Genomic DNA, 72089 nt, shown 5'->3' on the forward strand with positions numbered 1-72089 from the left:
ATCCTAGCTAACGCCAAAAAGTGAAACGACTCTTTACTTTTTCTACTTCAGCGTCAGCCTGTAACAGCTGGCAGCGAATTGCGGGTAATATCAAACGAATTTCATGCTTCCAATTATAATAAAAACACAATATAATGAAGTTGTGCGTTAAACGCCTTTCTTCTTTACTGAGTGACTTATGTTTATGCTTGCGCGGAGGGATACGTGCAGGTGACACTTTTAACGGCTGCCCGGACTCGTTGTTTAAATAGACACTGAGCGCAGTTTGATTAGATGTATCTCATAAAACATCTGCTTCTTTCTTTCTTTCTTTTTGTTTTTGCCATGAATAGTAGTTATTATCAGTTAACTTCCACACAAAGTGGAGTAAACAGTTAAATAAATAAAGAAAATGCAATATATATTTTGTTTTACCAAACAATAGTAAAACTTGCCCCAGTTTTTCTGTGGATTTAGGCTGTCTCATAATCCCAAACTGACTCCATGATGTTGGGATCACTGCTCTGTGGGGACCAGTGCCATCTGTGGCTCTTTGTCTTTCAGTTTACTGATTATTCATCCTGGATCTGGCTGTGTGCATTGAAGTAATGGCAGCTTTAATTTTGCCCACCTCACTTACTGTACTGTTTGTCAGATAAGAATCTAAACATCCAAGAGTGCATTTGCACAGCACTGTGTGTACTAATCAGAGGCAGCTGCTGTAATAAACTGGCTAACAGCTGCTACCTTACACTTAACCCTAACACTTCCTAAGAAGATGAAACTGCTATTTTAATAGAGGAAACTGGTGGTTTTCATACTTTAGGCCAGGGGTGTCCAAACCTTTTGTCCAATAGTGCCATATTTATTCATGGGGATATCACCCAGGGGCCAATAATCTTTCTCAATCGTTTTTTTCTTTTTGAGGTGTAAACATGTTTTTTTTTTAAAAACAAACAAACAAAAAAAACAACCAGGCATTTTCATTAACACAAGAATAATGGTGACAAAATAAAACTACTTTTGATTCACATATGGACGGTAAAATAACACAAAGGTCAAGCTGTCTGAAATACATGAAACTTCAGTGAAGCTGCTGAATATCAGTGTCTCATGTTAATTGTAATCGATACGTACTTTTCTGTTGTTGTGTGAGTGTATAAAAGTGTTATACACCGATTGGTTGCATCTCATGGTGCTGACAACATGAGGTAAACAAAGAAATTGCACTTTATTAATTCTGTTTGTGGCGGGCCATAAATAATGCATTTGAGGTAGGCACTGGATTTTGGACATGTCTGCTCTAGGCATTTGAGTTTAACAACAAGTCAAAAAAGGGAGCTTGCAGGATATCGATTTCTGTGGATGTGATATAAGGCCAGTTTTAAGAAGAAATAAGATTAAACAAAGAGAAATAGTGATATTTTTACTGAGCACATCTGAAGGGAGATTAAAAAACAGTTTGCACATGGAAACAAAACAAGCAACAACACTGAGACCAGTGTACACAGGCTATAGTTGCCTGTTAACCCTATTTATGTGAAAATAGAGTATATTTGATTAACATAAAAACAAACACTTATTAACATGAACCAGGCCACCCGTAACCCACTTAGGGGGGTTAGATGTTAGATTAATGCTAAATTGAAACTGCATGTATGAAATTCACTTAAAATAACTTAAAACGTGCTCGTGAGGAATGGCTGAGCAGTAAATACAAAAGATGTAGTGGCATCTTTTTATTTCCCTTTTTCCTGATTAGTGCAGCGTGGTTATGTAAAGAAAACGTAAAGCTAATAAAAATCAAAATAACTGTAAATCTCAAACTTAAAAGGATCTGAAACAAAATAACTGAGGAAACACCTCTGCATCCGATTACATCCTATTTCAGTTGATTCCTTAGAAGTACAGCTGCCGTGGCCTACTTACCAACATCACCTGATACAGTGAATCTGGAGGGGAGCTGCAGGTCCAGCCTGCGCTCACGGTAACCCGTTCCAAACCAGAGAATGCCATTTAATTACTAAATTGGCTTACAGCAGTGTTTACATGATTGTTCAGAGATAATTATAATAAGCAAAGAGTGGAGAAACATATCTGAAGAGAAACCTCACAGAATATCTTTCCGTCCTCCGTAACAAACCTGACACATTTTCACAGGAACCAGACCAATAAAGACTCCAGATGAGGTCCAAAAGGACCCAGGACCTGTCAAAGCAGAGACTGGTTTGGGTCCAAAGCAAAGGAAATTCATTTTTAATTTGTAACAAAGCTAGGTTACAGTTACTGGGTGTGAAATGTGGAATTGCATTCATTGCATTCTTTTAAATGTCCACCAGGAGGTGATATCTTTGGCTGCAAAAAGCTTTCCAGTCCTATGGAAGTCTATGGGAAAATTGGGACAGGATCAGAAAGGAATACATCAGAGGGAAAGCTCAGGCCGAGCAGTTTGGAGACAAAGTTTGGGAAGCAAGGCTTGGACATGTGCAGAGGAGGGATAGTGGATTTATGAATATGAAGCTACCAGGCAGGAAAACCGTGGAGAAGATTCACAGATGTAGTGAAGGAGAACAAGAAGAGGTGTGACGGAGGATGATACTGTTGCAGATCAGTTTAGCAGCTGAAAGAAGAAGCTTCCCTGATACATCTGACTTTACTGTCTTGTCTTTGTTTTACTTCCTGTTCTGAAATCTTGTTTCTGCCCATAGAAACTTTAACTAAGAAATCAGATTATCCATTCTAGTGTTTAACACTGAAAATTGTCCAAGATTCGAGCACTTTCACAATTGAAAGCTGTTCCACCTCCCGCCTTTGTCATGACACTGTGAGAGTGTTTTAACAGAAATGTAGACAAGAATTTAGTCGTCAACACCTGTGGAGCAACTCATGGCATCACTGCATGGGCCACCTATGTATTTATTTTCAATGGGAATTATTATACAGTTTCTCCTGTTCTGTTATCCTGTTACAATGGTGAATGCCTGTATTAACACGGCTGAAGTTTGGAATAATGATGTCATTGTATAAATAACTGTATTCAAGCTTCACACTGCTGTAAACACTATTTTGTAAAAAAAAAAGTTTCTGTTTTTGGCTCTCCATGATATCCCTGAGAGGCAATAGTTCTAATATGGTCATGTAAGCACACATCTTCCCTTCAAAGCTGCTATTTAACAAGGATCCGCACATCAATTAAATTCAATTTTACTTATATAGCACCAAATTACAATAGATGCCCCAGAGCACTTAATGATGTAATGAAAACACAAGAAAGTAGTTGCTTTTAAGGGATACAGCAGGGAGCCAAAAAGTTTTAAATAAGGATTATTTTGGTCTGTGAACAATACAAAGCTATTCTAGCAGATAAAAATAAAAATATGTTGATAGAATTGAGCATAACACTCGGTGAAAACTCAAGCAAGACATACTGGAGATGAGGGTGACATGTCCTAGTGATCTTCAGTCATATTTTTGTATGCTGTATAGTTTCTGGAACACCACAACACCTTGTTGACCATTTTGCTGCATGTTGCTCTGCACGGTGTTTGACTGGCTGCTATTCGCAGTCAAACGACACATCTCAGGAGGACATGCAGCCAAACGAGAGGAAGCTGTTATTTTTAGTGGGTGGTGAAGCGGTTAGCAAAGGTGCTTCAAAGCAAGAAGGTTCTGGGTTCAAACCTGGGGGACGGCTGAGTTTGGTTGCGTATGCATGTTCTATCTGTGCCTGCGTGGGTTTCCTCTCGGTACTCCTGCTTCCTCCAACAGTCTAAAGACTTGCACGTCAGGTGAATTGGTGATTTTAAATTTGAGTGTGGTTGTCCTGTGTGTAATACAATTCCCACCTAAAGGCAGCTAGGATAAGTCCCAGCGTACATAGAAGAAAATGAGTGAAATAGTAACCTGCTATTTGATTAATAGGCTCTTCTTATTAGTCATAGGTAACGTTTGACACCAGTGGCTTGCGTGAAGTGTAGATGCAGACAGGAAATATGAGCAGGAGGGGGGTGGAAAGGCTTGCATCAAAGACCCCTTGGCCTGATTTGTAAGGGGGTCACATGTGGTTATCTGGCACCATCTTAGACCACCGAGTCTCTGACAAGTTTCACACAGAATATGCAAAGACAAAATTTATTCAGAGCACAATTCAAATACAACTTAGCTCACATAAAAATGGCATTACAAGAAAGGCACTGAGAAATGCATCGCTTTGGTTATTTAGGATTAAATAACAGCTTTGCTGTCACAGATTTAGGCCTTACAAATTTCAGTATTCTTCGTCGTTTTCAGAGTCGGGGTTCATTCGGCCCAACTCCTCGTAATCTTTCTCCAAACAAGCCAGGTCCTCTCTGGCCTCTGCAAACTCTCCCTCCTCCATGCCCTCACCCACGTACCAGTGGACGAATGCACGCTTGGCGTACATCAGGTCAAATTTGTGGTCAAGACGAGACCAGGCTTCTGCAATAGCAGTGGTGTTGCTCAGCATGCATACAGCCCTCTGGACCTTGGCCAGGTCTCCACCAGGAACTGCAGTTGGAGGCTGGTAATTAATGCCGACCTGTAAAGACAAAGTTAAAAGTCAGAAACATGACGTATTTTAAACACAACCCAGCAACTACTAAATATGTTTTCCCTGACCGACTGGCAAATGGCTGCAGGAAGTTGCAGTTATGATTGATTTCAGCAGTCAGCCATTTTTGGCATGAAAGATACCGACTTGTCTGCAAACAGTCACCAACTAATCATCAAACGGTAGTGAAAACTGAAAAAGTGAGATGCAAACCAGAAATGGAGAATGTTCACCTGTAATGTAAAAAGACGTGTTTTACTTGCTACACATGTTCTCTAGTGATGCCTGATTTCATGGGGTCAGTGACTGATTTCCTGGCCTGTGTGACTACTGATTACATCTGACATCATTAGCCATTTCTAGGTTTAAATGCTCCTTCGCAGACACTGAGGAACCACTTAGGGTTAAAACAGTCAAAATTCTCTACCCTGTTCTTTCGGGTGTTAAAGATTAACATCCAGGCAGCCATGGAAAGTGGATTTATGAGGCTTAGTCGAATAGTTTACACATTTGCCTAACAGTTAAATTCTGGGAGGAGACACAAATCCTGTTAGTTGAAGGGAACCAAACATAAAAATCTGCCAGATTATGGCACTTGCTATGGTGAATAAGGCAGTAGTGGGAAGTAGCTCTGAGGAGTTTGCAGAGGTGGTAGGTACCATAGTACAAATACTTCTTTACTGTGCTTAAGTACAATTTTCAGTTTTCTGTTTTTTACTTGAGTATTTATTTTTCACACAACTTTGTACTTTTTCTCCGTACATTTTAAGACCAATAACTGTACTTTCCACTCTTTACATTTTCAAAACAGGCTTCTCATTTTTGGTTTAAGACATTTGAGGGGAGTTATTATTTCACATCTAGCCTTTAAACATCAGACCTGTTTGAGCAGTAACAGTAAAAATGAAAGGCAATCCTAATGGTCTATCAATCACTGGGGGTTATTGCATACAAAAAGATGAAAGGTACATAACTTATAGCGCCATAGCCATTTTAAGCAGCTGTACCTAACTTCATTTATAGGTAAGAACTGTTCAGTGGTATTTGATAAACTGGAAAGCTAAAGCTTACATGCAAGTCCTCATTGGATAACTTCACATCATGTACATAGTGGATCTACACACGATGTGAAGTTATGTGTTTTTTTCATGTGGAACGCCCTGCAAAACAAACTAAGGTAGACTAACTATGTTAAAGGTTGCATTAAAACACTCAGCAATTTAATGCAGAATAAACAGGTTTGCTTGCCTCACTGTAATGAACTCACAGTAAACCAGTGTGATGGACTGGTGTATAATGACTGTGGTGTTCATGAACTTTGCTAATGGAGCATCTTTCATGAACAGAGTTAGGAAACATTAAGTATAGTAGAGATGAATTTGGATTTAACCTGATGATGCTTAGATTCATTCAATGAATTGCACATTAATATCAACTGTTTACCATCTAGTACAAATACAGCATAAAAAGTATACTGTCTGTATACTAGACAGCATACTGTTTATCCTGTCTAGTATACAGACAATATAAACAGTATACTGTCAAGGCAGTATGTCATGATAGCCTGTGAAACATCCGCTTACATCTTGTTGAATTCAGCTGTGTAAATCCACAAAGAGCAGTAAACCTCAGAGTAGCAGAGCAGGTCAGCTGATCACAGCTTGTACATATAGACAACCTATTGGAGCTCACAATAGAAATCATTATGAGTTGTGTTTCTTTTCGTCATGCTAATCCACAGGATGGAATGGAAGGAAGAAGACACTGAAAACCTCAGTCAAGAGCACCTCTGAGGTGATCCATCCACAATGCTACGTTAGTTGTTAACATGTTGCTGTGCAGTTTGGATTACTCTGTATGAAAAAGCTCTAAAACTAAGGTTAATGTCCACATGGCCATCTTAGCTTTTTCTGATGACTTTATGTGTTCAATTACTGATTTCTGGTCACATTAAATAAAATATGATGTCCATTTTGTAAATTATGGACATCATTGAGGTCAGAATTGAGGACTCTTCAGGGTATGTTCACTGGCCGGTCAATTTCTAATTAAGATCAACCCCTTGCTCGCCATTTCCTGTTTTCAAACACCAAGATGTTAATGTGACATTGTTCAGCTTGAGGTTTCAAAACAGAACTTCATACCATCCATCTTTTGTAATGTCTCTGATGGCTACTAACCTTGAAGCCAGTGGGGCACCAATCAACAAACTGAATGGAGCGCCGGGTCTTGATATTTGCAATGGCAGCGTTCACATCCTTTGGGATGACATCGCCTCGGTACAGCATGCAGCACGCCATGTACTTGCCGTTACGAGGATCACACTTGACCATCTGGTTGGTCGGTTCAAAGCAAGCACTGGTAATTTCAGACACGGTCAGCTGCTCGTGGTACGCCTTCTCAGCAGAGATGATTGGTGAGTAAGTAACCAGAGGGAAGTGAATACGAGGAAATGGGACCAGGTTGGTCTGGAACTCCATCAGATCCACATTGAGGGCGCCATCAAAACGAAGGGAGGCTGTGATTGAGGAGACAATCTGACCAATCAGTCTGTTGAGGTTGATGTAACCAGGACTCTCAATGTCTATATTACGATGACAGATGTCGTAGATGGCCTCATTATCAACCATGAAGGCACAGTCGGAGTGCTCCAGGGTGGTGTGGGTGGTCAGGATGGCATTGTAGGGCTCCACCACTGCCGTGGACACTTTAGGAGCTGGGTAGATGGCAAACTCCAACTTGGATTTCTTGCCGTAATCGAGCGAAAGACGCTCCATTAGCAAAGAGGTGAAGCCAGAGCCGGTACCACCTCCAAAGCTGTGAAAGACGAGGAAACCCTGCAGGCCGGTGCACTGGTCGGTCTGACGAGACACAAGAGTTTTCAGTATTAAAGCAGCTAAAGCCAAATTTCATACAGTTTATCAAACAGGTAAGTAACCTTATTGATAGGGTGTTTCTTTCTGAAATTGTAGAGCCTTTTACTTTACATAATAAAGTATCTTGAGGTGACTGTATAAATAAAACTAAATTGAATTTTCATCATTTCTTTTTCACAACTGGTTCCATTTTTCCATTTCTTACAGGTTTCAGTTGTACCAAACCACGTGTGTATCAGTCTTGAGGACACCACAAGCCACTTTGCAGCATCTGCAGTTTTGATTATAGCAGCACAAGCAGAAGAAACAGCAGCCACGGCCTCCTGATGGAAATCACTATCAACCACCAAAACCAACTGCTTCCTACACGCACATGCCAGTTTCTGTTGAAGTTAAAATAAATTTTTAGCTTCTAGCTATCATTTGGAAACAGTTGCTATTGTGGGAGTTTATCTCCCTTAACAGACCAATCAGCATGCATTAGCTGATTTTATACAGGGCCAAACAGCTTCACTATAAGAAAAACTTGTGGTAACTAAACAACTTTAAAAAACTTTAAAGAAAAACAACTTTTTTAAAAAAAATTTAATGTGTTTATTGCCTAGAAGAAGGTATAAATGGTTCTTTAGTCATTTGCTCCTCTTCTTTCAGGGCTATTTCATGAGTGCCTGTAGACAGTTTCTGTACAATGGGATTAAAAGGCGGAGGAGAAAGTTCCCCCAAATCTCCTCTAGTTGTAGTTCATGTGGGAAAAGTAGCTCAGATACTGTTAATGAGCACTGAAGCAAGCCACCAGTCTGGTTATCTTGCAATATTTTCTTTTATTGCATTTCACTTTGATGCCTGAGTTTTTAAATTTCTTGGAATCTGCCAGTGTTAAGTCTTGATGCATGCTCAATCATCCAGGTAAGTAAATCTCCAAAAGTTGACTCTGTTCATCTGGACGTAGCGTTTTGTGGGAGAAACGTTTCATCACTCATCCAAGTGACTTCTTCAGTCTCAGCTGACTGCAGATTTCCCCAATCTTATAAACAGTACATTTGCATAATGACTGAAACCAGCCCATTGAAGGAACAAAGGGCTGGGAGGTCAGTTCCTTAATCTTAACTATGCAAATTCTCATGACCACTGATCAAAGCCCACTGATCAATGGCCTCTCCAGGATGTTCTGGACAGGGAGTCAAGGAGGCCATTTATGTGAAAAGGGAAAGACCATCTCTGAATCGAGGAGGGGGCCTAAGGGTACATCTTTCGCCATCTTACAATGCTGTGATTGCAGCCATTCACCAAATCTCTGTGAATGGTACTGATGGCCATTGATCAGTGGGCTTTGATCAGTGAGCTTTGGTCAGTTGTCTGTCGTTGGCTGCTTTCAGGTAGAAAGTGTACCAACCTGAAAATGATTAATAATAAACAAGTCTAAAATAAAATATTAACTGACTTTTTTTCATATTATGCTCATTTGCCTTATTCCTGTAACTTAATTTAGCATCACTCACATATCCGTCTGTTCAATATGTATCAAAACCCACCAACCTGTTAGCTTGCTATAGCCTAAAGGCTGAAAGTTTTATTACTGTAGTAAAACCAGTTCTTCTAAATTCTGCTAATTATTATTTTATACCGGTGCAAACAGGTTTTATGGGGTTGTGCCAAAGTTGGTGCAGCAGTTTCTTAAACACAAGCTACAACAAGCTATGCTGTGAGGTTAAGATGAGCAGGGAGGCGGGCCTGGGGTAACTGACGCCAGTAGCATTGGTATACTAGAGTTACCATCTCCTCATCTGATTCAAACCTAGAAAGGAAGCAGGATATTCCTTTAAGTGTCACATCAATTATGATGCTTCTCCTTATTCCATGTCATGTATTTGCTCTAACAATAGGAATACAGCTGCTGTTTGACAGGAGTCACCTTAAAGCGAGAAGAGCTTAAATGGTTTGTTTCTGAAAAGGCAACAGCACAAGATGAACAAGGGTTATTTTAAACTGTGAGTCTAGTAACACAGATAAACTATATAAAAAACCAACAACCAAAAAATCCAAAACGTTTTAAACTACAGTCACTAAACCTCAAAAAATAAAAATAAAAATGAATAACTAGAGAGAAAAAAAGAAAACTTAAATAAAAGGTCCAAATAATAAAAAGGGTTTAATAATAAAACTATTATAAGAGCACCATTACCCCTACTGATAAAGAAAATAGCAGAGCTTCTCTTTCATCTCTTTCATTACTAACCATTTTACGGATGCGCTCCATGACTCCATCAATGATTTCTTTCCCGACAGTGTAATGACCTCGAGCGTAGTTGTTGGCTGCATCTTCTTTTCCAGAGATCAGCTGCTCAGGGTGGAAGAGCTCCCTGTACTTTCCGACCCTCACTTCATCTGAAAGGAAAGATCTCATTCAGACCCGACTCATCTCCCCTTTAGGTCATGATCCTGGTTCTTAGCCCCTGAATTTTGAAGGGGTTCTTTTCTTTTACTTTGAATTGTTATTTAGCACTGTGTTTGGTCCATAGATTTATTATTAGATTTGAGTTTCACATTTTTGCTCAAGTGTGTTGATTAGCATTCTTTGGGTGTAGTCCCTTGTTTCCTAGCGTGCTGGTGTCTTATCTCAGTGTTCACCTGGTTTACTCTCCCCACTTCATTATCCTTGATTAAGTTCACCTGTTCCTTGTTACCGAGCTGTTTCTTCTCCCCTCATTAGCCCTCAGTGTATAAAAGCATGTGTATAAATAACCCCGCCTTTTGGTTCAAACTACACAATCCTGCATTCCTCAAAGTTTTCTTTTCATTGTTTTGTTTGTATTTTGTTTTTTCTTATTTTGGATGTGAACTGCTTTTTAGGGGTTTTTATCTTAATAAACAACTCACTCTTTTTTTTGTCTGGCGTTTGTTTGCACACTCCTCACCTTTTAACACATCAATATGGTAATCCCATCATTTTACTATATTTTACCAGTCAAGATCTAATCTAATGCAGTGAGGATGCAGGTGATAAAATGTAGACTTTACTCAAACGTGATACAGCGTGGAGCCATGAAGTTGACAAAATGTAGCAAGAGATAACCTGACAGGTCAAAAATATCAAATTATATTTTAACTTCACATATGAAGGTGCTTGCTTAAACTTTTAATCACATAAATAAATAAATAAATCTATAATATTTTACCAATCTGAAATAGGGAATACAGGACATTTCAGTTATTTATTATATTATAAAGTTGTCAAGTATGTTTCTGATTTGTGTAATCCACAAACTATATGTAAAAAATGTTTATGGCTACTATAGTGTTTTTTTTTTTTTTTTTAAATGCTTCAACATTGGGATTTAGTCCATTATACTGGGTTTGTGGAGTCTGGGGTTCATTGCTGTAGGGAGCCAAGGCTGGTTAGCAAGTTGAAATTATAAACTTTGCGTTCAGCACACAAACAAAAAGATCTGGAATTAGCATTGAGTAGACAAAATACTAGAATTTCATCAATCAAAACTGAAGCACAAACTTCTTCGACAGAGCATGTCACATTATTTTCCAGATAATTCTATCAAACTGCTCCAGCAATCACCAACAACACAAATACAACAAAGAGGTCCTGTTCAGTGGCTCAACAGATGAGTTGAGGCCTAGCAGGCAGGCATATCCACCACTGTACTGACTGCAGGAAGGGAGAAACTATCCCTACAGGCAAAATCTGTTCTTTATTCCTTTTCTTTTTTGGTTGTAAAATGCGCTTTTAAATGATATAAAGTTCTCTGTGGATTGACTCACCTCAAGTGGCCATTAGAGGAGCTGCAGCTTTTGACACTTGTGTTCATTTTTCAGCCCCAGAGGCTGCTGCTTGGGCTGGCTGTAGTGAAGGTCTGCTCCTTAACTATGTTACTTTTCATTATTTATCGACAGGTCATGTGGTTTTTTTGCAGAACCTTAGAGAAACTAAATTTGTGAAAGAAATATTTAATTTTAAGACCGTTCAGTGAAGGCTTAGTAAGCAGTTATATCAAATGAAACAATAAAAGTCTGGAAAAAGGTTGAGACATAATGGAAGAAAATGTTCTTTCCCTGCTCAAATCCACTGAATATTACCTTCCACATCCAGCTGTTTACATAATATCCATTCAATAAAAGGTGAAGGACTCACGACTGCACTTGTTGCCTGGATACCAGTCTTAACTGCCCATGGCTCATGTGGATTGAAATGCGTAACACTTGATACTTATGACCACAGATAATTGGACCCCAAATGATAATTAAAAAAATAAGGAGGGTAAAAAAAGCACATAATCAAAGCTGCTCACCAACCACAGTGGGCTCCAGGTCCACGTATATCGCTCGTGGAACGTGACGCCCAGAGCTCCCAGTGTTGAAGAAAGTGTTGAAAGGATCTTCTCGAGAGTTTGCTTCAGCTGGAGACTCCAGGAAGACGCCATCAGGCCCAACACCATGCTCCAGGCAGAAGAGCTCCCAGCAGGCATTTCCCATCTGGACACCTGCTTGGCCCACATGGATAGAGATGCACTCCCTCTGCACAGAAGATCAAGTTGGAAGCTTATCATAGACACAAAGTATAAATCAGCACAGTCACCAACTGGAAACATCATTCAGATTCACAAAAAAGGATCTTTAGAAGACAAGTTAACTATAAAACTGTACTTTTTTTGCCATGCTGGATGCATATTTGAAGTCAGACTCATTTCAGATAAAGGTGCTCAGCACAGTAGCAGACAATGAAAGTTTTCTTTTTTCTTTTTTTTTCTTTTTTTTTTTTTTACCAGAGAAACTTAATTAGGGTGTTTTTCTGCATAGAGGAATTTCTGGCAACACCCAAAGAGATTTTGTTCAGAGCCAAAGGAAAATTACTGGAAACTTTTTTAAAAACATTTTTGCTTAAATTTTACTCGAGTGGAATAAAAGGTTTATAAAATAATAAATGTATTGATGACAAAGCCCAAAATACCAAGAAAATGCATTCAAATCTCTCACATAGGTAAAAACAGACTTGTTTCCTTTACTGTTGTGAAACCACAGATTTAAACTGGGAGCCAAACAGAAAAGGTCCTCAGTATTTAAATTTAATTATCACTGAATTAAAAAAGAAAAGAAAAGAAAAAAGTTTTACTTTGGAGAAAAATGCTTTAATCACATTTGATGTGATTTTTGTTTGTTTATTTTTCTTTATTTTGGAGGATTTATAAAAATGCAGGCAGAATGTTCAAGTGTCCATAAATCAAAATATGACAATGATTATTTGATGAGTTGCTTAAACTTGATTCTTCAAAATATAAAGAAATGCTAAAAGAAGTCGAGTTACTCTAATTCAGACACATAAACTGAAGATGTAAAATCCTAACTTAAGCTAAAAAGAAACACCTGTAAGAAAAGAAAAACATTAATGAAGAGATACTATGTAAGTATATAAAAATAAATGAAATTGCTCAATTTTAAATTATGCTGAAAGTAAAATATGTAAAATAATCCACTTATTTAAAAATCAAATAATATTTAAAGTAATTAGATTTCATAATTTGGCTTAGAATTTTACTTTCGCACTGCAGTTAAGAGCTCAGAGCACAAACATCTCCTAATACACTCTCTTTTGTGCTGTGTCTGTGCCCTTTGTCTGTCTATTGTTAGGTGTAAACAATACTGAAAAACAGGCCACACTCATTTCAACACTTCACTGGTGCATCTTCCAAAATCTTCCAGTCGTGTTTCAGCATGTTGAAAATTTCAGCTCGTTTTACCCAGAGGCAGAACATCCCCTTAGATGGTTTTTCACTGTTGAGTGACAGTTTTTAAGTTATAGGGAGACAATAGAGAACATGAATGCTAAAACATGCGCAGCAAATCTTAAATATGAACCAATAAATAGGCTACAAACTGCAGATTAAACCACCTAATAGGAAGAACAAAAGAAAACTGGAAGATCATGAGCAAAATTATGACACATCCAGGTCCAAGCACTCAATGTAGGTTTGAATTAAAAAGGGAAAAAAGGTCCCTTTTTTCGAGAAACATTAAAAATATACCAAAGTGTATTTACTTGCACTTTCTTCAGGGTATAGGCCCTTAAAATATGATTAAAGAATAATGTGAGCAACAGAACAAATTTATTCAGTGCAGACTGCGTGTGCAGAGCGGAGGTCATTGAGGAAAAAGTGATTTTTATGTATTAAAAACCAAACATTAAAGTTTCTAGATTTCCAGAGATTCCCTTACCATGTTGCTTCAGACGATTTTAAAAGCAACTTCTGTTGTGGAGTATCTGAAGTTTAGCGTCTGTCAGTGAGGCTCTGGACAGACACAGACTGCGTAATTCCTCTGCCGCGTCCCGGGACGAGTAACGTGTCTCCACCAGCACAGCTCGGTTCTGTCCCGCGTGCTGCTCGCCGCTCTTTATACATGTAGACGCCTCTCAGTTGGGTCTGTCTGAAGGTGCTGATTCAGGGCTTTGGGAGGAGGGAGAAGACTGATGTACGGAGGGAGGGATGAAAGCTTTCCTCCCCCATTAAGCCAGTTCTGCCTCAAAATGTTGTTTTAGACACTTTTCTGGCTTGTTGTTACTTGTATGCATTAGAAGAAACGGCATTTGGACAGAAAATCAGACACACTTGTCATCTTTGACAAGTTTGTTCACATTTTCCCTCTTGGTAGAGCAAAACCTGACTACAAACAACTCTCCGTTTTATAAAGTTATACAATTTTCTTTTGTTTTCAGCTCGTTGGCTCCTTTGTTTAGCAGAATGAAAAAAAGGAATAGACATTAAAGTGTACTTTCAAATTCTACTGAAGGAAAACAGTGATCAAAAATATAATGCATGCATAATAATGCATGTGTTGGCTACATTATAAAACTGTTGGGTTGTTACATTTTCTGGAGTCAAGGAGCAGCTATTTAACCCCTTTAAAGGGTCAGATGATAAATATGAGTAGTCTAAAGATTGGTTTAGAGAAAAGAACATACAGGTCTGTCAATCATTTTCCCCTTTTGACCTGAAAACAAACATTTAAAACAATTTAAGAGGGAAAAATCTTTTTGGTTATACTGCTGAATTTAACCTGGTAAACCTTCAGTAAGTAGTAGCCACCTGCTGATAAACAAATACACTTGGTTTACTGACCATCAGCAGGTGCGAGTACCACCATAAAAGCAGAAGGCTGGCGGTTTACTGGTCGGGAGCATTCAGGTGTGGGTTAACACAATGTCAAAGAAGAGAGACACAAGCAATGATCTGAAAAAAAGAAACTGTTGCTACACATCAATCTGGAAAGTTTTCAAGGTCATTTCTGAACAGTTTGAAGTGAATCAGATTATTCATAACTGGAAAATGAGGCAGTTGCCAGAGTGGACATCCCAGGAAGTTTAACTGTAACTGTAACAAACATGGCTTGTTTGGAAGGATTGTGAAGAGAAATGCAGAAGTTTAGCAAAATTCTTGTTTAAAAAAAACATAGCTTGGTGACCTGTGTGTATTTTCAGTGATTTGAACAAAGCTTTCAGACTTTTCAACCATTAATATCTATGCACGCTTACAGATTTACACACACTGTTTGGGATACGCAAACAAAATCTCTGCACAGATCGAAATACACACATGTTGTTTAAGATACACAAGCATACGGTTTCGCTACAATAATGGCCTGAAAAAGGCTGTTCGTCTAAAAGGAACATGGCAGCACAGCTTGCAAAGGTATTTTCGAGCAAAACAAGTCTTCTGGAAAAACGTCCTCTGGACATATGAGACGAAAGTGGAGATGTTTGGCCATAATGCACAATGACACATTTGGCAAAAACCCAACACAGCATATCAGCACAAACATCTCGTACCAACTGTCAGCACAAAAGTGGAGGGGTGACGATTTCAGGCTTGTTGTGCAGCCACGGGACACCTTGAAATCACTGAGTTGAGCATTAACTCTTCTGTATACCAAAGTAGTCAAGAATAAAATTCGAGGCTATCTGTCCACATAGTTAAAAGTTGTATTGAAATTGTTTGCAACAAGACAATCATCCCAAGCACATGAGCAAAACTACAACAGAATATCTTAAAAAAGGAAAAGAAACCTCAAAGCAAACTTCAAACTGAAATGCTGTGGTGGGACCATAAGAGAGCCGTGCATAAACAAATACCTGCAAACCTCAATGAACTGAAACAATTTTGTAAAGAAGGGTGGGACAAAATTCCTCCACAACGATGTGAAAGACTGATAAGGTCATACAGAAAACAATTACTTTAAGTTATTCCTGCTAAAGGTGGTTCTACTAGCTTCTGAGTCATGGAGTGTACTTTTCTAAGAATTGCACAGAACCCTGTGAAAAATGTATTTTTCACATAATCGTACATGAGTCAATTCAATATGGAGGAGTTAAAGAATGCTAAATTTTGCCTCTGAAAACATGAGAATCCCAAGAAACATAATTTTTCTGCACTGTCTGTGACATAAAATATTTAGTATTTTGCATACATGAAGAACCTTAAGAATATCAGCATGTATTGCAAAAATATTAAACTTGAAAACATATTTGATTTATTACTCAGGTTTGCATTTACATACATTTTCTGTTGAAGATCTCTACAAGAGAGTATCTTTCTCGCATTTGTGCCATGAAATCTAATATTTCTCTTTTATTAAAAAACCTGTTGGAATGATCCTGTGTCATCATTTGCTGGTTTTGAAAGGCAGTCTTTCACCAGTATCCGATTGCTCTGTTTAGCATTCATCAAATCAAAGCTTCAGATATCTGTCAGATAGCATTTCCTTTCTGGAATAAAGGTACTTAGTGGTGGGAAAAGCACCCATTGTTAGAGATATTACCAGAATTACATTTGGTGAATGCGAGTCTGAAACTCCCCCAAAGGGAGACTGTCTTAATTAGTTTTAGTTCTTAATTGTCTTAATTATTAGCTTGACATTTCCACTTTGTAACTTTTTAACTCCACAATTTTTCTTTTTTAATGTATTATTTGACATTTTTAGTTAAAATGATCAATAATTAACAGTAAAATGCTGTTATTGTGTTCATGCTAGGCTAGGCTTATTTATTTATTTATTACCAGACTTTTACTTGCACACATAGTTGCAGTGTATAACAAAAAGTCACACATTATATTCTAGAGCAATAACTACTGTATAATATCAAAGCCTGGGTGAACAGGGGTGCCGAAGGAGCTGCAGCAGCCCCTGGCTGATTGTAGAGGACCTGCAAGTCCCCAGATACAGCTGGGTCGTGTTTAATTGAATTGTGTCAGTTATTTATTTTTAATTTGTAATTCAGTCCCACCATGGACATTAGTCTATTATTAATCATTAGTCAGTGATGCAATGCTGTCACAGGCCAGAAGGCCAGTATTTGGGAATGGACTCAAAAGCAGTTTGAAGTAGGCCCACACTGTAGGTGGTGTTGGGACCTGTCCATTAAAGAACGGATTATGGTCTTACTGGAGGAAGTGAGGAGACCAGTATCAACGTCCAAAGCTATGTGGGACCAGGGTTTGTGAGATGTGGCTAGGGGTTGGTGCAAACCTGAGGGTTAAAGGGAGTTATTCTTCCTGCATGCACAGATGGAACATGCTGCTACATAATCTTTAACATACTTTTCTAGAGTGAGAAAGGAAGGCACGAGATGAAGCTTACCTTGGGGCCCGCATTTGGGGGCTCCAGAATTGGAGGAGTCAACTATAAACTGTTTCTTCATGTTGAGGTTAACCAGGGCAGATGCAGAGGTGAACAGCTGCTTTAATTTTTTGAAGGCTGACTTGGCTTCTGGGGACCAAACTAAAGGAGTCTTGGTGGAGGTGAGTGAGTGTTGCGGATACCTGTAGTTCCGCATTAAGAATCGTTAAAAGTTGTCAAACCCAAGGAATCGTTGCAGGTGTTTCCAAAACGTGGGAGTGGGCCATTTGCTCACTCCCTGGATCTTTACTGGATACGTCTTCACCTGCCCCCCTACGAAAATGTAGCCGAGAAAAGTGACAGAGGGAGAGTGGTATTTGAATTTCTCCGACTTGACATCGATTTTCCAAGAGGTGTTGCAGGACACTCCAGACATGAACCTGGTGCTCCTCTAGAGATTTGGAAAAAAATCTGAATTTCATCTAAATACACAAAAACAAAGATGTTCAAACAGCACATCATTCACTAGTACCTGAAACACTGTGGGCACATTGGTGAGACCAAATGGCATGATTAAATACTCAAAGTGTCCCATGGGTTATTCTGTTTCTGTAATCATGGGTAACCAGGGATCAGAGGGGTGCCTGGAGAGGCAAGTAAGTGGAAGGTTTAACTGTTTGGACAATTTAATGTCAATTGTGTTTTGTTCTGCTCCAGTTGATAAGCACGTGAAGAGAATGAGTAAATTGGTTAAAAACTGAATGAAACTGCAAGTAACAAACAGGGTTTAGAATTTTTCAAGGAGTTGCCCAACCGTATCTCTGAAACTACCAGAATCTTTTGGTCGAATAGGACAGGTTGCAAGGATATGACCTGAAGACTGTACGTGGCCCACCATGTAAGATGAGTTTGAATTCCTTAACATAAACAATATGGACTAATGTATTGGGCTACACTTCCTCATCTTTGAGTTCAGGTGTTTTCACTCCCATTGCCGCAGATACATATAGCCATGCAGTCTGTCACTGGAAATCTTTTTATTAGAAAGAATGGGACCCTCTAAAGCAGCAGTCCCCAACCTTTTTTGTGCCACGGACCGGTTTATGTCAGACAATATTTTCATGGACCGGCCTTTAAGGTGTCGCGGATAAATACAACAAAATAAAACCCGGACCGGCACCAAAAAAAAGAAGATTTATTCATAACACACAGGAAAAGACCCAGGGAAACCAGGTTAACGATAAAAACTATTAAAAAAATAACGCTAAAAATATGATAAAACCATGAAAACCATAAATTTCACACCCGAGCCTCAACTCTCGCTGCCCAGTATCAAACGACTCACAGACCGGTACCGGTCTGGTTGTGAAATCTCTTCCCTCCCAGCTATTCTACGACTAACTGTAAGCACTATAATTGCAAAGTGCAAGTGTTTAGCTCCAGAGTAACTAATACAACAGATATACACATACAATACTCAATAACTGCATAGCTCCAAACCTCCTCTGGTCTTAAGATCAGCACAAAAATGGTTTACTGGGAGCCATGAAAAAGATGGACGTAGCTACGGTGAAGTCACACTTTGAAGTCTTGAGAAGAGCATTTTTGCTGTTTCCATCTTGGTGTTTTGAATCCGGACATGAATAGCAAGGGGCAAGTCAGACTTGTCAGTCACAACTGGTTAAGAAAGAATACCTAAAAGAACCAAAATGTACAAATTGAACTTATGTTTCTTATAAAATGAGTGACTGAGGACAGAAACTCATCAGGAAACTTACCAGTAATATGATCACAGAGGTCAAATCTGAGGATCATCTTCCCATGAACTACATGACCCCACACGTGCAGACAGAAACACACACACACACACACACACACACACACACACACACACACACACACACACACACACACACATGTCCCTGAAAGCATTCTATTCTATTTTGTATAGTATGTTATTCTATTTTATCTTATCCTATTCTATTGTGTTTTTCTTAATTTTTATTGCTCTGAACTTTTACTTCCTGCTGTGACCAAAAACTAATAAAGGTTTATCTTATCATATCTGAAGAACCAGAACCACAGGTAGCCTGGTGGCTTCTCAGACCCAAACGTTACAGCCGTCATTTTTACTTTCTGTGATCTTGAATGCAGAGAGCTGTTTTCCTCAGCGTATCATCAAATTATGTTATATTTTCAAGTTTTAAAAGTTTGACCCTTACCATTAGCAACTCCCACTGTCATTTGATCCACAGCCAAACATCCACAAAATCTAATTAATAATAATAAAACAGTGGTTTTCTATCCTGTCTTTAAAAAAAAAAAGGTAGAACATTTTAAGTGCCACATATTAAAATACTGCCTTTTATCCTTTTATGCTCTTCTTCTGGTTTTATATTTTTATTCTGGACTCCAGTAGAGTAACTGTGAATGATTCACAGTTCAAAGGAATGCTTATTTATCTTATACTGGTAGCTGGCACTCACCTCTAAATGTGAAATTTGAGGTGCATTTAATGTTGACATAATCCAAATATTTCAACATTTTAAAGGGTCTCTGCCAGAGAAGCTTGAAATGTGAACATGAATAAAAATTATCATATTACTTATAATTTCTTAAGGACCCTCTTCAAACTTCACAACAATATACTACACCTTGGGGGGCATGAGTACCTAGGTTGGCTAAGCATTTGGCCTTGACCTACATTGTTAGTGCCCAAGGACAAGGTTGACCTTGAAAAACAATTCCAAGAGACCATATCGAATAATATATCATATGAAAAGGCATGGAGAGAGCTGTACAACACATTTTAGTACAATGCCCTATAATGTCACAATGATGCCATAAAGTTTTACAAAATCTTAAATCTTAATCTTATATCTTAAAAATATAATGTTTTATAGCTTATAAAGGCCAAAGATTTCAGCCAATTCTGTTCAAATCATATGGGCAAAGATAATACAATACACCATTAAGCATCACATATTTAGTATGTAATGCTTCAAGGTCATAGGTCAAAGGTCAGACATCAGCATGTTGCAATAAAAACATCAACGTTTTAGTATAGACCTTGCTCTTCGGAGGGGGGAGGTGCTGGTCTCTGAGCGCTCTTGTTGGTTATATGATGTTCCCTCGCAGTTGCATAAGCTCATCAGTCCTTCAGCCAGATAAGCTAAAAATTGCCTCCTACCTCTTTTTCCAAATCATTTTTCCAAAACTTGGTCAGGGAAAGGTGTTAAGGAGATTTTATAAGGAGTTGGAAAAGCGTGCTGTGCAGTGATTTCAGTTACACTAGGTGTCTTAATGAAATGAAGGCAGAGATCGTTGACATAGGTTCACTGTGCTGTTCCACACAAGACATAACAGAGAACCATAGGTGAAAAACATCACCTAACTAGAAAAGTAACTTCTTTTTTAAAGACAGATGAATAAAGAGCCTGAAAGTGAAATGAAATGTTTGTCACATTGAGATTTTTTGCTCATCCTGTCCGCACATTATTTTCTCTTCCTGCTAGAGAGATGATCCAGTTGTTATTAAAGCTTTCTGTGACTTAAGTTGGAATAATCAATGATTGCAAAGGCAACAATAGAGCAAAAACAGAACTAGTGCAAATAGAATTTTATTCAACTTTCATGATCATTTAAATATTCCACATTCATTTTTTAAATATATATTTTATGTTCTTTGTGTAAGGCAAAAATTTAAGACATTGAGTCATAATATGATAATTTCACAGCTCACCTGTGGCTTTAAGGGGTTTGAAAGTTTAAAATATGTCTGAAGTGAAATGGAAAAAGCATTCCTAATTAATATTTATGTGATCTGTGCCACCTGTCAGTTGATAGGTTTTAAATCTGGGGTGGCTGTAGCTCAGGAGGTAAAGCAAGTCACCTACTAACCGGAAGGTTGGTGGTTTGATCCTAGGCTGCTCCAGTCTGCATGCCAAATATCCTTGGGAAGGTACTAACCCCAGGTTGCTCTCCGATGCATTTATTGGAGTGTGACTGTGTGTATGAATGTTAGTTAGACAGCACTAAAAACTGTCTAAAAATCACTAAAAAGTGATTGGGTGAATGAACGAGTTTTGTGAAGCACTTTGAGTAGAAAAGCGCTATATATAAGAACCAGTGCATTTACCAAATCTGTTTCTATGCCCGTGAATCTCTGTGAAGCTTTACATGTGATAGTGGGGTATAAAAAAAATCACTGATTTTTTTGAACAATGACAGATGGTGCACTTTTATGAGCTGTGGAACAGCATTATCGCTTTTCCTTTTATAAAGAACGGTCCAATGTATCCTCTTCTAAAGGTAATGAAGGAAGCAAATACTCTTCTCAGTATTTAGAACAGCGGGCCCCAACCCCCGGGCCACGGACGGTTGGGGTACTGGTACCGGTCCGTGAGTTGTTTGGTACCGGACTGCAAGAGTTGAGGCTCGGGTGTGATATTCATGGTTTTCAGGGTTTTTATCATTATTTTTTTAACGTTTTTATCGTTAACCTGGTTTCCTTGGGTCTTTTCCCATGTGTTATGAATAATTTTTTTTTTGGTACCAGTGCTGGTTTTATTTTGTTGTATTTATCCGCAACACCTTAAATGTCGGTCCGTGAAAATATTGTCGGACATAAACCGGTCCGTGGCGCAAAAAAGGTTGGGGACCGCTGATTTAGAAGATTTCAATGTGGCTCGCATTAAGTCATGAACCTTCCTCAGCAAATTGTCTTCCCTGTCAACAGGGGGTTCAGATGTATCACAGATAATCTTAACTGGTTCTCAATGTGTTTATTTACTTCCCAGGCAACAGTGATGTTAGGAGTGTATCATACATTTACATCCAAATCTATACTCTGAGGAAAGAAAAATAAATCACAAGCACCTCATACTTGAATTTTCAAAGTTGCCAAATCGAGGAACAAATGAATCAAGAACCAATGGGTACAAATCAGTCATTTTCTAAAACAAAAACATCTCTAAATATATCTTCTGAGAGAGAGAGAGAATATGTATGAAACATATTAAAGTTATTTTAATTAAAAAGCACTGTTTACGGGTAGGGGTTGAATTACTGACTCATTAACGACGTTGCAAATGCCAAATGAGTTCACCCGATAACAAGCTAATGTAGGGCAACGATCATCAAAGTCAAATGGGAGGCAACATGGATGCTCACCGCTTGATGTAGGCCAATGTCATAAGGCATATAGCAGCAACTGGAGCCTGAATCTGCTCCATTGTATTTTGTTTTCTCATCATGAGTAGAAATATATTGCACTTTGAAGACAAAATGAAAAAATAATCTCACAGGTAACGACAGACACAAGTACCACAGAAGAGAGTCATGCATGTCCTGATGGGCTCCTTGGAGGCCTCTTTTGAGGTAAGTCTACCACGGTGAAGCTGAATCTCTGTAGCACGGTCCGAGTCGCGGAGGGTTAACCGTCCTTTGGAGGAGGCGGCCCAAACTGCTGCGCTTCATAATCTTTTGAGGGTATCTATTTGAATACTGGTGAACAGACATCTCCCTTTGCGGCTGTGTTTTAGAGGCATTTAAGCTCAGTTTAGCAGCCTGCCCTCCCGCTTGCTTTTCCTCTTGTGGTTCTTGGCAAACGTCACTTTTCTCGTAGAACACAAACGCCCGCGTCACACCGCTGGGTCGCCATCGAGGTAACAACTTCCCAAGAGTCGATAACTGGGTCGTAACATTCGATACTGCTGAGGAGAGAGTTCCCGTCATATCTGGAGAAATGGAGAGGAACTGAGAGTTTGAAACACAGCAGGAAACAGAGCTGAGTGAAGCCACTGAACAAGATCACATTACTACTGTCTGACAAGCTTGCTGCAGAATGCTGTACCGATTCTAAGTTAAATCAGACAATTCACCTTCAACCCTGAAACACGTTGTGTCTACAGCTGTCTGCGTACATTAGTACCATGAAGAACAAATATGAAAACACAGTAGTAACTGCTGCTCAAATATCACTAATGTACAGTTAAAGTCAAAAGATTGCATGCACTCATTGTGCGCATGAATGTTGTGGTAATTTGGGACTTTTAATGATTTTGGTTATTGGTTCTTTATCAGGGTGGCATTTTTGTATAGCATACATCTTTAATGACTATAATAACAAGATTTGGGTGCACAAGTGTTTTTTAATTTCTCTAGTCAGGGTCCTTACTGGGCTAAAAGTATACATGGAGGCTCAAATATATGTTGTATGATGTTAGGGTTTGGGCTCATTGTCCTGTTAGAGCCCCCAGTTGTTTCCAAGTTGCTCTGAATTTAAACCACTTACAGATGCCTTTGCTTTGTCACTTTGGGGAATTCTGAAAATGAAATGCACTGAATGTTTAAGAAGAAGATTTTAATTACACTGAAATGCTAGAAGGGAAGAAAAAAAGGAAAAGGCAAAACACAACAAAGACAAAGCAGGGACTGCTTTGGTAAAAAGTTTTTTATCTTGAGAAAATACAATCAAGGAAACAATGTTTATAAGTATCAGATGAGCGAGTTTGAAGGTTAATTAGATGTCAAGAAACTACTGTTAATATACTATGAAACACGACTGTGCATTGCAGAAAAAAATGAACAAATGAAAAAATAAACAAATCTGTGTGCTTTGCCCGTAGCTTCCAGTGTTTGCATCTCCACTGCAGTCTCTGAAATTAATGACCAGGCTGAACCCGCTAATGTGATCTCAACCTCAGTTTGTATTAGTTCACATTTTTGCTCAGCTTTACCGTTTTCTTTTCAGTTCAGTTTACTTTCACAACGTTTCCAGAGTCGACGTGCTTGTTTTAAGTTGAGCTTTTACGGTTTGAATATGTTTAGTTTAAGTGTCAGTTTAGTTTTTCTGTTCTGGGACTATTCGTCATGAGCATGACTCAAGAAGGTCAGAACCTGTATTACAATACGAACACATGGCTCACAACCATGTGGGCACTCCAGTTTGAGTAAACATAATGTCCTCCTAATGTTTGTTGTGCTTACATTTTTGAACAAATATACTAAAACTAAAGCATGTTTTAATTGTAATTATTTTTCTAAGGATGTGGTATTGTTTCAGTAACTATAATAAACTGGGGTCTGACCCAAGATAAATGGAATATGGTGGGATTACATTATGCATTCATGTTAAAAAAACATTTCCTTTATGCAATCATTAAAATTCTCATGTCTGTGTGCAGACTTGCTGAAAATACATATGTGATCTATTCTTTACTATTAATGTGCGCACTGTATGCAAGGAGCTATGGGACATTCTTTCTGTACACCAGCTGCTCTATGCTGAGTAAAATCAGGAACAAAACCCATAATCTCTGTAAAAATACATTCTGAGGCTCAGTCGAAGCCTGAGTGCTCAAAAGTTGTTTTTTTAGTGCTACATTCTCTACTTGTGTTTCTCCACACAGCGTGAAGGGATTCCTCGTGTTATCACTGGGACAAAAAGCAGTCAGTAGACTTGACAGACCATTCCTTCAGAAAGCATTTATACTATGAGAATAACGATAATCTATTGAAACTGGTTTCACTTCATAGTCTACATGGAAAGAAGGCACAATAACCCAAAAGCCTACCAATATTCATATCATATGTGAGCGCTGTATTAAGTAAAACCCCGTTAGGACTATTGCCACAGCAATGGAACTCTTTCTTACCCGGCGATGGCGTAGAGTCGCCCTCGGAGAACGGTGGCTCCTACATAACACCGAGGAGTCGTCATACTGGCTACAGTGGTCCAGTAGTCTGTTCTGATGTTGTAGACTTCGACGGAGTCAAGGTGTGAAACGCCATCAAACCCTCCCACTACATAAATGTGGTCATTGAGCAAAGCCACACCGGCCCCTGGAAACAGCAGGAAGGCGTCAACAGACAGCAGCACAGCTCGTAGGAATTTGGATCGGATATCAGTGTGACCATAGCTCAAAAAGTTGTACTGAGTATCTGTGACAGTGGCCCATTTTATGTATGATGTTCTGTGTTTACTACACCATGCATCAGCAGCAGTGTGAATGGGAGAGCTAACAAAGCATCAAGGAAACAGCAAAAGGTCAGCTGTCTGGAGGAGATGCGTGCTTCCCACTCCAACAGCTTCTTGTTATATGCCTGAACTTCCATCCATCCATCCATTCGCTTCCGCTTGTCCTTTTCAGGGTCGCGGGGGGCGCTGGAGCCTATCCCAGCTGTCATTGGGCGAGAGGCAGGGTACACCCTGGACAGTTCGCCAGTCTGTCGCAGGGCTAACACACAGGGACAGACAACCGTTCACACTCACATTCACTCGCACATTCACACCTAGTGGCAATTTGGATTATCCAATTAACCTATCCCCACAAGTTGCATGTCTTTGGACGGTGGGAGGAAGCCGGAGTACCCGGAGAGAACCCACGCAAACACGGGGAGAACATGCAAACTCCACACAGAAAGACCCCAGCCTGATGGTGGAATTGAACTCAGGACCTTCTTGCTGTGCGGCAACAGTGCTAACCACCGTGCCACCGTGCTGCCTGAACTTGCAACTTCAAATTTTTGCCGTTTTTTTTTTTGTAGTCAGCAGCACACTGTGGTCAAGTCTGTTAACATGACTGAAACACAAAAAAAACCTTTCAAAACCAGCATCTCTTGCTCAATCACTTTCACTGTCTTTAAGTTTAGATTAACATTTGATTGGAAGCGTTTAGAAATATTAAATAAATAATTTTACAAATGAGGAAAATAACATGGTCCCTGTTTATGTTTTATTTTTAAATAAATACCAATCCATGGGCATGTGCAGAGAAAGGATAATAGATACACATGACAAAGGATGTTGAATATGGAGCTGCCAAGCAAGAGGAAAAAAAGCCCACAGAGGGGGTTAATGGGTGTAGTGAAGGAGGACATGCAGAGGGTTGGTGTGACAGAGGAGGATGCTAGGAATAGGTGAGATGGAGGAAGATGATCTACTGTGGGAACCCAAAACAAGGGAGCAGCTGAAATTAGGAGACAATAACTTGCAGTGGATTGATACTCGATGTCAGCAGAAAGTCAAAACCAAGCCATCGGTAATGTATCCAAACTGGAAAAAAGATTGATTGGCGCATCCCTGATGTTTTATTACCTACCTGACCGTTTGGTGGCCATGGGTGTGACACTAGTCCAGTGGCCTGTGTGTGGGTCATACCGCTCCACCGAATTCAGGATGTTTAGCCCATCATAGCCACCTGTCAAGAAATGGATGGTCAGAAAACTAATCATGATGAGCTTGTTTATGCTGCTGTTCAACAGAGTTCTAACTAAAGACTGTGATGTCTCCTACTGGCTTGTAAATTCTTTATTGTGAAGACTCAAGCTGAGCGTTTTGACACTCGCCATCTTAACTTTTTAAAACGCTCATTTTGTACCAACTTGACAGGCCCACTTAAAAGCGCCTTCTGCTATGTCATCCTAACAAACATTATGCTTTGCATGCACATGCAAACATAAAGACTGACTGAGGGCACACATCAGGAAAGCTGAGGTCTGTTTTTCCATTCACTACGGTAAAATCTAATTTCTTTCTAAAGGGAATCAGGGACAGGTTTCACTTTTCAGACCCAGAAGCTACGTGCACCTTGTATATGACGTAAAAAATCTTTTTGGTTTATTTTATGAGCTAAAGCAGAGATTACCTTTGAGGTCAGAAGGAGAATATAAGCCGTTTTCTAAAGAAATCTTAACCAAAACGCTAACGTTATGGCTATGCCTACTTTCCCTAATTTCTAAAAAGTTATGAACCACATGATTAACCGAAAAACCAGCCAGAAAAAAAGACGCATTAACATAGTTTTTCTGACACGAAACAAAGACGAAATGATAACTCAGTTTTTATATTTGCCTGCACTGGAAAACATGGAGTTCTCATTGCATTGTGGGTTGCTTGCAGCCTTAATGTGTCTGTCAGAGTTAGTCAGCTATCAAAGTAATTTATCCTGTAGGAGTTTTTGAGAGGAGTCCAATGACTGAGTACAAACTGCCTCCTGACATCTTCTGAGGGAAACCAACTTTGGATAAACTCTTTAGGTGAACAGCCAAGAATTACTACTGTCATAAACGACAAGGAGCTCTAAAAGACATGCCTGTGAAATGGTTATTGCTGGAGAAAATGAAGACAGCTTCCACGAAACTGATGGTAGAGTGTTTCAGAACAACTGACTATGTTAAAATGGTTTTACTTCATGCTTTCATTGTTATAAATAAAAGGAAAGGAGGGTGAGAATTAGTCTTATAATCACATACTGTATGTATAAAATGGTAGTTGCTTCATGATTTGCTTCAAATGTCTACTGCTCAAGTGATCTCTGACCCCAGCCTACCCTTTCTTGATGAGTTTATGGTCTCAATTGCTAGTTTCAAGTCTTAAAGAATACAACGTGTGTTCGTTTCTTAGAATACCATCTTCGCTAGAGTCAAAAAGATCGATGAAATGTAGGTGTTATGACTTTAGCTGAGACCAAGAGGAGAGACAAACCTCTGGGAGGGTTGCGTCAGGAAGGGCATCTGATGTGAAAACCTAAATCAAATATGCAGAGCTACACACTGGTGACCTGTAGCTTCAGCGCAAATCAACACCCAGCATTTCCAACTTTTCTGTTCCACCTATACAGGCTTGCTAAATTTTCCAGTCAATGAAAATAAAAATCAGAACAAAGTAAATGGATGAAAAAGAAGAATTAACTGTACAAAACCAACAACAAAAACTCCATCCTCAGTCACACAGCACTAGCCATAATAGTTTGACGTGTGCATTTTCAGTCATAGTGACTACTTTTTTGTACTCAGTCATCACAACATGGAAAACTTCTGCTTAAGGGGTAATCTGAGCATAGGGTGCCCCTTGCATTTTGCAAATTTGAAAATGAAACGCACTGATTGTTTAAGAAGATTTTAAAGAAAAAAAAAAGGGAAAAGGCAAAACACAACAAATATAAACCAGGAACTGCTTTGTGAAAGGTTCCCTACTTCACATAATGATAAAATACAATCAAGAAAACCATGTTTTAAGTATCAGATATGAGAGTTTGAAGGCTCATTAGATGTCAGAAACACATGACTGTGCATTGGCGCAAAAGCTGAACAAATGAAAAACAAATCTGTGCTTTGCCTGTAGCCCCCAGTGTTTGCACCCTAATGCAGTCACTGAAATCAATGACCACGCTGATTTTCGTGATGATTTTCATAAATCATTACGATATGAAAACATCCAGATGTTGACGGATGAAACAGTCAAGGGTTATAGGTCTACGTCTACCTTTTATATACAGTCTATGCTGGTTTTCAGGTTAATATTTGGGCCCATGTGATAATCAAATTTTGATGACTGTGTATTTTTGCCTCCATACCTAGACAGTATATAAGCCCGCTGGCCACCACCAAACCAGCTCCTTCTCTAGCTGTCTGCATATCACCCAGCATGCTCCACTGGTCGATGTTTGGATCATATCGCTCCATGCTGGTATGACGCCGACTGCCATCGAAGCCACCAGCAACATAGATCATATCTGTCAAGAGCCAATAACAACACAGCTCTCTCATTAAACATGAAAAATGGAGATGGACAAAGAAAATCACAGGCGATTTCAGAGAAGGGACTAAGCTCACTGAGCATAGAATGTCTCTGACCTCCAAGTGTTGTAGCTCCAGCAAGGCCTCGCCGAACATTCATGGTTGCGACGGTGTACCAAACACCGTCCTCATCCGCTGTGTAGTCCAGGCACTCCACGGAGCTGAGCCGCGACCGGCCGTCATAGCCCCCGATCACATAGACTCGATCGTGCAAAGAAACGGTGGCCACGTAACGCCTTTTCCGTGCAATATTCTGTTTAAGACACAAGTGTCAAACTCATTTGAGTTCATGGGCCACATACAGTCTAATTTAATCTACAGTGGGCATTGCATTATAACTAAAAAGAAATCAACTCTGCAGACATGAACCAGAGGCAGAGCAAAAGACACGTGAACTGAAATCTATTAGAATTCTTTTCAAAGCAAAGATGATAGTAGAAATCTATCTTCCAGGGAAAAAGCTTTTCAAAATCCCATGTTTGGGGAAAGACAGGAAACTCTTTAAGCCGAGCTGCTTTTCACTATACTTGTTATCACTATAATTAAAGTAAATTTAAATAATTCTTCACAATAACTGCAAAAAAGAGGTGTTCAAACTTGCTTTTAGAACAACTTTTGCCATTTTGAGATATAAGAAAGCTGAAAGCAGAAGCCTGAGTAAAAGACAACCCTTAACACCCTACACCCTCACAAATTTACCAGCCATTAGAAAATACTGTATTCTGTAGAAGTCATTTTAATTTTAAAGGTTATTTTTTATTCTTTATTAAGTTATCGATTTACAAAACAGGTGCTGAAAAGCATGAGATGTCTTAATAAACATCTATTTCAAATTCAAATTCAAATTCAAATTTTATTTGTCACGTACACAGTCATACACAGTACGATATGTAGTGAAATGCTTGGACAACTGCTCGTGACCTAAAGAAAACAAAAAGGAAAAGGCTATGAATAAGATAGGAAATAAATATGAAAAATTAAAAAGGGTAAATTTAACTAGGACGGAATAAAATATAAATTAAGGTTAAAAATGAAATAACTGTACAACACAAATTAGAATGAAGGGTAAATTTAACTGGGAAAGAATAAGATAAAATATATAAATTAAAGTTGAAAATAAAATAACTGTACAACAAAATACACAATACACAGTATAGAACTATATAAGAATGTATGAAGAAATATAAATAAATATATACACACAATAACAGCAGCTGTACAAGTATTAACTGGAAATGAAGAATATAATGTCCAGTGTTGTGCAATCCACATTTTGTCTTGTGCAGTGCAAATATGCTTAAAGTGATTTAAGTGATACAATATTTCACTTTACAGATCAAAGCTGTACAGTTTTCGTTTCTGAAGAGGATTTCATGTGTTCATGATTCAAACAACTTCACATTTAATTTTCTGTCCATTTCTTGTGTAATGTGGGCATCATGAAAAACCTTGCATTTCATTGACAAATTGGAAGCAATTTATGAGTTCAATAACACGTTCACACTTTGCACTGCATGTTTGACACCCCTGGTTCAACAGCCAAATACATGCATCAAATTAATACTTACAGGCAGAAAGGTCCACTCTTGAGTTTTGGGATCATATTTTTCAACTATGTCTATTGGTGACTGCTGGCTGCCAAACCCACCGATAACCAGCAGGACTTCTTTGGCACCTTAAAAGAAAGTAACGTATTTTACAAAGCTTCTGTCTACAAGACAAGTATTTAGCTAAAGTGCAGTTGAAAACTGGATTCCTACCTAATCTGGCTTGTGTGCGTGGGCCTTGCATCTCACTCCTCAGCTCCGGTCTTAAGTGGAATTTCTTGGCTTCATCAACAAGGTCTCGACATGGCAGGCTACACCGAATGAGAGGCTAAGACGAGTAAAAACTTGCTTAATTACGGTGTGATAAAACTTGACAGAAAAATCTTTCATAGGAGGCTTGGCATGTGATTACACAACAACCCACAAAGCGTCGCCTGGCTCACCTCAGTATCAATGACATCTGTAATGTAGCGGGGGGTCAGCAGCGGCATCCGAACAAACTCCAGCATGTCTGGCAGGTAGGGCTCCCGCTCTTTGCGGTTGTGTTTGACCCAATTTAACACGGCCTCGAATACAGGCTCCTCCGAGTCCACCTGCATACCAACAACATATACAGTAATAACACCTGATAGTAAATCTACACAACACTGAAGGATTTGCTAACAGCTGCAATTGAACTATTGCACAAGACTGATTTTTGATGCAAGCTTTTTTTCAATAAACATAATTACTTGTGGCAAGACTAGTGGCAACAATTCAAGAGACTTCTGCAACTGCAAAGACAAAATGTACAAAGGTGAAACAGCGCAGTCTGCTAAAATAAACTTCAAATCCTCAAAGATGACAGAAAACTTTAACTGAAGGCAAATTATGCGTGACTACGATTTACATGTATGGTCTGGTTTTATTTTAAAAACAACAAATATGACAGGAAAGACAATTTGACAGAACTTGTGATCTATAAATCATCATGTGATAATAACTATGTTTTCACAAAGCGGGGTATGTGGTTGGGAAACAGGAATTTCCTGAGCACAAAGCCAAACTTAAATCAGATTCACTTCTCTGCAATTTCATTGTCAGGTCAATCCACAACACTGACTGGAACTTGGGTGGTTGGGTTGTTGGGGGGGAGGTCACAGACTGATTCTGTAGCAGGTTTATACTTGCTTTTCATTTTTGGCGCTTAGATTGTTGACAGATATTATAGAAGCTGTGAAAGTCAAGCTCAATTTACATTAAATCAACTATTTGTTTCAGGGATCTTAGACTGAAATTTAACTATTTCAGTAGTACTGCAGACTGAAGTTATCACACTTAACTGAAATAAAACTTTGTGAACTTGCAAAATGAACTAAAAACAAAATAAAAATAAAGTGGAAATGTCCTCATTTTAGTTTATTTTAGTAAAATCTATATAAACTGTCTGATGAGGCTTTAGTGCATTTGTAGATATACAATGTCTATGTAACTGTGACGCAACAGCCTTCACAAAAAGTCATGTTTGAACTGCAATTGACTATGTGCACGTTAGCATATGCTACTTCCGGTGCGGAAACTCCTGTGGGGAGCTTTGTTTCCGGTGTCCTATTCACACCCTGTTTACGGTCCAAAACAAGTTAAGCAAATGAATTAATCAAGCGGCGATTTACATTTCTATAGATGTCTTGGGCATTTACCCAATATATCTGTAAATGATATTCATCGACTTGTCGATATTTTTTCCCCCGCGCCTCAGAGCAAAAGAGAAAAGGGATTCAAATGTTATATTTCTCAGCTGTCCCTCGTTTATCGCGGGTGTTATGTTCTAAAAATAACCAGCGATAGGTGAAATCAAGTAGCCAATTTTATTTTTTGACGGTGCAAAACGTTTGGTGGATATTGTGGACATCCAGTACTGCACTTCAGAGTCACACTGCTAGCGATCGATGCAGCGATTCTGTACTGTACAGGAGAGACGGCATGGAGGAGATCGTCTGCAGCGATCAGGACGCAGGACACAATGTGACGTAAAAAAAACGTGCAAACTTGCACTAAAAAAAATCTGTGAAACAGCGAGGTGAAAGGTGAACCGCGTTATTAGCGAGGGACCACTGTAATTTTGAAGGTAAGTCACAACATACCCTTCGTAAATACTAATGTATAGAAACCCTTACCAGCAATCATTCATTTTTTGTGTGGCTTTTTTCACGGTTTGTTTGTGTACTTGACTAGCTGATATCAACATAACGGGGAAACATCTGGTTTGACTATTCTTCACCTGTAGTTTGAATGCTGAACATTTGCCTGTTTAAATCATAAGACCAGTCACTATACAGAGATGTGCTTCTGAATGTGGACGATGTGTCTTCTGCTGCAGTGATGCAGTTCTGCTTGTGTTGAGTGATGTAAACAACTGATCGATCTAAACTCTTTAAACGTCAAAATTGATCATTAGATTTTTTATGACACAACAGTGGTGAGTGTTCCCACCTTCTGCTCTTTGTAACTTAACGCGATCTTTCCGTTTTCGAGTTTTGGACATGATTTTGGAGTATATCTTCGCAGTAGCGATTGACCGCAAAGTAAAGCTACCGGAAATGTACAACCATACATCCAGTCTCAAACCAGGAAGTTAGCATTTTCTCGTGCACAGGGTCAATGCCTGTTTGGATTTCCCTAAATCTTCCCCCTGATAAATATCCTCCATATAACTCATACTAACCAAGGAAACTAAAATTAAATATTTTCAAACTACAGAAACTAAAATGAAACTAATAAAGCCACTCTGGAAAGTAACTGAAAGGGAACTGAATTAAAAACAAATACAAAACTATATCGCTAACTCTCATGCAGACAAAAACGTTACCAGGCAACTTTCAGGTGCTTGGAGTTACAAATTTTACATCATCCAGCAACAAAACACAAAGCAGCATTCACAGCACATTTAAAAAGATCTTTAAAGAGAAGCAAGCTTCCCTGCATGCAGTTTTCCTACCTGAATTTCGTCACATTTTATTAGCTTTTCCACTTCTGTCTGGCTCAGCAGCATGAACTCCTCATGCTGAACCACCTCGGAGAAATGCTTCTGGGAGAAGAGCTCAGCGGCCTGCATCAGGTCAAGGCAGTTGTGCGTCTCTGCAAAGTCTCGAATGCCCAGACAGTTGGAAGGATCGAGTTGGCTCTCCAAAAAATCACAACACGCTCTTTTCACCCCTAGGGAAGAGGGAGATAGGTTTGTACACACATGCACCATTTGTAGCCTTAACTCTTTCAAAAACCAGCATGTAATTCTCTCTTAATTTGGAAACGCAGAAAGCATTTTAATGGAATAGTACCACTGTTTAATAAACATTTCACTATCACACCAACCAAATTAGAAAGTAGAATTTTAAATTGATGATTAAGCCTAAAAAGAATTATTACATCACATTTTCTGCGGTTCCCAGCAGACTATAATAATTCTGGATGATATGATTAATATTACAAACAGACTCATGCACTCTACAAAAATATATTTTTGCAACATTCGCTGTCATTTTTTTTGTTTTACCCCATATAATCTTATATAAAATAAGATTATATGGGGTCCATTAAGATGAGCTGGATGAGGCGGCCAGGGAGCGGGAGGTCTGGGCTCTCCTGCCCACTCATCCTGGCAGAAGATGGATGGATGCATGGATTTTTCCAGGTGCCATACAAGGTATGAATACTGAATACAACACTGGATGACTGATAGATTACACTGCCGTAACTGGGGTTCAAATTAAGCCCTTACGTTGTTGCATGAATGGACTGGGGAATTAAAGATGATCCATTTAAATCTGTAACTGGATGAATTTCCCAGTTACTAACGTTTGCGAAAGTGACTTATTTCAACAAGCCTGCTTACTAAAACTCCAAAATCCAACATTACAACAACCCAGTTTATTCTACTGGGTAGACACATAAACTGACCTAAATCATGCTAAAACTAATACATTACTGCCTGCAAGAGGAAACAATTCAAACCTTGTAATACCTGGTAAAATTTATTTTTGAGGACACTGAATAAGACATTTCAAGATCTGGGGTTACAGTCATGAGAAAAGATGGCTTAAGCAAACTCTTTAATCATTATGTTTATACTCTTTAATCATAACACTGCACTTTAATCAACATGAACACTGTAAATATGCCACATTTACCCATACACACTAATTCGTATCAGCAGACTGTGGTAAACAGACATAATTATATTATGTTATATTAACATGTTAAACAAAGTTATAAAAGCTCAAAACACAGAAGCTTCTGAAGACAATGTCAAAACCAGAGACAATTATTAGAAACTTTTTAAATCAAGGTACAGCTCTGAACTTACCTTTGAGCTGTAGCAAACACGCTGCAGGGAGCAGCTCTTGTACGTTCTCCACCGTGACAAGCACAGTCTCTGTGTAGACAAAGTCCAACAAGATCTCCATAGTGGATGCCGTGAGCCCCTGAATGTCGACAAAAGATTTTCCCTTTTCTGCAAGCTACAGAGCCACAAGAACACATTTATTTGAAGGATTACTTTTGAGAATCATCCTGCATTTTAGGCAAATGTAACACCACCTTAAGACACCCAGAAAGGCCAACAAAGAAAAAAAAAACAGCATAAAAGAGTGCATCAGGAATGTAACTGGGACATCTATTTTTCAAACATTATTACCTCGCTAGTGAACATGGCACAAAAATAGTCACTGCAGGCAGCCAAGACAATCCGGTGAGCTGGAAAATCAGTGTTCTCCACCCTCAGAGTGATGTCGCAGAGTGTGTTGCTCTTGCGAAGTGAGTTCATTGCATTGAGGATAGATTTGGCATGGGAATTGGTCATGATGTCTTTGGGAGCCATGCTGCTTTGAGAATCCCTTACGGATCTCAAACTACTAAATGAATCTGGAAAAAAGACAGTCTATTTTGAAAACATCCTTTGGGAAGAAAGGTATTCCACAGTAAGCATAAAAGCACGCCACAAGGACACATTTTTATATATTGTACAAACAAGTCATGCAGCTAGTCAGTGTGTGTGTCTGTCAGTAATTTGTCAGTTGGGTTGAACTGCTGGCTATTCACAAGATAAGTTTGTGACACTTTGTGGGAAATGATAACAGATTCACTATTTTACACCCTTTTTACAACATTTTATAAAAAACAAACAAACAAAAAACCCCAACTGCTAATGAAAATGTACATGAAAAAAAACCCATTTTATATTAACTTTTACATTATATAATACTTACTTTATATATATACTTTGTATTGTGTATTATTTCTACAATGTTTGTTCTTGACAAGGACAAGAAATAGCATAATTTATTCTGCTTATAGGACAGCAATGGAGAGAAAATACTGACTATCATAGAAGCACTATAGTATTTATAGTTGCCTGACTTCTGGATTTATTTCTTGCAAACAATTACTTGATTTATTAAGGGGGGGGGGGGGGGGGGGGGGGGCTATCCAATTCTACCTGGCCCTGTGTAAAAACGGAATTGTTACCCTTTTTAAATCATGAATTAACTCCAATTAACCACATTTTTTGGAAATCTGAGTTCAATTTCACTTGCCACACTTTGGTCTGATTACTGCCACACCTACTGAATCAAGAAATTACAAGAGTAAATTGCCTGACAAAGTAAAGTAGGCCAAAAGGCCTCAAAAACCATCATATTATGACATGATCAAAACAGTCACTAACGTCCATTTCTAAGGCTTTGGGACTCCAGTGAACCACGGTGAGAGCCACTAACCACAAAGGAAGAAAACTTGGAACAGTGGTGAACATTCACCAGAGTGGAGTAATTTTGGTAGGCTGGCCAAAAGCCCATCCATGACTGATCCAGGAGGTCTTAGGCATGTCTCACATTTGCCAAAGAACATCTAAATAAACCCCAGAACTTTTGAAATAAATAAATAAATAAACACTCTAAAAATACACTAAAGTTGAACCTTTGGAAGGTTTGTGTCCTGTTACATCTGATGTAAGACTAACACAGCATTTCACAAAAAGAACATCATGCCAACAATGAAAAACGGTGGTGGTAGTGTGATGGTCTAGGGCTTCTTGCTGTAATTCATAGAACAATGAATTCTGCTCTCTACCAGAAAATCCTGAAGAACAATGTGAAGTCATCAGTTTGTCCCATGGAGCTCAAGCATAATTAACATGAGTTACGCAGCAGGATCTGAAACACATAAACAAGTCTGCCTCTTAACGGCTCAAAAAAATAAGATTTTGGACCAGCCTACTAAAATTTTGGACTGAAACCAGATTAAGATGCTTTGGCATGATCTTAAACTGGTCGCTCATACTTGACAACCTTCTTATGTGGTTGTATTAAAATCATTCTGCAAAGAAGAGTGGGACAGATTTTCTCCACATGTGAAAGACTCATTCCCAGTTATCACAAAGACTTCATTGCGGTTCATCCTTCCAAGGGTGGTGTAACAAGTTATCAAGGTTGTAGAGGGCAATTACTTTTGTCCACACAGGGCCGGCTAGGTTTGGATATCTTTACGCCATGAATAAATTAAATCATCATTTAAAACTGTCCTTTGTATTACCTCAGATTATATTTGCCTCATTTTAAAAGTTCTTTGAAGATTTCAAAAGTGAAAAAAATAACTCAGAAAGGGGGCAAATACTTTTCTCATCACTCTACTTCTTGTAGAAAGGCTTAAATGATCAGTTATTTCTATGAATAAAAAAAACCATATTTAATAACGCTAGTCAAATAAGAGCAATGTGTGTTTTTTTCTTTCCAGACTTTACATTTTTGGAATATTTTTCCACTACAGTCTTGCAAATACAACTTACCGTTAAAAGATCGGAATACTTTTTCCACCACTGGGAGGCAATAACTATAGCTACACATTAGCTAGCAGCAGCCAACGACAGCTGACGGCTAACGCCAACGCTAACAATAACAACTACGAAAACACAGCAATATAAAGTGAGCTGACGGCCAGAAGAAGACAACACATGGAGCGACACACACACACACACACACACACACACACACAAAACAACTTGTAATAATACCTGTCGCAGCAGTAAAAACGTCTAGCTAAGTTGCTCAGCTAGCTAACGTTAGTAGCACCAAAGTCTCCCTGTCCCAGTTCTTTGCTCCCAGTCGTACTGCCTTTAGCAAAGCCCCTCAACTACAGCTACTCCATGACGACCTCTGCCGGGTCACTCTATGCACCGTGAGGACACATATATCGGAACGGCATCATATTAAATCCCGATGGGATTTTTATCCAGCTATAATATCCCGTTGACTAAACTGCAGCAGGTCAGAGTAGCGACTCCACAGATTGGACGTAAACAGACCATTACGTGAGTGTACGTGCGCGTTCCCCGAGGAGACCGCCCAGACGCGTTTCGCTCCAGAAACAAGATGCCTTCCGCGCATGCCCGCTGGTCGGTCTCAACTGCCGCTGTAGGAATAGTAAAATAGCCGTCTCAAGCAAACAAAGTGTGAAATCCGGATTTGACGGGGGCTTATAAACCCAAAGTGACACACAGAGAAACGCAGGAGGAATTTTATTTCTTAAAAAAATATATTCTGCTCTCTTTTTTTTGGTCACCCAAGGACGGCAGCTACAGCAGGAGGAGGAGTTAGCGGCGTGTTTCCGCTAAGAGCAGGCCGAGACGGTAATCTATGCCGCCGCACTGAGAATTACAAAACAGCGGCAGACCAGTTGCCAGCTACTGCGCGAAATAGTTTGACTGAAATTTGTTTAATCTTCGGGGACTTTTGGTTGTTCGTATCGGGAGGCTAAACAACGAGAGAGTGAGTGGCAGCTGGACTGTCAGCGATGGAAGCTGAATTTCGGGAAATCGATGAAAACGGCAGCTGGAACGCCATTTATCAGGTAAGAGCTCTTGGCAAATTAAGGTGGAAATAATCAGACCGTAGCTGAAGCTGGTTAGGTCAATGTGTAGCTTACGTACAGTGAGGTGGTAGCTATAGTTTCTCTGGCTATATGAGTGTGTTGGTGTTTAGTTCAGTGCCTGTTCTTCCTGCTCGGAGTTATCCGATGATTGATACGTCTGCTCGGGTATAAAGGCAGCAGCTCAACGCTGACTGACGTCATACTTTTTTGGACGTACTAACTTATTTTTAATGATTTATTCTCAGTTTCGTCCACTATTTCCATTCCGCTGTTAATCGGAGGCTTAAATATAGTTATTATAAATGTTTATAATACATTACATAGGGGTATAACACCTGAAACCGAGTGAAATCACGATACAAACCTCCAAAATATCGTATCGCGGTTTTATCGCTCCCATACCATGATACACATGAGATGTAAAATGCCATAGGTAACAATTCAAATGGAAATGCATCACAATAATGGTAGAAACTTTCCTTTCTGTAAAAACTTTCTAAAGAAGCCACGTTCTAAAGAAGTTTTAGCCTTTCATAAAATAAAATTTAGTAATTTTTGTTGAATGGGGTTTGATTTACTCAAATTTAAATGCATTGTTAAGGGTTTTCAGTGGGGTTAATTTAGAAAAAATACATTACTGACAGAACAAATAACAAAAAAAACAAAAAAACCCCAACTGAAACCTGCTTTGAGCCAGGAATCCCCCTCTCCCAATATACTATGACATAAAGGATTCATTAGTCTGTTATATGTAACATACAGCTTCTATTTTAATTCTTTAAGACCATATCCTAAAACTTAAAATTAGAAGTACCCCTTTGGAATTTTTTTGTGAACTAGCAAAAGTACTGTTCAAAACATTTACCAACACATTAAATATTTTCTGTACATTGCCTGTACATTGTCTGCCAAACATGTTGAAGGCATTCACTTCCTCATTTATGATATGAAGTGTACTGTTTTTTTTTTCTTTCTTTCTGCGTATAAGAAAATTTGACCTGCTACTCGAACTTCATGTAATCACCCCAAAGGCTCGTTTTGAGCCAGGAAATGCTCTTAATGGAGCTTAATTGTTATTCATAATCCAGTCGTGATCAAACAATCAGACCTGTTGTGGACTTTGGTTTTCTCCCTCGTGTCTTGTTATTCATCCCTGCTGAAGAAAATTGAATAAACTGAAACAGTGGAACGTGAGGTTATGGACTATGATTGGTCAGTGAGTCAAATCTCAATCATCTCTCTATTATTTACAAACATTATGCAGTGGCTGAAGTTAAAACCGTGTTGTTGTTGTTTTTTCACATGGAATCTTCTTTAACTGTTACATAATTCAAATAAAATAGAAAAAAAAATCCAGTAGGCAGGGCTTTGGATTATAAAGCCAGACCAGGTGATGGTCCCTACAAGCCCATAGCTTCCATAACGGGATGTTTGTGGGTCCAGATGGGCGAAAGGCTGTAATAGCCTTCTTGGGAAACCGTTAACGCAGCCTAAGGTGATCCACAGAGAGCTGAAGCTGACAGCAAACTGTTCAGCATTGCCAAAAGCAGATAGGGTGACAGGCCCTAAGTGATCTAAAGTTGGAAACGGCTGCAGTCAACCATTAAAAATCCTTCCACAGGTTCCCCTACCTATGCCTTGAAACTTTTTCTCTCACTCTTTAGCTCTCTTGCAGTTATACTGCCTGCAGCTGAACTAAACAGCGTGTTTAAACATTTTAGGAAGAGGTGAAAGCAGAAGAGGTGGGCTTGGAACATATATATCATAAAACAATAAAAACAATGAAAATGAATGTTGTTTCTTGTTTTCATAATAGTTGGAAATGAGAATTGACATTTAAATTAAAATTTCATTAGCCACCCTAAGAAAGGGTAGTCTAAATACAAGCTTTTGACAGTGTTCGTATTGAGGCAAATATAATCCTGATTATTATTGAAATAGCTAGAGGAAATTGTAAAAGGGTCATCAGCGAATGTCATCATTATTTGTTTGTTTGTCTTAAAGAATACAGCAGTCACACTCAGAGCTTTTTAATGTGGAGTGGATGTTTCTTTTGTTTTTTTTAAACAAAACAAAACAAAAAACCCTGCGAAAACACCAAAACTCTGCTTTAATGCTTGTTTTCCTCCTTTTATTCTGTTACAGGAGATTCGGCAGCAGTCGAGTGAATTCCCTTGTAAGGTTGCCAAATCACCTGAAAACAAGACTCGGAATCGATACAGAGACGTTAGCCCGTGTAAGTTTGTCTTTGCTTGCCTCAGTGTGCTGGACTGCAGAGTCTGAAATACTTAAATATTCCCACAACTCTCAAGGTGTTGTAGCCACTAAAATTACATTTAGGACCTCATTATATACTCATATACTGGTTTCATTTATCTAGGGCAGATATTTGAAAATGTTTTCATGTAATTAACTAGGGTTTTCAGTGATTTTAAGCATCACGGTTATGCCAGGTATTTATACCAAACCTGCTGTAAAAGGGATACATTACCTAAAACTTCACCTGCCTCTTAAAGCTAGCACCATGCAGACAGAGGTTGGTCACGGGGATACAGTATTTGGGTAACTGCAGTAGAAACGTTGTCTAAATGCCCCTGAAAGTAGCAGATTTGTTTGTGTCCTGCCTGCCAGCTCTGGTTGCTCAGTTATCAAACCACATGTGCTTCAGGATATCTCTGAATCTTGCTCTGCCTCTGTGAACTGTGGTTCATTGCAAAACATTAAAGTGAGTAAGTAGAAGTGGAAAATTACAATAAAATCAAACACTGTTATGTTTTAAAAAACAACATGCTCACATTTTCACACAGCTACTATCTTTGCCACACCAAAGGGGTTATTCGTGTAAGAAACTATGAAAAGTTGTGGACTGGCAAATGTCATGTCATGGTAGGAACCTTTTTCTGATTCAAAATATCACAAAGGCACATATAAATATACAGCTGGGGTGATAATGCAACCTCATTTGAATACTTGAAGGTTAAGTGAATGCCACTGTGGGTCTCTTTGCTTGGTACTCTACCCGCAGTGTTGAAGGGTCTATAATCTCCTATTTATTATGTTTAAACATCTGTGGTGAAGTCACAGCATTATGCAGCATTATATAAATACCTAAGCTGGCTGGAGTTTCAGTAGGTACAAGAACTGTAATATCAGTTTGAAGTTAAGTGAAGGTAGTGTTGCGCAATAGAAACAGCCTTGCATCACTCTGACTGGCGTAGTGTTTCCAGCTAATTTATTACTGAGTGTCTCAAAAACAGCTACACAGGGTAAGATCAGGGAAAGGGGAAATTAAGTTGTTTTTTTTTCCCAGCAATGCTTTTAGTATCATTTATTTTTTAAGCGTTGAAATAAATGGTGAAATAAAAAGCAAACACAGAAACAAAAAAGAGAGGAAATAGAGGAAATGCTTATCTTATTAATATTAGAGCAGGGCGATATGGCCAAAAATATTTATCACGATATATATTTGAAAATTTGCGATAACGATATAACCGACGATATAATAATAATAATAATAATAATAATAATAGATACTTTATTGATCCCCATGGGGAAATTACTTGTTTTTCTCTGCATTTGACCCATTCACTCAGTGAAGCAGTGGGCAGCCCACTAAGCAGGCGCCCGGGGAGCAGTGTGTAGGGACGGTACCTTGCTCAGGGGTACCTCAGGGTAGCCGGTAAGTGGATTCGAACCGCCAACCTCCCGATCATGGGGCGACCACTTTACCTACTGAGCTATCCCTGCCCCCACTGAGCTATCCCTGCCCCCACTGAGCTATCCCTGCCCCCCTATAATTGATGCGAGACAAAATACAACTCCACAACATTACTAGTGCAAAAAGACAACCTTCCATTTATTTTCACATAAACAAGAAGCTGGTTTTTATGTACATTAAAGCTTTATAAAAATTTAACAGTGCAAATGCAAATTCCTTGCTGAAAGTTTAACCAAAAGGCATTTCCAGTAGAAATGGGCTGACATATCCTGAGCATAACCATGTATAATATCCACTGAAGTTAAAAAGAGGTGCTTTGCAACATTAAACTGCAGTGTGCAGTATGCATTTTTCGGACCATAAGGTGCACGGGATTATAAGGCACATTAAGCGAAACAAAGCAGTCAGATAAATCAAACTTTATTAAACTCATTCTTCTTGCTTCCTCCACTTCTGTACCATTGATTCATTAATGTTGAATTCTCTGGCAGCTGCTCTATTCCCATGTTGTTGCAGTATATTAATGACTAACCTCGCATTGTGGATGGATTATCTCAGTTGTTCTCCTGACTGAAGTTTGGTCCGTTTACAGCATCCTGCCATGCGATTGCATTTGTCTCTAACCATGAAGAACCTTCACGTTAACTTTTATAAGTGGAAAAGTGTTAGTGTTCGTCCTCCAGCTTCACTGTTTATGTTATGCTAACATAGCTGTGTCGCTAGCGATCACGTAGCACATCATTATATACCAGCTAGCCCAACTTCAGTAACCCTACAAACATCACTGCTGTTTAGTTTCCTGTCTTCATTTATGTTGGAAGTGATAGCAGAGCTGTACGTTTGATTTTTTTCAGAAATCTCTCAGTTAGAACATGCAATATCATGCTTAGGTAACTAGCGAAACTAGCGAGCTAACTTCCGCTAGCTTCCTGCTAACTTCTAACTCCGTTAAATGTAATAACTTTTGTTTTCATGGATGCCTGGAAGTTAAACTTTATAGTTACACCTGGTAAAGCAGCAATGCTGATCGTTTTATTAAAGATGAAAGAATTTAGACAGTTTTTAACTCTAAGTGATGCTGCAGTGTTGTTTGACCTGAAGTATACGGAGTTTAGGACCCAGATTACTCCCAGATTTAAGAGCATCTTAGTCCGACAAATATGACAATAACAACGGCCGCTTGCATGTTCTGCAAAAAAATGTGCTTTGTTGTGTATCTGACGGACAAACACCAAACCAGTTCCACATCACGGAAGTTGCACCATTTTTACAAACCAATTCTGGTTCATCTGTTTCACTCAACAATTGGCCATGTGCGTATGAAAACAAAGGCACCGCGCATGCGCGTTTTACTCCCATTCTATCGCGATATTTCATTTTCCTATCGTTGCCTAACATTATACCGGTATTACCGTGAACGGTATAATATGGCCCAGCCCTAATTAATATATGGTTATCCATAATCACACAGCTCCTATTTGTTTGTATTTTACATAAAAAGTGAGTGTATATACTGATGCACAATTCATTCATAAATATTAACAGAAATTTTTTTTTTTTTCTGAATTGAGGATATAGCTTAAAAATCTTAAAGGAGCCACTGTTTTTTGTGAGCTTGATTTCATTAGCAGTGTTGCCCTCATTGGGACTTACTGGTGTCTTTGACCAAAATTTTGGTACTGTTACAAGCTGTGTGCTGGATATTGTGCTGTTACTTCAGGATATAAATCTGTGTATCTAAAATATATTCTTACTGGCAGTTTGGTGACCATACACAATGTTAAAGGTGCATGTGGATAAAAGCTGAATTTTGAAGCTTTAAAGTTAGAGTTTTGCCACCATCATAATGCTATGATGATTTTTGGGGAGCCAGAGTTGACCTTATATGGATGAAAGGGTGAAGGGCTGAGGTTACAGGTACAGTTTTTTTTTTTTTTTTTTAGCAGAATCAATGAACTGTTAATTAATACAGTAGCAGTAAACACTCACCAAAAAGGAGCACAAACTTTGTGACTAGTTTGTATCACACATTAGTTATTAGTCAAATGATCTCCATTTAAAAAAGCTCAGTGACTGCAGTTAGTGGAGGCGTACATCAGCTACATGTAAATACACTTGTCAATCAATGCAATGACTAAGCTAACTCAATAACTCACTTATCTAAGTGAATGAGTTTCCTCTTTTTTTTTTTTCTACACCAAGTTGTAAATATATATTTTAATGCTGTAAATTTGGGTGTTTTAACAGGGGAGTCTTGTGGGAATTATTTGCTTTTAGAGTCAACCTCAGGTGGTCTCTAGAGGATCTGCAGTTTTTGCCACTTCTTTGTTTTCAGCTCTGGAAGTTTCCCTCTTGCTGCTGACTCAAAGAACACAAAGATACCAATTTTTTTTCCAATATGTATTTTTTTGATCATCAATGTCTTTGTTTGTTTGTTTTGTTTTCTTGCTTGTTTGTTTTCATTTTCTATAACAGTTTGGCATTTAAAATGGGTCTAGTGCACTTCCTCTCGTGATTATCTTCTCACAGGTCACGCTGACCTCTTCTCAAAATCTTTTTACTGCTGGAGACTTTGCAACAACTGAAAGCCTCATGTCAGCTTCAGCAGATAGTCAGGTTGCGATGAACTTTCTACAAACATCCTGAACTAACAGCTGAACACCAGAGTTTCCTCTTTTTCACACTCAATAAGCCATGCAAAATTTTTTTTCTCAGACCAAGTTGCAAATAGTTACCGTAAATACCAACAAGGGTTTTCTTATTCCCCTTTACCAGATATGAAAATGAGGAACCTGAAAGTTTTTTATACTGCTAACCTTTTACCTAAAAGGTTATTTCACTGGAAATCGTAAATAGCTAATCTCACAATAGTAAACATCTTTAGTTTGTATGAAGATGCTTGTTAAGTGTTCCCTACAGCTGTTTTGGTTTGAGAACTGCATTTTTAGTCCCTGGTGGGTTGTGGCATTTAAAAAAAAAAAAAAAAAAAAAAAAAAAAAAAAAGGTCATATGCATATTTTCATATTTCTTTTTTGTTTTTTCTCTTCTCAGTTGATCACAGCAGAATACGTCTGCAGTTAGGTACAAATGACTACATTAATGCCAGCCTAATAACAGTAGAAGAGGCACGGAGGAACTATATCCTTACTCAGGTAAGTGTAGAAAAGATTCAGCACTGAAAATTCATTATTTCCTCTAATTCAGAGAGACAATGACAGAAAAATCCAAACCTTTAAGTCAGTATTTTCTGATTGTATAAGATAATATAGTTTCCTGGTTGGCCTAATGACCATAATATCTTGTATTTTATAGTTACGCCTTATTTTAGGTCCTTGTCTGCAGCATTTTTAAAATGAATATGAGTTATTAGTTTGTTAGGCACACAGAGCTAAAGACGAGGCCACTCTAATGCAATAACTCAGCATGAAGTCCTCCCTTTATGAAGGTCATAATTCTTAGTTTCTGCTGACACCGTTTTCTTGAGGTTTTTATTTGGCTTTTATGATAAATTTAGAATCCTTTTGTTTGTTGTGCTTTTAAACGATGAAGGGGTTTCTTTTCATTCCACCCTCATTCTAACCTCAGTCGAGGTTTATCATGTTTTATCACTTTTAAGTCATCCTCAGCATCAATGAGTTGACCTTCTGGTTAGAGTGACACTGGGAAAACACTTTGACATTAGGGCTCGTTATACTTGCTGAGATGAAGTCACAATTGCAGGCACAAGTGCTGCTTTGGTCTTCATTCAACTTGTCCTGTGCCTCAGGTTTTTGTTTTTTATCCTGCTGCTGTTGGGTTCAGCCAAGTGGACATGAATATACCATTGTGTTGTTCTGCTGTTTATGTGGCTCCAAGTCAAAGAGGCAGCAATGTCAGCAGACGCTCTTCTGGGCAAAAACTGAGGTATTGCCAACCAAGGGATACAATCTTTAAAAGGTGTCCTGGGTTTGCTGGGGCTTCTTCACCCTGGAGGACCTTCCTGAAACAACTCACCTATGAGGTGCCAGGAGAACTCCTGGTCAGTTGCCTGAGGAGCACTGGCTCTACCCTGAGCCCCTCCTGCATAGCCACTCTCTTTATACTGTCTCTGAGGCTGAGCCCAGACATCCTTTAGAGCTTTGACTTTCTGCCTTTTTGATCTACTACCCACAGGTCGTAACCATAGAGAGAGAAACAAAGCTCATTGAAGATTGATTTAAAAAAAAAAAAACCCCACATAAAGTTAAATCAGTTGCCAAAAGCATTTAAAATGTCTTTATTCCTTCTCGCACTGAGAAAGCAAAACTTTTAAAGCACTTTGTGAAGCAAATATTGTCAGTTATTTACTAACAATACCAATATATTAAGCTGGTAAATGCTCCACATTTCATAGTGCACACATTGGAAATGGGCAAATGTAAAGACCCAAAGTGTCCAAGTCAAAGCACAGGGCAAAGCTTGGGGATGATCCCTGCTGGTACTAATGCCGGACAGACAATGAACTGGTGACAAGGCAGAAGGAACTGAGCAGGAACTGGGACTGAACTGATCTGCAGCTGGCATCTTTGAGCTGATAATGGAGGGTAGCTTCGGTGGCTTTGGGTCAAAGCTGATTTGGCAACATTCAAAGAAGTGTATTAGACAGGAGTGATCATGTTTCCTCTCCCAGCCATGCAATTACAACAAAACTGTATTACAAGACAGTTTGTTTGCAATACACAGAGCTTATACAATGTTATGTATTTACAAACAGCACTCAAAATTGCGTCTATATTTCCAGGCTATTTTTAGGAGTTTATAATGTAGATTAGATCAGTTTTTGATCCAAAGAAGTTACGCAAAGGATAAACATACTGCAGTCTCCCTCTGTAGGAAATTTCAGGGCAAGAGTGTTTATGCTGAAGACCAAATGTCTTAAAAATAAATGAATAAATAATAATAATCAGATGCCTCGGAAAGCTCTTTAAATAGATACTGTTTTATTGTGTTCTGTTACACTAAAAATATTATTTCCTGCCTTTTATATAACAAATGTGCTGTACTTCCTTTTTAGGGACCCCTACCAAGTACATGTGGCCATTTCTGGGAAATGGTGTGGGAGCAGAGGACCCGTGGTGTAGTGATGCTGAACCGGGTCATAGAGAAAGGCTCTGTAAGCAGCTGTTTGAGTCCTCACAATGTTTTAGTATCGTCATACCTTGTTTACCTTTGAACCTCACTGCTGTCCGTTACCCAGCGTGTAATGTGTACCTTCATGTCATTTTAGATTAAGTGTGCCCAGTACTGGCCAGAGAGAGAGGAAAGAGATGCCATCTTCGAAGACACCAATTTCAAGCTCACCCTCGTCTCTGAAGACATCAAATCTTATTACACCGTCCGTCAGCTGGAGTTGGAAAATCTGTGTGTAAGTTGTCTTCCTGCTGAGTTATGGTTGTAAAACTGTAGGGTTGGGTAAAAACACACTGGTGTAAAGAAAAGGGATGAAGTGAAAATGAGAAAACTTTAAAAAAGTGAAAACTTTGTAAACATAGATTTTAATTTAAAGGAACAATTTTCATACTCAAGATCATTAGTGGAAAAAAAAAGAAAGAAGAAGAAGTCAAGCCTGACGGTGAAGTGGAAATGAAGAATCAGGCCAGAGTTAACAAAAAAACGGCAAATTCACAGGGCTTGTCTTTATATACCCCCTGTAGTGGATTTGATCACTAGATTTACTGTACTAGTTTTTTTTGTTGTTGTTGTTTTTAGGCAATTGTAGGCGCTATAAATATTTGAAACTGTGAGAAATGGTCTACTTTCTAATGAGCTGCTTTTGCTTTTGCTTCTAGTCCTCTGTTGTTGTTGTTGTTTTTCTCTGTGAGGGTCTTTTACTGTGTAGCCTCTGTTTTTATTTTTCCTCCACTGGTTACTGTTCTGTGTAAGACTCAAGAACTGACAGCAACAAATGACATACACTTCCTTTTTGGCTCTCCAGCGAGTCTCTATTTCACACTTGGTGAAACAGCACTTCATCTTTGATGCTGGCTTAATTGTCACATCTACTAATGTGTGGTGCCAACATGCTAATGATTAAAAGGAGTGTCTGTTTATTCACAGATTAAAAAAAACAAAAAAACATGAACGTCATGCTTGTGATAATTTATAAAAGAGGAATTTGCACCACATGGTATTCTACCCTACATCCAGGTTTAGTTTGGAATCAGCACTTTGTTTTGAGTTTTTCATTTCTCCTACATGTTTTCTCTCCAATCTTTCTCTGCAGACTCAAGAGACTCGTGAGATTCTGCATTTTCACTACACGACCTGGCCCGACTTTGGGGTGCCGGAGTCTCCTGCATCTTTCCTCAACTTCCTGTTCAAGGTGCGAGAGTCGGGCTGTCTGAATTCAGACCAGGGACCAGTGGTGGTGCACTGCAGTGCTGGAATTGGGCGCTCTGGGACCTTTTGCCTCGTGGACACCTGCCTCTTGTTGGTGTGTACAAACTCTGTTCTTAGGAAGTTATGATAATAACAAATTTAATCTCCTAGGAGACTGACATTTGCACAGGAAATTAACGCAACCTTTTCTTGAGAAGCTGTAGTGCTAGAACAACACTTGATTTTCAGATGAAATGTGCTAAGATAATGGGAATCCATTAGAACAAATTAGTTGTCTAAGCTGTCTTGTTGGAACACCTGGTTAGAAATTGGACATATGGTTAGGTTGTGTTAAAAAAAAAATATTTAAAGTTGTTAGTTTGCCCAATTACTTTTTTAGATTCTAAAAATGGGAAACTGTATCAAAATGTCTAATTCCTAAAAAGTCAATTTAATAAGAGTATTGCATTAATGTTGAATTAAAGCTGAAAGTTTGAACTTCAGTAATATATTGACTGAAATCCACTGTTGTGCAGAAAAAAAAAGTGTCATTGTCCAAATTCGTGCAGACCTTACTGCAGACCTCACTTTTAGAACCACATCAGCAGCCCAGTTTAATTTTTTTTTTAATCATTTAAGAAGTTTTATAAAGGTTAGAAGCTTTTTATTCCAGGGAGATGCTGAAAAAACCATCCACGCGTTTATTTCTACCTGGCTGGTTGTACTGAAACTCTGCTCAGAGGAATCTTTGAAAAGAAAGGGAAAAAAAAATCAGTTACTGAATGCAGCTGTATTTAAAAAAACAAAAATAAATAAATCAAATATAGAACACCTGCACTGAGGTCGTTACATTGGCTTTTAGTTGGTTGAAGAGGTGATTTCTTTTTCTTTTTTTCTTCTTTTTTTTTTTCAAAGGCCACCCTCAGGTTAAGTATTTCAAGCTGCTAGAACAGCCTGCTGAATCTTATTAGGTGTGCTCCAGTATTAGTATTTATAAACATATTTTCAAAATTCCTGTGTTTACCTGCCTTTCAGTCTAGGTCCTGATCTTGAAATTAGGAGCATTTTGCTTCTATTTATAGTTTTTCTATTGTTTTCAAGTGATTAGTCTTTTAATTTTACAGTTTTTTGTTATTTTAAAGAAGTATATTTTGTTGGTGATAGCTGCTCTTATTTATTCGTGTGCCTAAATCTATTGGCTTAAGTTGTCTTTACAGTTTAGTGGCTGAAACCTCTGGTAGCTCACTCATTGTTCTCAAGTACAAGCACATACAGTTTTGTTTATTTATTTATTTTCTTGCTAGTGTGACAGAAGTCAGTACGCTCTTGCACACCTTACAGAGGACGTCAGAAACGTCTGTATTGAATGTTTTTGCTGCTGTGTGTAGATGTCCCTACGTAAAGACCCGTCTTCAGTTCGTATTCGCGATGTGCTGCTGGAGATGCGACGCTATCGAACGGGCTTGATTCAGACTGCAGATCAGCTTCGGTTCTCCTACCTGGCTATAATTGAAGGTGCCAAGTACATCAAGGGAGATACTTCCGTGCAGGCAAGTCCCTCCTCTCGTTTCTGCTCTGTCCTCTTAATGCACAAATTTTACTTGGTTTGTCTGTTTTTCATTAAATGCTATACCAATATCCACCTTTTATATTTTTATGTTTGGAGGGCTATGAGAGTAACTTTACCTGCTTCAGAATTTAAGTTATTGTTTTATTGTTGTTGTTGTTTTTTAATGTTATACTGGACCTTAGTCCAAAGCTTCAGTTTATCTGCTCTCTGAAACAAACTGTTTTAGTTTCTTGCTCCCCTTAATCCATCTTTCATTTGATTAGCTGTCACTGGTAAAGCGTATCGCGGTGGAGCTATCCAGTCTTTAAGTCTGACGTCATTAGCCGTGCCAGAGCCCAAACTCTGCTGCAGGTCCCTAAGTCCAGCGATCACTGCGGCATCACTGAGAGTTAAAAACTGTCTAAATCCGTTCATCTTTATTAAAATGATCAGCGTTGTTGCTCTACCAGGTGTAACGATTAAGTTTAACTTCCAGGCATCCATGAAAACTGAATTTATGAAATTTAATGGAGTTCTAAGTTATCAGGAAGTTAGCTCGCTAGTTTGCATCTAAATATAATATACCATGTTCTGACTGAGAGATTTATGAAACAATTGAAGACAGGAAAGTAAACAGCAGTGACGTTTGTAGGGTTACTGAAGTTTGGCTTGATGGTTTGATGTGCTATGTGATCACTAGCGACACAGCTATGTGAGCATAATATAAACAGTGAAGCTGGAGGATGAACGCTAACTTTTTTCCACTCAAAAGTTAACGTGAGGGTTCCCGAAGGTCCGGGACAAATGCAATCACATGGCAGGATGCTGTAAACGGACTGAACTTCAGTCGGGAGAACAACTGAGATAATCCATCACACAATACGATCACTGACTGTTTTTAGGGGCTTGTTGAGATTAAATAAAACAAGATACAAAGCATTAGAATATGTAAAAAACACAAAAGCCTTATTAAACGCACAGTAGTTTGGGGCTGGAAGCAGGATTCACCACGTCATCACTTAAAGACCGGATTCCCACTGAGATGACCATACAAGTATATCCCCTCATTGTACCAGTGTGTACGCTCACTGACAACATCTTTAGGTACATCTGTTCACCCACTTCTTAACAAAAATATCTAATCAGCCGATCAAATGGCAGCAATTTGATGCATTTAGGCATGTAGACATGGCCGAGGCGACCTGCTGAGGTTTAAGCTGAGAATCAGAATGTGCAGAAAGGTGGTTTTAAATTACTTTGAATGTTGTTCGTCTAAATATTTCAGAAACTTTTGATCCACTGGGATTTTTCCACACAATCATCTGTGGTTGCTGTCATCTCCGTATGGAGAAATAATTCCAGAAAGTTGTCAAATCTATGCCATGAAGAATCAAGGCATTTCTGAAGGCACAAGAGGTCCTTCCTAGCAAGGTGTTTCTAACAAAGTGGATAGAGTGAGAAAATGGATTATAGGTCATCTTTAACATCATAAAGCAAATGTCTTGATGCATGCTCAATCATCCAGGTAAGTAAATCCCAAAAGGTTGATTCTGTCAATCGCTACAACACAGAGCAAACACCATCCCCACAGACAGAGCGGCCAGAGAAGCAGAAGAACATCACTTCAGGAAGGCTCTGAGTAAATGTGGTTATCCCAGCTGGACATTTGTCAAAGGTGCAAAGGCGCCTAAAGAAAGCTCCAGCTGATCCAGGAGAGAAGGACAACTGCTGCCTAAGCAAAAACCCTTAGTGATCCCTTATGTGTCAGGAGTATCGGAACAGTTGAGACGCATTTTTTTCTAAACACTGCGTCTCCATGGCTTCAACTCCAAAACACACTGCGCCAAAAATTGGCCCAGCCCAAGGATCGGGTCCCCCGACACAAACGGAGTAATGTAGTGTACACTGTTAAGTGCCAGGAGGATTGCCATGATTTATACATAGGGGAATCCAACTAACCTCTGGCAAAGTGGATGGCACAACACAGAAGAGCTACCTCGTCAGGCCAGGACTCTGCAGTCTATTTCCACCTACAGGCCAGTGGACACTCTTTCAATGATCAGGATGTACACATCCTGGTCTGGGAGGAGCGCGGAGTCAAGGAGGCCATTTAAATAAGACGTCCAGATGAACAGAATCAACCCTTTGACATAAAGCACATAAACATCCTAAGAGTGAATGTTAGAAATCACTACTTGGTCGTGTGTGTGTGTGGGTGGTTCATTTGACTTGGAGTTCAAAGCCTGTGTCTGTTTTTTATAAACGGGTTTTGTTTTGTCAGTTATGAGAAACCATAAAAATAAATGCACTGAGTTTAATGTTCTCATTTAACTGGTAATAAGAAACATAATAATAATAATTAAGAAGCATACTGTGATTAGACTGATATAATATAATAAATATAAAGGAACATGCACAATATAATGAAGGTAAACTGGAGTCTCTGTTGATGAAAGGTCCCCTCTAAAAAAAGAAACAAAACCAAAACATGCTGCAATATCTATCGATTTGAAATCTATTATTTTAGCTATTTTTATTTTTTTTCCCCTCTTCAAGGAGTCATGGAGAGCGCAGTCCAACGAGGAAGATGATCCTCCCGAGTTCACCCCTCCTCCTCCTCTTCCTCCTCCCAGAGACCCTCAGAATGGCAAAGCAGAGCCGTCCTTTTTCCCTGAAGAGATCATCCGAGCAACAGAGACCTACAGTCTGGGGTAATCATCCAGATCACGTTTTGTTTGAGTTTATCTAATATTGTTAGGAAAACAGGATCGTGTGTCAGTGTTGATTCTAAAGCTCATAGCTCCGTGGAGCAGAAAGGCCAGGAAACATAATTAAATAGAGTGCAGTTTGAAATATGAGGTGTTGAATTCCTAAAATTAAATACACGGCTTTTAAGTATTTAACAGACACTACAGAAAGCTCTCTGTTGATTCGTGATCGACTTGCTCCATCCGAGGGAAGCATTTCACCAGTGGGTGTGTTAAGATGCCACAGGTGTGTGCTGATGCTTACAGGGCCTACAGCCTACGTACAACCTTGCAGATTGTTGTCTAGCTGTAGCTGTTTACTCTCAGCAGGGGGCAGTGTCACAAACAACTGCTCTGTGGACTACTCTCTAACAAAGGGTTTTAAAACCAATGAAAATTGTCCAGTGCAGCCTCCGTTTGTGCTTTTCATGCCACCCTTTTATCACTTGTTTTATTTGGCCCTTCTCGCTCTATGATGTTAACTCTTCCTGTTCAGGCATACTTATCAATCAATAAGCATGCGACCTATGCACACCATCATCCCTGTACACCTACTTTTTTTTTTTTTTTTTGGTTGTTGTTGTTTTTACACAAGCACATCTGTGTAGGTTGCATACCCAAAATCCTTCACACTGCATTTCCAACTGTGCAAAAACTCTGTATCATGAATCAAGATTAGTCTTGATACTTGATATCTTGGTTAAATAAATTTTACCCAGGCTCAGTGCACCATCTTGTGGCACATGTGGTATTACAGAAAGGTACAGCGTGGCCCTTTTTCACGTAGAGTTAAAAATGATATCTTTTCAATACAATACTTTGTGAATACAAGGTCACAGTGATTATTTCTTCACATTCTGTTGTGAATTTGTAATTTTGAAAAGGTTTCGTAAACATTTTAAATACATAAATTTAGAATAAGTACCACTAATCAAAAGGATGTTTTGCTCACAGTGATTCTTTGTACATATGCTGACCTCATTACTCGAAATTTCATTCATATTTGAAAAGAATGAAATCCTTATGCCCCACGTAACTGATTGGACTTTATGAGGTCAAAAAAAGGTAAAGTTAGTACGTTGTTGTGTTTTTGTTTGTTTGTTGTTTTTGTGTTTGTTCTTTTCTCTCAAAAACTAATCTTCCAATTTCAGCTAGCAAGGAAGTCCATGTTTCTGTGGAAAAAAAAAGAAGTAAAAAAAAAAAAGAATTATTTTCTCATCTGAACCTTCGTTGTTTCTCATTCAGCTCCTCAGAAAAAGTTCGAAAAAGGATGCCAGCTGCTGACTCCCAGCCTGCTGCTGACCTCCAGCACGCTCGTGACGGTGTTGCTCAGTCCGACGGCCATTTGGAGATCCACGATGATACCTCCTTTCCGAACAAATCTGAGCAGCAGCCAAAGGAAAACTCTCCCATGCCGGGGACTTGGTCCCCACTACTAACCAAAGTGTGCCTGTGCACAGCGCTGGCTCTCAGTGCTTTCGCCTGCTATCGAGCCTATTTCCACTGATGCCCTTCTTCCCCGTCTCTCCACTGACGTTGCAAAGTGGACAAGGCTGACCAATCAGCCCGCTTTGACTCTGCTAGGGGGTGGATTGTTTGGTCTTCAGCAGATTCACTTCCACTGGTTTTAATTTTATAAATGCCGTGCGAGTGGTTGGCTGGCTGCCGACCTTATGACCGACCCAAACTTTCTTTCTGTGTGTCATCTTGGATGCTCAGGGCCTCAGTTTTTCAGGTGTCACATCCCAAATAATGTGTGCTGGCTTAAACGCAGACTCAGAGGGCTCTGCTGGTCTGTGAATCAGGATGAATGACCTATCAGCCCATTTTTTGTCATGAGTCTCTTCTCTTATTTACCAAACGACACGTGAATGTGTTCTTCCATGTTATTAGTAAATCATGAGCCCGTTAGGATTTTGCTTTCTTTTCTTTCTTCTTTTGGTTAAACAAACAGATCAGAAATCATAGAACCAGATTTATGACCAGCCTGTCTGAAAATATGCCAGTGTGGGAGAAACCTTATTTGTTTTGTTTGTTTGTTCCTTTGCTGTTGGTCAACATGGATCCCAAGAGTAAAATGAAATCCAGAGCATGTTGGGGTGGGCCTTGAATTGTTATGTGACTCCACTAATAGCCTGCAGGTTGAGTACATACAATATATGTGTTTGTGTGTATATGTACATTTGTGTGAGTGGTAGTTTTTAAATTCTACCCGGTGAAAAATATTAATATAACATTTACAGGACATCAAATGTGAGATGTAGACCGGGTTCTCTCCTGGTATGTGACTCTTTTTTTTTTTTTCTCTCTCTCCGTGGTAGCCCAAAAGTGACACAGGAGGAGGGGAAAAAACAACAACAACAACAACAAAAAAACAAGGTAGAGTGACGTGTCTCACTCTGTATTTGTAACGTCTGAGTGATTTCAACAGCTTGAGAACTTTTAGAAGGTTATAAACATTGGGCTTTAGTTCTAGTATCGCTCACAGTGGATAAAATGCGTAACATAACCGAAACAGAGTTGATTCACATTGTAAAATAAGTGAATGTGTGTTCAGTTGGTGGAGTGCCAGCTTAAAGACCGGAGATGCAAAGTAGCCAACGTCCATCTCTTTTCTCCAGCAATACAAATACTCAGCAATGTGTCGCCCTTTACTAACTCTCGAGTTTGAACGGGGAACCAGGGACTTTGAACAAACCAAAAATCAAACACCAGCACAGGGATGAAAATAATACACTGTAGTGATGATCCATTGTATCTTGTCGTGGCCCTGAGCTGGCGATATTGTTTTGTATGATTATTATTTCTTTTAGCATGCTGCATTTGTGAATCAAAAGGTTTATCCTAAGAAGAGATTAGTTAAGCTGCTAGCGTTCGTTTACCTTTGGGACTCGATAGCTGTACCTTTCTTTAGAATGTATAATTCTGTATTAGATACAGCATACAACAGAAGTGAGTATACCCCTGCGAACTTTTTTTAATGTTAAATTTGTTATTATTACTTTACTATTAGTTTGAATGCCGTTAGAGTTGTTACGTTACAAAACAAAAGACGCTTCACAGTAGAAACTCTGTGCAAAAGAAGTAAGCACACCTTTGACACATACCCGACACAGTCGCATCCGAATGCTTGGTTTTTGGGCTCTGGTGCGTATGTGGGGGAAAGGACATTAGCTGTGTTGTGATTTCTGCTACATTTCTGTGTGAAATGATCACTTGGAGAGAAATCAACAGGTGGTCTGTTCTCTTGTGTCGCTGCTCGTGAAGTGAAAGTTGGGCCGAGTCTAGAAAGGGTAAGGTGACCGTGACGAGCAAGGAAGATTCCAGTGGATGTTTATCCGATTGAACATTAAACGACCTTTAACCTGACAGTTCTCTATTTGCTGCTCAGTCACATTTTAATTGGTTACCATTGCACTGAGTTTTTCATTTGCGGTGCTTTAACTATAGCTGGTTTTGTCTCTTTCACATGAGCTGACATTTAGGTGATATTAAAGAGTGGTGTACTCATTTCTTTTTATACTGTACATATATTTTAAATCAGGTTTCAGTGTGCTGAGTTGGGGGTTTTTTTCTGCTTTAGCGAGGGATTAAATCTCAGCACCTGTGCAGCCGTTGCACCAGGTTTTCCCGTTTTTTCTATTCTTATGCTGAGCTCAAAAACATGTATTTTTTTATTTACATTTGTTATTTTCCTTTTTAAATAAAAGAGAAAAAAAAGCACAGTTGCTGTTGATTTGTCCTGATTCACACCTAATCTTGTTTTCAGTCCTGAAATGTCTCATTGTATTTATATTTTGGACAAATAATCGCTGTGAGCTGAGAACTATGAGTCCTCTGAGGTTTCCTGCTTGTTGGATTGCTGTTGGGGATGGGGATGATTTCAGAATCACTGGAAAAAATGAAAATATGCACTCACTGACCACTTCACTAGCTGTACCTGTTCAACTGCTCGTTAACAGCAACTCAACGGGTTTAGGCAAATGGGTATGGCCAAGGCCACTTGCTGAAATTCAGACTGAGCATGAAAGTGGAGAAGAGAGCTGATTTAAGTGACTGGTGCCATACGCTGCTCAGAGTATTTCAGAACCTGCGGCTCTGCTGGGATTTCCCCCACATAACCATCTTTTGGGTTTACAGAGAATGCTCTGAAAACGAGAAACTGCCCAGTGTGTGTCAGCTCTGAGTGAAAATGAAGATAAAACTTTGCATGGATTCATTAGATAAATTACAGCTATTGCACAATTTAAAAGAAAAAAAAAAAGATTTTGGCGGGGTTAGGTGGGAGGGACTCGCTAATTTTTCATACGATGACCCTATTTATAAGGTTCTGCATAACAGAGGAGACTAAGAAAAATTTCATAGCTTTATTAACTCTCAAAGAGCCCGTCATGTTTTTCAGACGTAATTTAATCCTCCAGAAAAGAAAAGATTTTACTGACTTAAAGTGGGGGTATTTTTGTAGTAATATTGTACTTCTTTTACTGGTTCTGTTTGTTTCTTATACGGTTCAATTTATCTATGACAGAAATTCAAAAATATTCAGATAATAAAGTAACAAACTGTGCAGTTTTACTGTAAAAATAAAACCATTACATTTTTGCTCCTCAGTAGTTGTTATGCAAACTTTATGCGAACTTATTTTGAGCAGCCACGTATCCTGCAGTCATAAAATTTAGTGGAAGGAAGAATCAGATAACAGACAATGCATAAAATGGGGCAGTTTTGCTTTTCCAGTTATGATACACCCCCTGATGTTTCTACTTAAATATGCTTGTAGAAAAATGGTTCTGGCTTTAGAGCGTGACACTTGGAGGGAGTGTACAATTGATTTGGTTCTGGTTTTAAGAGCTTAAATATGTTTTTCATGTGGATATCTCCTGTACTTAAGACATTATATGTCAAAATAAAAAGCAAAAAGGTTGTGTACTTTCAAGGGGAAATCTTGCGTGGTTTTATTTAATATTTAACTTTTCTCAGATCTGAGTTTTTATGCCATGAGCCGTGCAGTACTGACCAGCCTCTGCTTGTCTTCACCAGTAGGTGGCTCTGTGGGACTGTGATCCTCACCTGTTTTCGATGTGAAGCGTGGCCGTGTTTGTTACGGCCCACTCTTTCCTGTTGTCTGTATGATATCGGTGTTTGCTCATCAATTATGTTTGTATTTACAGCGGTGGAGAGCCTGGAGTAAACCGGTTTGCAGACACTGCCTTCAGACTTCACAGTGACTGTGAGGAAGGACGTCACATTAATTTTCTTTTTGTCTTCAAACTTTTCCCCATCTTTTACAAACTGGTTTTAATGAAAATGTTCCCTATCTTTAAAGTTTAATTTTCATTATTTAATCTGAGAGATCCCCACAGATAAAACCACAATGCTGTACAGTTTGTGATTAGCAAACTTTGCGGTTGATAAATAACGAGATTTTGCTCCTGCTAGTGTAAAAGCTTTAACAACAATAACCATCAAACTTTAAAGTTAGGTTAAACATGTCCAGAGATGCATGCGTTTCTTGAGTAAACTTCACCACAGGGGTGTAGCGCAGATGATTTGGCAACAGTCTTGGCTAGAACTTCCTGTTTGGGAAGTTAAGACACAGGCACTGTGCTGTACTTGGTGTACAAGAATGCATTTTAAACAGTGAGTGAGTAATAGCACTCCCAACCACCGCTCTGCTGACGTCAAGGCAAAGAACACGCACCACTAGGAAAACTACAATCAAGGTGTGACCGGAAGTCCTAAAACCACAAATGTTTCAACTGAAACTACAATCTTTCTAATCTGACTGCGCTGCTGTGACTCATGCACTGTTTGTGGTGAAAATGAATTCTTATTTTATTATTAGACATGTGTTAAATGTCACTTTGATTGTGTTTCCTATCTATATATGTCATCTCGGCCTACATTTTCTGATGTTTTTACTTTAGTGAGAAACTTAAAGAAAAAAATGGAGGAAGACAGACGGGCTTAAATAAATGTCAGAGGTGCACTGTGTTATCTCTCTGCTTCCTTACTCAGCCTAATTTTCACAATGCTGACTCCACATTCACAGCTGACCAAAAAAAGATATCAGCCCTGCCCGGCTAACTCTTTCAGCATATGTCCTCAGTTTAGTTATTAACCTGGAACTTCCCAATAGCTGGCCAGCTGTGAGGGTGGGTGGGGCAATGGCTGACTGGAAGTCTCTCTTGTAGCCTGCAGTTCATTTTCACAGGGAGCCGAGCAGGGATCAGGAAATTCCTGAATAAGAGGAGAGTCAGATCTTTCCAAGAGTGACTCTGCAGAAGTCTGAGTCACCACACTCGGCAGCGCTGTACAATGGGAGTTCAATACCACAACGTGTGAGTACACTGTCATCAGGTGTATCATGTCTATTCATGCCCTTATTATTTCAAAACTCCAAAAACCCAGGAGAGTGAATAAGACAAAGCTTTCAGTGTTAACTTGTCTTGAAAGGTAACTTGGCTCAAATTTCCACAACATTTAAGATGCAAATAGTCACGATCCCTTTTCGGGCTTTAAAAACAAGTTTTTTTTTTTAAAAAGAAAAATCACAGTTAAAGCACAGGTGTCAAATTCAGTTTCTCTGAAGAGGCCACACCAGGAAATGAAAAGCATAGCAAGGGCCATACATATAGAGTTTAATGACTGATAATTTATGCTTCATATAGCCTTCTCATGTACACTTTGGACCACATAAAGGCCTCAATCAGCCCACATAAAAGTCTTTTAGACTTTATAAAGTTGTGTGTTTAAACTATAAGAAGGCTACCACACAACCAGCCCACAGCAACCTGTTTCACAAACCTGACAGACAGCTACCTGCCCTATGGGTCACTTAAAAATACACCTTCATGTCAAAGCAAAGTAGCGGATCTTTCATTCTGTTCCCGTTCATATGCCCGCAAGTCTCACCGAGCCCGTTTTACAGGACTCAACATGATAGCACAGTCGTTCACCAGAACGTCTCGACTTTCCATCTGCGATACACAGTTTAGGCATGGAACCAGCTGGATGTAGGAATAGAACTTCCCACTCTGAGATTTAGCTGGAAGAATAATTTTTTTTGCTGTAAATGCCTTTTTTTTTTTTTCATTTAAACATCAAAATTCTTCTTCTTTCAACTGGTTCCTTAATGACACAATTTTCTCTTAAAACAGAAACTGCCTCATGGCTAATGCCTAAACTGGCCTCTTTTCACATGACGTACTCAGTCTCATACCTCAGCTGCCTTTTGGTTGGACTGTGTGTTACCTTGTTAGCTGTCAGGTGCTATGAAGGTGCGGCTCTTTGTTTAATTTGGTGTGCACACCACAGCTATAAGCGGGCCAGATTAAAATTTGCAAAGGGCCAGATTTTGCTTGTGGGTCTTGAGTTTAACCCTTTTGCATTTAAAACAGAAGCTCTCACGTTTTTTTGTTTTTTTTTCTGGTACGCCCCTCTTCAGGAGCCAAAAATGTTCACACTTGACCAATTTTCACACTTTACTTATTAAGTTTTACTTAAATTGTGAGTTAACTTTTGCTTGTTTAATATCCTTTACCTCACTTTAGCTTTATTGTATATGTTTCCCCTGGTGGTCTGCACTCCACTGTTTGAGAAACACTCTACCAATAATAGAAAATATGTTCATTTACTTTCTTGTGAAAGGCAGCTACCAGCAAACAGAAAGCTAGAGGGGTTGGCTGAACCACAGAAGACTAGAAACAGTTTATCTCTGTCCAAAGGTAATAAAATCAACCTTCCAGCACCTCTAAAGCTCACTGATAAACATATCTCTTCTAACTGTAAAAACTATACTGTGCCAGGAGTTAGACTGAAAATATTGACAGCTTTATGAAGAGTTTGATTTTTGTTAATTAGTAACCTTTAGAGGCAAAAGATTTTCGTTACCAGTCGGCAGAGCCAGACACGTTGGCTCCGTCTTTCTTTAGTCTTTCTAAACTGCAATGCAGTTGGTTTTTTTTGGTTTTTGTTTTTTGTTTTAAAAAGGCTGGAAATATATTAGAAACATAAAACCCAGAAGAAAATTCTTCATCCGCTCACCTCCTCCCCGAGCCTGGTTCTGCTAAAGGTTTCTTCCTGTTCAAAGGGAGTTTTTACTTCCAATTAAGGGGTTGTTCATAGGGGTCATATGATTGGTGAGGTTTTCTGTTTTCTTTGTGTTATTGTAGGGTCTTTACCTTACAATATAAATTGTCTGTTGTTGTGATTTGGCGTTATAGAAATAAATTTGAATTGAATTGAACTGAATCAAAAAAAAAATTGCACATCATTTAAACACAGTGATTAGTTTGAAGAATTTATGCTCGTTTTATTTATCTTCCTCCTCCAGCTCTTCAAGGGAAAACACTGATGTAACCTCTCCTGCATGTCTTGGGTCTGCTGCGGGTCCTCCTCCTGGTTGGACACACCTGTAAAACCTCACCTGGGAGGCGTCCAGACAGCATCCTTTTCAGATGGCTGAGCCACCTCAACCGGCTCCTTTTGATATTAAATGATTAAAAACAAAAAGCGAAAATCTGGTTGAACAACTCACACCTCAGTTTACTGGCAACAAATCTCTTTTCCACTGATACAGTGCCAGCGGTGATGCCAAATCTAAATCAATATTGTCTGAACATGATTCTCAGGCCCTTCAGTGCGACTGTAGTAAAGCCAGGAAAAAGTCTACTGGAAATCACTGCCCTAAAGGCTCAGGAAGACTCTCAACAACAAGTGTTACTGAACGCTGTCCATTCAAAAAATTCAAAACAAAGCATATATAAACAACATCTAGAAACATTACAGCCTTCTTTGGGTCATGAATGTATGAAGCGTACTGATCAGTCTAACACTGGTTTCTGAGATGCGTTCCAGGCAAAACCTGTTCACATATTCTTTTCCTTATTCCTTTCTGACACCTTTGACCTTTCTTGACGGTGTCCTCCTACATGCACATTTAGATGACTGCCTCTTCTGCGCGCTTGGAAGCAAAACCAAAATACAAAAAGTGCCAGTGAGAGAAGTACCACTCTGCTAGTAATAAGGATTTATCTGTCACTCAGACAAATCAGAGTCATCTAATGGATCACTCCTATACATCCTGCTATGACTTTGGTCTAATCCTCACCCTAATGAAGACTTGGACTCTTAGTGCTAAACTAAGAAAGAGGGTACGGAATAACAAACAGAATCACCCAAGTTACGGTTTACAAAGCTGTTGCTCTCTGCAATTTGCTTGGCGTACATGGACACTGTATGCCAAACAACATGAGAAACGTCTAAATATCCTCTGCTGAAGATGCTTAAGGAGTATTTTTAACATGAAGTGGTGAGACAAACTACCAAATGTTGAAATATTTGCCACCAAGCCTGCATGCTATCTTATCTCAACACCCAAACTTGCGCCATAAAAGTAAAAGTAGTAGTAAGAGTCGAGAAATGTCACCAACTGTAAACATAGGGCACATTTGAAATAAAACAAAAAGACCCCACAAACTGCTGAGTAGCTGAAACGTCTTTCCAAACGTTACGTCTTTCCATTCTTCATTGATATATTTCTTTCAGAACTACAGCAGCTGATCTCTTTCATTCTTCAACGCCTACAGGCTGTTAAAATAAGAGGTGATGCAACACTGTGGTAAACATGTGTCTGTCCCAGCTATTTTGAAACCTGTTGTTGGCATCAAATTCAAAGAGAGCATTAAAATAAGAGAGGCTAATTTCTAATCGAAAGGCAAATGTTTTCCATTTCAGGGTTTCACATGTTGTCTTCTTATTGCTTTGCCTAAACACACCCTTAAAATGGTTTGATTTCTGTTTTTATCTCCATTTTACACAAAGTCTAAACTTTTTTTTAAATAGGTAATTAGTAATGAGCTGCTGGTGCTTCGTATTTAACATATCCTTTAGTGCAGGGGTGTCAAACCTAAGACCCGGGGGCCAAAATCAGCCCTGCAAACGCCCTAATCGGCCCATGGGGCAAATGTGAAAATGTGAAAAAGGATATAAGACTCTTGCCGATTGATTTTTTTCATTTATTACAGCAGCGTCTCTTTATCATGTAGAAAATCTGAGACGCACTGTTGAAATTGCTCTTCTTTAACTTATATTAGGTTATCTCAGGAGTTTAATGCACAAAGTCAAACTTCTTTAGATGTAAAATGAGTTCGATATCCCTGCTTCAAGGGGGGACAAGGATTTATGACCTCGGACTGTAAGCTTTGTGTAACTGGGGCCTTTTATCACAAAACAGTTACCACTTCCACCCCAGAGATACTTCCCCTCTAGTTCCCCTAGTAGCTATTTAAACAAAAACCACATGAGAAGATCAAACAGGTATGCAACAAATAAAAGGATGTAATGTTTTAAGGCAGCAAAGACGTGAGAAAAAAGACTGGATATAGCAGAACTTTGCATCTCATCTCATCATCTGATGAGTCCTCGAGGTTAACTTGTGACCTCTTGAAGTCACCCTGACGCTGAGGTTGGAAAAACCCTTGGATTACACCCCTGCTGCTCCCCCCCAAGCAGCTGCACAGCTTACACGCAAACATGTCAAATTGTGTTTTTATGTGTTAGGCGCAGGGGGTAATTTTTCTGCAAACCAAGCAGCAATGTTGTTTTTAAGTTAAATGGAAAAGCTCTGTTTTGCTGCTTCTCTGACAGAGGCTGATGCCTTTGGTTGTTTCTGTTGAGACATTCAGCCGTGAGCAGTTCCTGTTCCTGTTCCTGCCCCCCCCCCGGTTGCTGTTGCTGGGACCAACCGACACTCTCACTGATGCGACATATACTAATCAACTATCATAGGGTAAAAACATGCATGTAGGTCATAGCGTGAATAAGAGGTTCGAGCCGGTGCTTCCCCGCTTATAAGCTCCACATCCTTCCTCTTGCTGAACGCAGCAAGGAGCGAGGACTTTGACGTCGACACATGGTCGACATGTAAACAAAGCTGGCTGACCTGCCTCACCACAGATGTCATCACTGTGTTCCTTTGGGTTTGTTGTTGATATTGTCTTCGTAGAAACGGTGGAAAGGAACAAAAGAAAAAAGAAAAAAAGAAGTGTTGCGTGTGGTGTTGTGTACCGCTGAGTCTGTGCTACCAAAAGCTGTTGTTACAAATGAGGTGAAAGGTAAGGGTACGTGAACGTGAGGATGGCCACATAGTTGTGTGGGTGAGTGAAATGTTTTCATGGCTGCCACCCACGTCAACACACCCTGTTTCCTCTTGAGTAATCATGTCAGTCAAAGCCTACACACCACTACTACTATGATAATTCAAGCTGCTGTCTGTGATTTGATTATTTATCAGCCGAGAGTTTTTGCTGTACAGTGTTTCATCATTATATTATTCTCCCTCGGCCTCAGAGGTATATGACCTCCCAACGGCTTCAACTACCTGTTTAAACTGGTTTAAGCTGGGCTTTTGTAATCCAGATGGCGCCATATTTTTGCGCTGTGCCATACTGCAAATTTTGGTATCAATCTATTAATCTATTACCAAGTAAATGCAAGCCCAGTATTGCTAATGCCAATGCCGATACTGATAGTTTTAACTTACAAAGGCCGCTTATATGGGGGAGAGCAGTGTCCCATGATTTGTGAGATGAATCATCGATTTGTACTTTTTACAATAATGAGTTAATACAACAAAACACACCTTTCAGCATTGTGTATATTTTGAAAGTGGGGCAGCTTTTCTTGTTTATATGTGATTTAAGCTATGAATAAAATAGACGTGACCATCATTAAAAAAAAAAGGCTCAGACTTTATTGAAACTATTTGAGGTATTATTTTTTCTTTACATGTTTTTTAACACAATTCAGTGGGCTAGAATTCAGAGGCCCAGTATCGATACGATACCAAAACCCACATTGGTATCAGTACTATCATACACCTCTAGATGGAAGTGGAATTTCTTAAATACACCGAGTACATCAGAGGACAAATTTTCACTTCCACAATATTCAACATTTTCAAGGAGTGGTCGTCAGAATAAAACAGGATGTTTGCTTTGTGTGCATGGCGATTCATTTGTCTGGTAATCTAGGAAAGTTTTGGTGGGCAGCTTTGAGGAACAGTGCATTAGACTGAACTTTCAATATTGATATAAACTTCATTACCTTAAAGATCAGTGGGATGTTGTGTTTCCTTTCCTTTCCTTTTTTTTATTCCTACTTCAGTGAAGTGCATGCAGTCATACCTAGAGTCAGTTTCTCTGAGTGATGAAGTCTTGACTGTTTAAACGAGCTCAGATGCACATTTCTGTTTCTTTATTTCTTGACTATTTTCTTTCTTGACTATTGATTGGCTAGCAGTTCCTAAAGTGGCTGTAAGGCTGCCTCCTACTTAGTGGTTACAAATAACTAACTAAATAAACAAACAGTTGAAATTTACCTAACTTGTTTAACTTGCTTTTTTATTTATGCAGTCACTGGACATCTATTGGCTTATTTTATTGTGACATGCAATAAACACAATCTAATATTTTACATAAACATGCTAATAATAATTGGTGACTGCTTCTTGGTAAAAAATGTACATGCAGTTTGTTTGTTTTTTAAATTTTACTGGGATGCTTTTGCATTGTGGCCTTTTTACTTTAAAAGTAAACTGTGCAAATGAATTATCACATTACCACAAATTTCAAGAAGACTCAGAAATCTATTGCATTTTAATATTTTGTAAGACTGCATATAAAGATGAAAATGTGCTTTTTGAAGTAAGTAAACTTTGTGACTTTCTAAACACTTTAAAAATTATTTTCAAGTGGATTTTCCCTAATATCTTTACCGCTGAAAATGAAAGTCTTTTCAGGTTTCATGTGAATAAAGATGTATTATTTAGTTCTCTAATCATCCCTGTTTTTGTACTGTACATTTTGAATGCTCTCCATTTTCACACATTGAGAGTTTATTAGGATAAACTCTTCTTGATCACAAACGTTGCTCGAATAATTAAGCCAGCATTCGTTTTGCAAGGATGGCCTGCTCTTATGCAAGATCTGGGCAGGGAGGCTTGCTGCGTAGTGACCGCAAGTCACTTCTGCACGTCAGTCTTGAATTTTCACAGTCATCCACAGCAAAAAAAATTGCAGAAGTGAACTAAGATGTTGAAATCTTGGTTCACTTCAAGACAGATCATGTACTGGTCCGTTTACCGTATCTCAGGCGGTTTGGCTTCCCGTTACAACTCATGGTCCGGATATCCGGTGTGCCTTTCACTTAGGAGGAGGAACTGTAATTAAAAATTGAAAATAAAAAGGCAAAATCAGTGTTAAAATCACCCTTACATATTTGTTTTCATTGTTGCTAAAAAAATGGCAAGGGTTTGGCTACTTTTGGTTCAGTTCTGATAGTTGTTTGCCTTTAGTGTTAACTTACAGGGTCTATGTTTTTAGTGCAAAACTTCAAAACACTTAATCTATCTTCCAGATCATTTTTCTATATATACCCACTCTGAACACTTAGACAGGGTTTAAATACGCATTTTTTACAATATCGACAGGTCTTAGATGTGTTCTTGCTCAGTCCTCTCCATCACTGAGTTAGTTTGTTAGATATATATATATATATAAGAAGGTAATACATAAGAATACAAAGTGCAGTGCATGGGTGAATGTGGCTCATAGTTTAAACCTCTTATACTGGTCAATAAAACAGAAAAGCTCTATATAAATGTCCTGTTTTTTTTTCCATTTCCAATCTCAGAAGCTTTCGAGTCTCAGCATTTGTCACTCGTGTCAAAAGTGTCGTGTGGCATTGTCCTTCAGTAATAACTTCAGTTCCTCAATTTTGTGGACACTTTGTAAAATCAATCCTTTTTTTAAGGAAATGTGTTGCGATAGTAGTATAGCTTAATGGATACATGTTTTTTAGGATTAAGTTAGACTAAAACTAGAAGGATTGCCCAAGGTACAGATATTTCGGCAGGAGCGATTTCTCAGTATTTAAGAGTCCCACATTACTCAAATGTTGCTCAATGAACCAACTGCAAGTCAAAGAAAGTTCTCCAAACTGGGTGTTACCTGAATCTTGATTTAGTTGTACTTATGGTTGGCCGCATTGTGAAATGAAGCAACACTTTGAAACATGGGAACAACTTCTTGCAAATTTAAAGTACAGGTCTCATAATACAGAAGAAATATGGTGGGGTTTTTAATGTAAAACTATTTTCTGTTTAATTACTAGATAGTAAACTTTAGAAAGTGTATGAAGAGCAAGAAAGTAAAATTTTATCCAGCTTCATTTGAAGGACACACCTGGAAATGAGATTCATATCAAGGGCCCAAAAGAGCACGTATTTTACACAGCTAATCAATAATGTGTGTCTCATACAGCCCTTTCATATACAGTTTGGTCCATATAGTGCCCTCAATATTGAGCCAGGAAAAGTAAAAGCTCTTTGATCTTTTGCCATAACTCTGACTGATGCCTACCCGATCTGTGACTCACTGCTTGCTGCTGTGTGGATTAAAACAGCAAAACAATAGCAGAAAAGATGTTTCTAAAACAAAAATTCTCTCTTCACACTCAGTACAGATAAAAGATACTCATTCTCCCTCTTTCTCCTTGAACTTTTCTTTCTGTTGCAGTCTTTGTTAACTTGCAGGCACAGTGGAAGTATAACTGTTTGTTTAGTTTCATGCGTACAGGCCACAGCTTCGACTAGGTGGTCCAAATTTTAAAGAAAGCCAGATTTGTTCCATGGGCATATTGTCACATGTACTTTAGGGTCACCGGGTTCAAGATACTCAGCAAAGGTGCGTCTGTTTTAAGGTAATTAAATTTAAAAAAAAAAACACACAAAAGATGTGCAAACAGAAAACAAAAATGGCCCCACTATAGTACCTTGAGATACTTTAGTGTGATCATATATAGGTTAGCTATATTTTTGTACCATAAAGCTTCAATACTAAAACTAATGTTATAGAGCCACACGTGCATTATCCTGCTGCCATAAATCAATAGCTGGAAATATTGGTTAACAAATGATGATCTGCTTGAATTATTTTGTTACTAAAAACTATAGTATCCAGATGTTTTAGGGAATTATTGAGCCTTTCACATTAAAAAAGCAAACAAAGATGAAACTACAGTTTTCAAGGTGTTGTTTAAAAGAACCCAACAAGCTTCAGCCTGATTTCTACTCATAGTCAGAAACATATCAAGCATATCATTGTTATGTGTTGTTTTGTGTTTTGTAACTCAATGACAAAGCTGATTATGATGGATACTAATATGAAGCAACATCTGCAGGCAGCAACAACAATACTAGACTTAAAAAACATCCTTCTATCCACTTACTTATCCAGCTTGGGCGGCTGGCTCTTATGAAACTGCTGACATAGGACGAAAGGCAGGGAATATGCTGAACAAGTTACCAGTCTGTGAGATAATATGACAGAATTAAAACTATTAATCTAATAATACGATTAATATTTTTGGTCTGCTCAGTTCTGACGGTAGAAAAGTGAAAAATTAACACAAATACTTTAACTCTTCCACAGAGAGTCGACTAGTTTTCTAGTTAAATGTTTTCACATTAAATCTGCTGCAAGATCAGTGACTCAATGTGTATTGCAGCTTTTTACTCAGTCATGCACTAAAAGGACTTTCTGTAACAAGTCTCATTCACACAGACACACAGAGATTTTATCTTTGCTTCAACACTTTCTAATTCACACGAACTATGATGGTTGCATCGGAGGCAACTTCGAGTTCAGCGTCTTGTCCAAGGACGCTTTAGTGTGTGGACTACTGGAGGAGTCAGGGATCGATCTACCAATCCAGTCCTGAGCCACAGTCACCTCCTTATATAGCTGAACACATATCATGTCATAAAATACCTCGTTTGTAAAGGTATTTCATTCAGCAAACACTGCATCACAATCATAATCAGTAGTTTTTGAAATGTTGTTTGTTTGTTTGTTTTTGCTCCATTATAATGTATTAAATTCACTCTGACAACCTTCTGTGTGATATAAAACATGTAGTGTGCTCTTGCTGCAGTCAGCTGAGATTTTAAAAACAAATGAGAAAAAGGGATAAATTAAAGATAAATTAAATTTTAAGAGTTCTTCAAGTTTATTTAAGGAAAAGCACAATCTGTTACAACATTATAACAAATTGTTCTGAGGAACAAATAACTGCTAACATATAAGAATGACTCACATATAAGAAAAATTCTTCAATTTCACAACAACTAGTACAAAGTGAGCAGTGGGATAACAGGTGTGTGTGTGTGTGTGTGTGTGTGTGTGTGTGTGTGTGTGTGTGTGTGTGTGTGTGTGTGTGTGTGTGTGTGTGTGTGTGTGTGTGTGTGTGTGTGTGTAATGTGATTGTGTCCTGTGTGTTTGTATTGGATTATAGGAGACCAATTGGAGGAGCTGTGATGCAATGAGGAGTTTACGGTCAGACACTGCCCATTGACGGTAAAATGCGAACATGGGGGGCCGGGCTAAACACTGAAGCACAGAGGTCATCCTGTGTGGGAATTTCCCTCTTGCCTGTCAGCATGTGAGCCAGAAGCAGGGAAAGACTGAGTGGGGCTCCAGTAGAAAACGAAGGGGTCATCGAAGAAAGTATGCTGAGAATGTTTGAAGGAGTCTGTGCCAGCGCTTGCAGAGAGAACGAGAGCAACGGGAGCAAAGAGCCCTGCTGACAAACAATGGAGAGCTTCTCTGAAACATTGCTTTGTTTCTCTGATTGGCCTTGGGGATTAAAGCCAAACCACAACCACTTAAAGCCATTGTCGTGAACATAGAGTACAACAATGTCTTATTTAAATGTGGGTGTAGCATTCTTCGTGGGGTGATGTGCTGGAAAGGGAGGATATTGCACAACAGTTAAAAGCTAAACTGTTCATCATGGAGTGTGTTGAAATATCCTAAATGTCATCTCTCACTGCACACAAACAGCATCACATAGTTTTTATGCTTCATTAAGAGAAGATAAAGTGAGCTTTTCCCCTCGTTTTTCTCTTCACTGTCAGTGTAGTACATGTGTCACTTCTTAAAAAAGAGAAAACCTAACAGAGGCACTTTTTTTTCGCTGTTTGAGGAAAGGGTTGAAAAACATTCTCCACCCTGAATTGTCATAGATATCCTTTAAAATCCCACCGTGCTCCCTTTTCTTTATCTGCTCAGTCTGGGATTTGCTTGCTTGTGACAGATATGTTTCATATTGTGCACACAGTGAACTGCCTTGTCAGGGCTTGGTAAATTCCACTGCAGACCATTTGTCAACTTATTGTGTCTGTTGTAGCTAACCTACTTCCATTTTTTAAAAAAAACTTCTACATTTTTCCTTTTTCCTGACTTGAGGGTTAAAATAAGGTTTGCGCTCGCTGCCAGCCAGATCTTGGCTGTTGAAGCGTGACCTCAGGTTGTGCGAGGAGGTTAGTTGCTGATTAATTTCCATGCAACCTTGAACCCCTCTCTGGGGCAGTGGACCCTGCAGACTATTGACAGAGCAGTGTGCTAAAGATAAAGCCAACATTTCTGTGCTGCGTGCAGTGTGACCTGGTCTTTTTTTATGCTTTTTGCTGCCCTCAGCAGTATCGTTTCATCATAAATTGCCTGGATGTATTTCAGGATATGAGAACTTTTCTGCCAATCATTAAGTAAACAGAAGCACTACAGCTTTCAGATTTACTCAAAGAGCTTTTTTTTTTCTTAATTTTCAGGAAGAAAAATCATCTTTCTATTTTATTTGTCAATTTTTCTCTATTTACCTTCTGATCAAACCGCTGGGTGCCATTTTCTGCTTCATGAATACACCACATGAGCAAATACTGTACATATAATGTAATGTTTCTTTTTTTTTTTATGTCCTCCATCTCCAAGAAGAAACGTCAAATTCCTGCTCCATGTTTCTTTTGGGGTGTATTTCAGTACGCAGGCCTCAATTAAAAGATTAGGAATATGCTTTGTCGCTGAGCCAGTTTCTTATCTGCAATATGTTGTAAGAGAAATATGTGGTATTACACAGTCAGTCTATGATGAGTGTAAGCATTAGACAAGCAAACGCCCCTTTCTGTCTGTCTGAGCCTTCACCTGCCTCAAAGAGACAAAAAAAGAAGATTTACAAGTGAAATTGTTTAAACAAAGTATAAATCTGTTTAATTCAATAAAATATCAAGTACAATTAAAGCATTTCACCTTTCAATATTAAATAATTAGACTTATTTCATTCATTGCCAATACTATTACAAAGAGTTGCATCATTTCACTGCAGCACAACTCTTCCCTTGACAACCACTGCTCCAAATACACACAAAAAATGTAGAAATTCACTCGCATGTACGTAAAACCTGCACAGAAATACTGCATACACACACACAAAAAGAAAACAAAAATCACATCTGAGAATAAAGCTAAGGTGACATGTGAAGAGTCGTGAATGATTGCGCAATACATGCACCCACTCCTTCAGTCCCATTCAAAGTGTCCTTGTAAACTGGTGGTCGCCGTCTTCACCTGTGAAGCGTACCGTTTTCAGCACAGTGGATTCCCTTTAAAGTCCACCGATGATCAGACAACAGCACGGAGATCCGTGCAGAGTCTCCGGTGTGTGAATGTGTGTGTGTGTGTTTTAACACTGTCCGGTGGCAGAGAGCAGGTTGCGCAGGGTGGCCAGCTCTCTGGACAGCTGCTCCACTCGCTTTTGTAAACGATCGTTCTCAGCGGCCAGTTCCAGCACTTTGTGTTGAGTCTCCAAGTTGCGCATTTTGGCTTTGTCCCTGCTCTTCCTCACGGCGAGGTTGTTCCTCTCCCGCCTCACCCTGTACTCTTCACTGTCCTTGTCCAGACGTTTCTTTGCCTTCCCGCTTGACATTTTGCCGCTGTGCGATGGTGACCTGCTTTTACCTGACGGAGCAGGTGTGCCGGGCGGGCTGGAACAAGTCGAGGACGCAGTGGAGATGTTTCCGAGACTGCCACTAGTGGACTGGTAATGAATGTAGGACCTCATGTCAAAAGCAGACGAGCCGTTCTCCATCTTTGCGTCTTCCTGACTGTCTTCTCTGTCGGCGGCAACAGCAGCAGCAGGTCTGTAGCGGCTCCCGAGTTCGGGGCTCAGCACGCTATCCACGCGGGTTTCCTGCAGCTCCGGGTAACCTAGCGCGTAGGGCTCCCTGGGGTCCCTCAGGTTGTCGCACTGGCTCGTCTCCAGCTCGTTCAGTAGCGAGTAGTTCTTGTAGTTCTGCAAAGCTGCAACTCTTCTCTTGTTCTCTGCCAAGAAATCTGTGAAAACGTCCCCCTGCTGCTGCTGCGTCTGCGCCGCCAGCTGCGGGTAGTGCAAAGCTGAGTCCAGGTAAACACTGAAGTCTATCGCTCTCTCCCGCTCTTCAATGCCCAGCTCCGTCATCGAGTCACCGAGCCTCCAATATGAGCCGCCGCCGATGGGGCTGATAACGCTGTCTCTACTGTGGATAGCAAAGCTGCCCTCCTCGTAGAAGCCGGCCACTTCCATGGATCTTAACACCCGCCGGATTGCAGAAGCATGGAGGGCTGAGGTGAGACGCCCTGAGTGTTTTGGGTTGAGCTGTGAGATGCGTCTGAATGTGGTGAGTCTATAGCCCCCGTGACAACATGCAGTAAACTACTTTGAAGAACTTGTGCTCTGGGAGTGAGAGGAATTGACAGGTTCTTCCTGTCTCGAGGGGTTTTATTTTTTCT

General features: G+C 39.2%; 4 protein-coding genes across 4 annotated transcripts; 1 reads left to right on the forward strand and 3 right to left on the reverse strand.

Moving 5' to 3' along the window:
• Positions 1–4094: 4094 nt before the first annotated feature.
• Positions 4095–13846, reverse strand: tuba5 (tubulin alpha 5). Its single transcript, XM_004546425.5, has 5 exons — positions 13648–13846; positions 11727–11952; positions 9662–9810; positions 6730–7410; positions 4095–4537 (listed from the first exon to the last, which is right to left on the reverse strand). Exons 1-5 carry the CDS (start codon positions 13648–13650, stop codon positions 4247–4249), a joined length of 1350 nt encoding a protein of 449 aa, XP_004546482.2. The 5' UTR covers positions 13651–13846; the 3' UTR covers positions 4095–4246.
• A 7966-nt stretch (positions 13847–21812) lies between these two features.
• Positions 21813–37486, reverse strand: klhl12 (kelch-like family member 12). The gene is made up of 13 exons (XM_004546428.5): positions 37219–37486; positions 36994–37106; positions 34846–35072; positions 34516–34669; positions 33151–33368; positions 30617–30766; positions 30387–30501; positions 30195–30301; positions 28684–28879; positions 28404–28562; positions 26148–26246; positions 24702–24888; positions 21813–22781 (listed from the first exon to the last, which is right to left on the reverse strand). The coding sequence occupies exons 2-13, from the start codon at positions 37049–37051 to the stop codon at positions 22655–22657; spliced, it is 1797 nt and encodes a 598-aa protein (XP_004546485.1). The 5' UTR covers positions 37052–37106; positions 37219–37486; the 3' UTR covers positions 21813–22654.
• A 107-nt stretch (positions 37487–37593) lies between these two features.
• On the forward strand, positions 37594–56150 carry ptpn1 (protein tyrosine phosphatase non-receptor type 1). The gene is made up of 9 exons (XM_004546426.4): positions 37594–38054; positions 40221–40311; positions 44845–44945; positions 46826–46924; positions 47039–47176; positions 48035–48244; positions 49518–49679; positions 52235–52389; positions 53671–56150. Exons 1-9 carry the CDS (start codon positions 37998–38000, stop codon positions 53930–53932), a joined length of 1275 nt encoding a protein of 424 aa, XP_004546483.3. The 5' UTR covers positions 37594–37997; the 3' UTR covers positions 53933–56150.
• Positions 56151–70506: 14356 nt separating this feature from the next.
• Positions 70507–72061, reverse strand: cebpb (CCAAT enhancer binding protein beta). Its single transcript, XM_004546430.3, has one exon. The coding sequence runs from the start codon at positions 71881–71883 to the stop codon at positions 71005–71007; it is 879 nt and encodes a 292-aa protein (XP_004546487.1). The 5' UTR covers positions 71884–72061; the 3' UTR covers positions 70507–71004.
• Between the last annotated feature and the right edge of the window lie 28 nt (positions 72062–72089).

The sequence above is a fragment of the Maylandia zebra genome, linkage group LG20 (assembly GCF_041146795.1).
Source record: "Maylandia zebra isolate NMK-2024a linkage group LG20, Mzebra_GT3a, whole genome shotgun sequence".
NCBI classification, from domain to species: domain Eukaryota; kingdom Metazoa; phylum Chordata; class Actinopteri; order Cichliformes; family Cichlidae; genus Maylandia; species Maylandia zebra.

Excerpts from the sequence above, each read along its gene's own strand:
- ptpn1 (XM_004546426.4), top strand. The coding sequence starts at position 37,998 with ATGGAAGCTGAATTTCGGGAAATCGATGAAAACGGCAGCTGGAACGCC. Across the intron at positions 46,925-47,038 it reads GGGTCATAGAGAAAGGCTCT|ATTAAGTGTGCCCAGTACTG; the intron begins GTAAGCAGCTGT and ends ATGTCATTTTAG. Across the intron at positions 52,390-53,670 it reads ACAGAGACCTACAGTCTGGG|CTCCTCAGAAAAAGTTCGAA; the intron begins GTAATCATCCAG and ends TTTCTCATTCAG.
- tuba5 (XM_004546425.5), bottom strand. Across the intron at positions 9,811-11,726 it reads CCTGGAGCCCACTGTGGTTG|ATGAAGTGAGGGTCGGAAAG; the intron begins GTGAGCAGCTTT and ends CTTTCCTTTCAG. Across the intron at positions 7,411-9,661 it reads TGGAGCGCATCCGTAAAATG|ACCGACCAGTGCACCGGCCT; the intron begins GTTAGTAATGAA and ends GTGTCTCGTCAG.
- klhl12 (XM_004546428.5), bottom strand. The coding sequence starts at position 37,051 with ATGTGTAGCTATAGTTATTGCCTCCCAGTGGTGGAAAAAGTATTCCGA. Across the intron at positions 33,369-34,515 it reads GTGTTTGCTACAGCTCAAAG|GGGTGAAAAGAGCGTGTTGT; the intron begins GTAAGTTCAGAG and ends CCTCTTCCCTAG. Across the intron at positions 30,302-30,386 it reads ACGCACACAAGCCAGATTAG|GTGCCAAAGAAGTCCTGCTG; the intron begins GTAGGAATCCAG and ends CTTTCTTTTAAG.
- cebpb (XM_004546430.3), bottom strand. The coding sequence starts at position 71,883 with ATGGAAGTGGCCGGCTTCTACGAGGAGGGCAGCTTTGCTATCCACAGT.